We start from the raw sequence: 70543 nt of genomic DNA on the forward strand, positions 1-70543 counted from the left end.
TGTTTCCATTCCTGGTGAGCCAAAGGGGGATGTCACACTCCTCTCTCCTGACCCTGAAGCTGGGCTGCTGGCTGCCGGCTGCAGAACCACTACTTTTGGGCAGGGGTGTGTGTAGGGAGATAACACTGTCCTTACACCTGCTTGAGGCCTTGGGCACGAGAGCCTAAGACCCTTGTCCCTCTCAGTGGCACTGATTTTAAGCCAACACCCCAGACGGTCACCCTGCCCCAGCTGGGGTCGTGGTGGCCACGGTGTTGGTGACTGCCCGGCTTGGTTCCTCCCCAGAGGGTGATTCGGAAGCAGAACAGTGGGCCGGGCAGCAGGCGGGACTTTATATGAAGCCTCCAGCCCCTTCCCTCCCCTGGGGATAGATCGATTGCCTGCTTTTTGGAGCCTCAGCAGAAGGCCAGGGCAGAGCTCTGCTCAAGGGCGGGCTGCACAAGGGGCACATCCAGTGGGGACTCCTCTTCTCCATGCCCGAAGGGCATTCTGCTGGACGCCCTCTCTCCCTCAGCCCCTGCTGCAGACCGGGCATTTCTGGAGGCTTCGTGAGGCCGGGACTTGTGCCAGAGCCCATGGCTCCTTTCCTCCACAGGTCAGTTTGCTCCGTGGGGACCTCCAGACCTCCCTGAGGGGGCTTTGTGCCGGGGCCATGGGGCCTGAAGGGACGGCTGATGGAGACATTAAGGCCTTAGGGAGGGGGGCCTGTGGGTTCAGCCTGGGGTCTCAAGCTGGTGGACTTCCAAGGGAGTCTTCGGGGCAGAGATGACTGGGACCAGCCCCCAGGGAACCTGAGGTGGCCACAGGCCCGCCACCACATGGTGTCACAGGTGGGCCGGAGACAGGGAAGTCCCCAGGGGCTGTCTGCTTTACAATTCAAGCCTTCCCTGTCTTTGAATTAATCTCCCCTCCCCGCTGGAGCTGGTGGCCCCAAAGGCATGGCAGCTGAGCACTGGTTCTCTGTGCAAAGGGGGCCCCTCTCCCCCACAGTGGTGTGGCTGGAGAAGGTCCCAACTGCCCCCCGGTGCAGCCAACACGGGGGTCCCTCTAGTCCCTCAGGGCAAGCTGAGTTTGCCTCGCACAATTCTGGAAAGTGTACAAATGACTTCAGGGGTCTCCTGGTTTCTCCTCTGACTTCTGCCAGCATGTCTATTCTTTTGGGACTATTTTTGCCCACAATGAAGCTTCGTTTCAACACCTCAGCTCATAGGGGGTCTCAGACCCCTTATCTTCCCCGCCTCCTCTCCTTAGATAGGAAGTCACAGTAAATCTGCAAACTAAAAAAGACCGAGGGCTTCCTAGCCCAGGGAAAAGGCCCCCAACGGACTCTTTTGTAACGTGTTGGGAAGGATGGTTCTCCAGTCGGTCTGTAGGTGGGATTTTGGGATTTAGGGGTCCTGGACCGTCACTGTGGAGCGAGCAGAGGTGGTCTCCTCGTGCTTAGATGAGGCTCGCAGTTCTGGTTACTGGCAGCCTTTGGGTTCGCTCATCCACCCTTTTATTTGGCAGGGGTGGGGGGCTTTGCCTACGTGACTCTCCTCCAGGAGAACTTGGGTTTAAACTGTATTTTCTCTCTCCCCACCCACGGCTCCCTGGATGTCCAGCAGAAAGGAACCTCCAGAGCTTCTAGAGATCTAGTCCACCTCCCTCACCTCACACGCTTATTTTACAGGTGGGGAAACTGAGGCCCAGACAGGGGGCAGGGGCTGGCCTAAAGTTGCACAGCTAGGTGGTAGCAAAGTTGGGATTGAACTCAGGCCTCCCGGCTGCCAGTCCAGGGCTCTTTCTAGCAGCCAATATATTGGCTGTAGCTTCAAAATCTCCCCCCACCCAGGCCCAAATGGTCCCCTCCCTCTCCTCCCACCCCCCCCCCACCCCCCACTACACATAATTTGGGTTATAGCAAAGCATATCGAACTCCAGATTCTCGTCCCAATGCCGCAGGAGCACGAACAGCTGGCGGGCGGCCGCCTTGAGCGTGCCCCGCGTGCGGCCCTCGGGCACCTCCTGCTGTTCCAGCCACGAGTTGGCTTTGGCGGCCACCAGCTCCCACTCTACAAAGTAGGAGGCCGAGCTGTGCTCCAGCCATGCCAGTGCCACCACCGTAGCCCAAAGCTTCCCTGTGTGTTCGATCGCAGCCCTGGTCTCCCAGCCTGGCTTGCCCCCCGCCGGAGGCTCTGGGGAGAAGCCATCACAGGAGGGGTGCCGGGCCGAGGGGCCGGCGGTGCACAGCTGGGGACTTGGGGTCTTGGGCTCGGGCTGGCGGGTGAGGGGCACTCGGTGGCAGGTGAAGGGTGAGGTCCACTTGAGCTTCTCCATGGGGACGTGGATGGCCTCGCAGAAGGCTTGGTTGAGCAGGAAGGCTCCGGAGGCCAGCTGCAGAGACACCTGTGTTGGGGGGAGCCCCTCAGTGGGCCTCAAACTTTTCAGCCTGTGCAGCCCCGGGCCGGGCAAAAGCCTGGGTCCACACCGCCCGCCCGTTCATCCCCGCCCCCCAGCCTGCCCCTCCTGCCTGGGAGACTTGAGGGGTACCCAGGCCAATTAAGCCTCTCAGGATTGCCTGGTTCCTGGTCTGTGTCCCCACAAGACACTTAGTGCCATGAACTTAGGGACTCTGTTCATCCAGTTCAAGGTTGTCTCCCAGGGTCTAGCACTGTGCCTGGCTCAACAAATACTTACTATAAGCACAGTGCTGTGCTGCTCAGGATATTTGGAAATTCAAAGTGACACTATGCCTCAGGAGTGTAGGGACTGGGTCTGTGTGGTGAAAAGCTCACACCGCGTCCGTCTCCCAGCACCCTCTGATCCCCAGATATGCTGGGGCCAGGCCCCTTTGTTCCTCAATTCAGAGACGCCCCTGCCAGACCTGGGCACCTCACCCTGCCCGCAGCACGCCGGGCTGTCTGCAGAGCCGCTTACTAAACACATCACGTGTCCCTGGGGTGTTAATGTTACTCACTTGTGAGCTATTCCAAGGCTTATTTTTATGTCTTGAAAAATAAACACACATAGGTGGTGGAGTAGAATGCAAAATTCCTGTGAATTTTTAAAGCAAAGACAGCGGATTGCAAAGAATGTTCACGATGCTGGTGCTGGATTCGAGCGACACTCCGAGGCCCCAGGTCCTTTCCCTGTTGGCTACTTGGGTGGGAAGGTGTAGGTCTTCTTCCCTTTGTGAAGGGGGAGGGGTGGGCAGGAGGCTCACAGGAAGGCCCCTCGGGGAGTGTGGGGGGCTGAGGTCTGGGGTCTGGGGCCACTCACCAGCGGAATGTAGTCGAAGTTCTGGCTCCCTGGGGTTGGCTCCGGAGCCTTGGTCAGTGGCTTGCTCAGGAAGCCCTTGGCTGCTCGAGTCAGCAGCCTGGACTTGTGCAGATTCAGCCTGTGTGGGGGGAACCGGGGACAGGTGGCCGTAGCTGCCCCCATGGTGTCCCTGGGAATCTCCCCCCTCCCCCCATGCTCACTCAGCAGCTTCTGAAAGTCAGGGCCAGAAAGAATGTGACAGATGGTTTCCTCCAACCTCCTCATTTGACAGCTGGGGAAACTGAGGCCCAGGGAGGGAGGTTTGCACTTCCCGAGACATTCAGTGAGTTAGCGGCAGCCTGGACAAGGAACGTCCCGTATTCTTTTTTTGACCCTCTTCTGATCATGTATTCCTTTCAGCCCTGGGGGTCAGAGAGTCTTGGGGCAGCCCTCCCAGGGGATTTGCACCTGCATAGAGACCATGGATGTGTGGGGGCTTCTGCTGTGTGATGACGGGAAGATGGTGATATTTCTGGGTAGGGAGCCTCCTGGATCCCTTTCGGATTGTTCGTTTTTGTCTAAATGTCAGGCTGGGCCTGCTTTCTGCCTTTCACACTAGGGGTGGCCACAGGGAAGCTGATCCCACGTACCTGGATCCAAAGAGACTCTCTGAGGCCTTCAAGGAAGACAGGGTATTGGTGGCCAGACTGCGCAGGGGACCTGGAGAGCCACAGAATGACAGTTGGGACCTGACAGATGACCCTGTCCAATGGCTCACTCCCCAGCTGGGAAACAGCGACCCAGAACGGGGCAGGGTCCTGCCTAGGTCCCTAGGGATCCACGCTGATCATTAGGCTGTTTTTATTAATTAATTAATTTATTTATTAAATTTTTTTTTAATGTTTATCTTTATTTTTGAGACAGAGAGAGACAGAGCATGAGTGGGGGAGAGGCAGAGAGAGAGGGAGACACAGAATCTGAAGCAGGCTCCAGGCTCTGAGCTGTCAGCACAGAGCCTGATGCGGGGCTTGAACTCACAGACCATGAGATCATGACCTGAGCTGAAGTCGGACGCTCAAACGACTGAGCCACCCAGGTGCCCCTCATTAGGCTGTTTTTGACCCAGGTGGTGTGGGGAAGGGTGAAACGTGTGTCCACATATAAGAAATAGGCCTCCAAGTTTCCTTGGGTGGCAGCCACTGGTATCTTCTGGAAGGTTACCCGTGGGGGCAGTGACAGTTTCTCATCAGCCCCCCTCACCCCCGAGTGGGGACACTGAGCTTCCTTCCCTGGCATATTGCTGGAGGATTCTAAGCAGAGCTAGGTGCTAGAATGCTCCCTCCACTGAGAATTGGGAGGTCTGATTCCAGGCCTCGTGTTGTCACTAACTTGCTGTGTGACCTTGGGGAAGTCACTTCACCTCTCTGAATCTTAGTTTCCATGTCTTTCAATTAAGGATACTCCTATTTATCTCACACAGGGGCATTTTGAGGAATAAATAAACCACCAAAGACTTTGTAGGGCTAACACTCTCCTGGCTCAAGGATCAATCACTCCACTATCTTAATGAAAGAGAGAGTCAGCTAACTGCCTACTCACCTTCCGAAGCGGCATACTTTTCGCGGCCCGGGGATGTGGTCTCTCTGAAGGGTGCACTGGGGCTTTCCTCCACATCTACAACAGAGGAACCGGTGAGGCCTGAGCCCCCTGGGCCCTCCCTTTCCCCACCTCTCCTGCCCCCCCAAGGAAAGCGAGGGCAAGAATTCACAATCCCTGGGGGTAAGTTGGACGAACAAGGCCAGGGTTTCCATCCCTGTTTTATGGTCCTTCGTCTTCCAAAGATAACACCATCACTCCACCGGAAGAGTCAGAGAAGCCTGGGTTCAAATCCCAACTCACCCATTGACTAGCTGTGTGACCTTGGGAAAGCTACTTCCTTTATAAACTGAGGTCGCAAATTGAGGATAATAGTATCTACCTCGCAGTGTTGTCTTAGGGATCAAGGGAGACAATACACAGATGACAGTGCCAGGTGCCTGGCCCATGGTAAGTGCTCAATAAAGCCCTGAGCTCAGACCCAGCAGAGAAATGCAAGCAGCCCGGGGGTCTGAGGGTGGGGGGCGAGGTGGGCATTCGCTCACCAGGTCTGTGCCTCACTGAGAAGGGGCTCCTGCCAGCTCTCCAGAAGGCATGAGAACATGGCACTAACTTGTCAGAGGGCTCTGAGCCTCAGTTTCCCCATCTGTAAAATGGGGATAATAACTGAACATAGCTGGTTCAAAATGCATACTCACGGTGCTTATTCTTATGATTGTTTCAAGGGCTGGACAGCGATGGGCAATATACCATAAGGGAATTTCCAAAATATGGAAAAAGCTTCATGCATAAATGTTTATCAAAGCCTCTATGTTCCCTAGGAGGCCATTAGTGGCTCTGTGAGGGCCAGGAAGATCCGTTTATCGCTGGGGGTGCGGGAATAGCACAACAGTGCACCAGTGACTGAACGCCTGAGTGACGGAGGCACTGGGAGGCAACATGGCAGTTAGCCTCATGGCTCTGGAGCCAGACACTGCCTGGGTTCAAGTCCCAGCTCTCCCAGCTGTGTGATATTGAGTAAGTCACTTAACTCCTCTGAGCCTCAGTTTCCTCATTTCTCAATGAGGAAGAGAAACCGTGTCAGATAATTAGAACAGTGGACAGCACACAGAAAGTTCTCAGGAAATGTCAGCCATTGTCATCCTTGGGGAGGGAAAGGGCTTGGGATAGAGTCAGAGTGTAGAAGTTATAGACACTTGGGTGTGAATCAGAGGTCAACTGAAAAGAAGGTATTTGTGGGGCGCCTGATGGCTCAGCCAGTTAAGTGTCTGATTCTGGATTTTGGCTCCAGTCATGATCTCCCAGTTCATGGGATCAAGCCCCACATCCAGCTCTGTGCTGACAGCATGGAGCCTGCTTGGGAGTCTCTGTCTCTGTCTCTGTCTCTCTCTCTCTCTCCACCCCCCCGCCCCTCTTCTGCTCACGCTCTTTCTCTCTCTCTCTCTCAAAAATAAACTTAAAAACATATAAAATTAAAAAAAAAAGAGAGAAAAGAAGGGATTTGTGATTTTGAAGGAAGCCATGGGCCACCAAGAACTGAGCTATGGAGAAATGAAAAGGTAGACAGAAATTTCCTCTAGACTGGAAGCCCGGCTTGGTTCAGGGGTTACAGCATGCTCCCCCCAGTTTTGGAGGCTCTGAGGGACCAAAGAAATGGCAGAGCTTTTTAATTCTGGAGTTACACTCTCTTCTACCCCTCACACACTGTTCCTTTTTTAACCCACCAATGTCTGTAAGGACTTTCTAGTCTCTCAGGTAAAAAACAATCAGGATCTGGGTGCCTGGCCTAGTGGTCAGGTGGGACTTCTGACGTCCTTCCCATGCACAGAAGAAGGCAGGACATCCTCACTGAACATGAGAGGGCACGAAGGAAAGGGTTAGGACCAGTGCAGTAGTTAGGCTGTCTTTGGAGGGACCAAAGGACGCACGTACATTCAAGACACGCAGGGTGAAAGCGATCCCGTGAATTAGTGCAAGGTCACAAAAGGGTCGAATCATGAATGTTTAAGGACCCAAGCTGTAGGCACAAGGAAATCAGGCGAAGGCAGAAAGGAAGCTTTGGGAATCCTGACAGAAGCAGATGGTAGGACCCAACCAGATGAAACTGCCTCTTTGTTCCTGGCTTTCCCCCTGGTTTGTTAGCTGTCTTGGCATTTGCTGCCTGGGAGGACTCGGGAGACTGGAGTCAGAGAACAGCCACCGGCTTGGCAAACCGTGAAGGGGGAGACGTGGAGGGATGGCGCGGGCATGCAGGTGCCCCGCAGCTCGCTCCGCGAGGCTGTGTTGATGGTGGCATGCTTGGGCCATGCTGAGCCTCGGGGAGCCCAGGAGGCCTGGCCCCACCCAGGCCCTGTGAGGACCCAGAGTGCAGACTCAGAGACTGGCCTCCGCGGCCTTGGACACGGGGCCCAGGCTTCAGAGCACGCCTGAGGCAGCTCTTACTCAGGTTCTGGAATTTGCCATCTCCTGCTGCCGCCGAGTAGTCCCCGAGGAGGGTCTGGGACCGTCTGAAGCCGGCAGAGGTTCCCCTCCACTGTCGGGTCAGGACCTGAGAGCTGACCATCCGCCATGCAGCACCTTCACGAGGAAAAGGAGAAGGGGGTCAGATGGGTACCGTTGTGTCAGTCCTTTGCCTCTCCCCCGAGGCTAGTGGGAATGATTCTGGCTTCAGTCTGTCACTTATCCAAAGGCAGAGAGACATTTTACAAGGCAAGACCGTGAGCTTTGGAGCCAGAATGACCTGGATTTGAACCTCAGCCCCATCTCTTAGCAGCTGGATGGGGTGCTCACCACTCTGTGCCTCAGTTTTCTTATCTAGAAAATGGGGATAATAACCTTGCTGGGTACATGCTATTGCTGAGCTAGCGTTCAGAAAGCAGCAATGTTTTCTAGTTAGTTAAAAGGCTGGTTTTCTCAGGAACACCCCATTTTCCTTCTCTCTTAGTTTACTGTCCCAGAGACTGAGGTCCCAGTTCCTCTCCCACAGGGAAGGCCCCTGAAGTCCTAGGGCCCCACCAATGGGGGATGGGTAGAAGACAGATGAAACTATAGCACCCTCGAGTATGTTTTGGGGAACCCCACTTTTGGAGAACACTAGTCTGTAAATTATGTCTTAAAAAATACCAAGGAGTTCTATGGGGAGGTAAGTTTAGAAGATGCAAACTGCAGTCCATTCTCTGAGCCTCCTGATGTAGATTAACGTACTAAAAAAGGCTCTGACAAGTTCTGCAATCAAAAGTTCCGAGCTTAATCCAGTGGTTCCTAAATGTATTTCCTAACTAGTACTTCCTAGTTTTGTGCTGAATGGCCATGAACGGCACATGGAACTAGGGTACTGATTTCCTGGAGCACACTTTGGGAGGTACTGATCCAGGTCTTAAGGGGCTGGGGGACTTGGGTTAAGACGTGGGCCAGGTCCCCAAACCTTACAGGCTGTGGGCTACAGACACTAGGAGGACAGTCTGAGATGGGAGGGGAGGGAGAGACATCCTGAATGTCATTCAGGATGACAAAAGCCCCGTGAATGAGAATGCCCAGTGGAGGAACAGCCTGGGCTTCTGGCCAGAACCTGAAATGAGACATCTGAAAGAGGGAACGGGTCATTGATTATTTTGGTACCACAGATGAAAAACAGCAGGGGGAGGGGGGTGGGGGGGGGTGCACAGGAGAAATGAGGAGAGGCACATTTTGTTTTCAAACATTCTTTCAGGAGGTTTGCTAAAAGAAACAAAAAAGAAAGAAAAAAAGAAAATGGAGCTGGCAGCGGACGGGAAAATGAAATATAGGAAAGAAAAAGTACATATAGTTTATGCCCCTATGGAGAGTAACTCACCAAGAAAAAAACAAAAACAAAAACAAAAACCAAAAACCAAAAACCAAAAAACCTAGAATAATTCCCTGAAGAGAGAATCTTTCCTTGTCTATGAGCCTGGCAGCGTTTAGAAAGATAAGCAGCATGCAGTGTTGGGGAAGGGAGATTTCTGAACAACCTCTGGGCAGGGTCAATTTTGCACAATACATCACAGTTTTCAACGGGCAGAACTTTGGATGTGCACTCTTACTTCTGAGAGTTAATTGGCCCCAAGGAGATAACCAGACAGGGGCATAAAGATGTTTTTTGCACCGTAATTTACAATAATCAAAAGGGGGTTAAAATGAAGGTCTAATAACACAGGGCTGGTGAAATAGGTTCTGATAACCCTTAAGAGGCGGCGGAGAGGAGCAGGAGGGAACACGTGCTGGAGGCAGATCGCTGGGATTCAAAGCCTGGCTCTGCCCCTCCCTGCTGTGTGACCTTGGGCAAGTAACTTAACTCCCTCTGCCTCTGTCTTCCCATCTGTAAAGTGGGGGGGGGGGGCTCATAACAGCATCTGGGTTGCAGCGCTGTTTTGAGAATTAAGTCATTTGCTGTAAAGTGCTTTGGGACGCTGTCTAACTGGCTGTTACAATGATGAAAGTAGAAAACCCTGCAGGTATTAAAATGGTGATATAGATTCAGCTTCGTGGAAAGATATTTTCTACACCCATAGTTTGGAAAATGTAGCGCATATTGGTATGATCCAATTCATGAAAAAATTATCTGTCTTTTGATTTCGCTACATGTAGATATTCATAGAAGTCTGGAAGGATGGTCACACCAAGGAAGTAATTAGTACTCATTTCTGGAGGACTGTCAGTTCCAAGCACTTTTATTTATTTTAGGTCTTTCTGTATTTTGGAACTTTCTCCAGTGAGCACACATTGTTCCAGTTGGAAAAATACAATAAAATCATATTCACTTGGTGGGAAAAAGGGAGTGGGGTGGTTTCATGGCCTTCTGCAGAGCAGTGGGAAGGGGGCTCATGCGCCCCCCACCCTATGGTGACCAAGTCATCTGCCAGGGGCCCCTTTTGCTTCTAGGTCATTCCTTGAACTCCTCTCGGTAGGCCTATGCTCCTTTGTGTCTCAGTTCCCCTCTGCCAGCCAAGGGGGGCACTGCTTGTTCCTCAGGCAGGCCCCAGCCACCCATCCGCCTTACCAGAATTGGGGTACCCCACCACGGTGGGCAGGTACCGGCTCTCGCTCACGTCCACAGGAACAAAGGCCGTGTATTTGCTGATGATGTTGCAGGCCTTGCTGGTGTGCACAGCGTTTACCTGGTAGCGGCGGCTGGACCCTGCAGAGGGAGAAGTTGGGGGTCAGTGTGCAGGCTCGGAAAGTCCCCCTTGATGCGGAAGTTCTGGAAGCTAAAAGAAGGGCTAGACCAGTGGTCCTCATCTTTGGGATTAAATAAGCCTTTAAGGGGTGCCTGGGTGGCTCAGTTGGTTAAGCGTCTGACTCTTGATCTCAGCTCAGGTCATGATCTCAACGGCTGCGTGTGTTTGAGCCCCTCATCGGGCTCTGTGCTGGCAGCGTGGAGTCTGCTTGGGATTCTCCCCCTCTCCTCGCTCTCTGTCCCTCCCCCACTCGGACTGCTTCTCTCAAAATAAATAAATAAACTTTAAATAAATGAATAAATAAATAAGCCCTTAAAATTGAGGGGATGCCTTGACCTTAGCCCCCACCCCAGATTATTAACCTCTGTCATCATTTCCTAAAAGGACATTTTAATGTCAAAGAGCTAAGACGTCTTAAGACAAAAAAGATAGTTACACTCCTTAAATAATTTCAGCATTATTAAAAAAATCCTCTAGGGGCGCCTGTCTGGTTTGGTCTACTGAGCATGTGACTCTTGATCTTCGGGTTGTGAGTTCAAGCCCCACGTTGGGTGTAGGGATTACTTAAAAATAAAATCTCAAAAAAAACCCCAAAACCTTTCTGTTGTCTGTATTTTCCATTTTCATTTTGCAGCTATCTGGTAAAAACTTTGTAGCAGGACTTTGCAGGTTCCCTGACTGGGTGGGGACCCCTGGTCTGGCCCATTGGGACAATCTTGCCAAGAAGAATGAAAACCAGAGAGGGAGAGGGGCAAACACAGGGTCACACAGCGAGTCAGTGATGGATCTGAATCAAATAGATCCATGGAACAGGTGAGCAGTCTCTGGCTTGCTGCCTCCAGAGGGCTGTCTGTGTGAGGATCCAAGGAGATAAAAGGTGTACAAATGTTTTGTAAACTGTAAGGTGAGGTGCTCATGGAAAGAAAATGATGATATATATTAAACGAAAGTACAAATAATATAAAATATAAGCAATACATTATTGTATAAACAAAGCATGAGCCTATAAACAAGTACTATTCTCTATTTATATCTATATCTATTCTCTAAGTGTGCACCACCCTGATCCCAGGAGTCACCATCTTAGGAAAGTTTGTCCCACTTCCTGAGCTAAATTAGCTCCCCTCTCTTCCCGTTATAGGATTTCTTGGATCCCTGTATTTCTTAATAGCACTTAGGACAAATGCACTCAATTAATTGTGTGTATAATTATTTGATTGATGTCCGCTTCCTGGCTAGTCCTTGTCAATCAAGCACTCGTAAGTAAGGGTAGGAATTGTGGTGGTCATCGCACTGTTCAGCCTCGAGCCTGGCCCCCCGCTGATCCAAAATCAATAAAATGGCCTTGATGAGTGAGGGAGTGGACCTACTGGGTTTGGGGGGGGGGTTCCCTAAGAAGGTGCGTCCCAGGGGAGCGGGTCAGGTGGGACAGGGCTGGCTCCATCGTTCTGTCTCCGGAGCCCTACAGGGGGCGCTGTAAGGGGAAGCCGTGGGGAGTGAGGGGGAATGGGGGACCTGTAGTAGAGGGGAAGAAGGAAAGAGAGGAAAGGACGGATCACCGGAGGGGGTGAGAGGGGTGGAGGAGTCCCTGGGGAGGAGAAGGCGGCTGGGGGATGGGGGCTGATCAGGAGAGGATGGAACACCTGGCTGTGTGTGTGGGCGGGGGGAGGTGGAGGGAGGGCTGGGGGGTTGGGGGAGAGGAGAGGCACTTGGAGGCTGCAGTGTAGGGAGAAGAGGTGGAGCATAGACAATGGCAGCTGTGGGAAGACAATGGCACCTGAAGCCAGGGGAAGGGAGCAGATCTCCGGGTGGGTGGGCCGGGAGGGCGATGGGGCATTGGGCGGGGCTGTGGGGAGGGGGCGGAACGCAACAGCTGGGAGGGGGCGGATCATGGTGGGAAGCGTGGGATGGGCATTGGGCGGGGCTGCGGGGAGGGGGCGGATCATGGTGGGAGGAGTGGGATGGGCATTGGGCGGGGCTGCGGGGAGGGGGCGGATCACGGTGGGAAGAGTGGGATGGGCATTGGGCGGGGCTGAGAGGAGGGCCTCCGGGAGGGCAGATAGGAGTGCGCAGGCCGTGGGGCTCACCTTGCTCGATCTCGTTCTCGCGCTCCGCCAGCTGCTCGAAGTCGCGGATGATGGCGCGGGCCGCCAGGTGGTGGAAGGTCTCGCTCCACAGGTCGGCCTCGTGTGCCCCTCCCCTCTCCGGGCCGGGGGGCCCCAGCTCAAAGCTCACTTCCCACTGCAAACGTTGGCTGTCGCGCAGGCCCTTGACCACTGCCTTGCCCAGCACCGGGGCTGGGGTAGGGGGCCTGCTGGGACTGACACGATCCTCGGACTCGGCCAGGGGTTCCCAGTCCGAGGACGTCTCGGTCTCGAAGGTGGAAGGGTGATGGGACGGTTCTGCGAGTGGAGGGACAAGCAGGTGGTGCTCTGAGCTGGGGCACAGAGGGTCAATCCCTAGGGACATCATTCCTCCCCAGGGCGCAGACATCCCTAAGCAAGTACTGTCTTCCCCCGACCCTTCCCACCTCAAGGAACACAGGATTCCTTCCCTCGGACAGCTGGAGGGTATGGCTTCTCCCCAAAATGGGGCAGACCCACCTCCCAGGAATCCAGTACTTGAGGTGGCCAGATAGAATGGTGTGGGGACACTTGGGCGGCAAGAATGCAGCCTCAGGGACATCTGGGATCCTCACAGCCAGCCCAAGGGCTAGGTTGATTGGGAGAGTGAGGTTCTCTGGCAGGGATGGGCAATATCGGATCCTTCTCCCTCAAGGGCACAGAGGAAGGCATTTGCCATCAGTCCTATCATCTGAAGGTGAAGGATTCCTTCCTGTCCCCAGTCAGGTCCTGGACCCTGCAGGCACTTACCCAGATCCCCAGGGCTACGGCTGTCTGAAGCAGGTTTCAGGTTAAACCCAAGATCGGGCTCTTTCATGGGGCTCCAGGTCTGGGTCTCCTGGCTGGAGGGCAGGCTGGGCTGGCAGCCTTGGGGCAGCAGAGACGGCCTGCGGGCACCTGGGCCTCGGAGTTTGGGGCCCTGGCTCAGGTCCGGACCGCTGTTGAGCAAGGGCTAGGAGTGCAAGAGGGAAGGGAGGAGGCTGAGCTCCTGGTGGCTGCCCTCTTCCCTCCACCCCTAGCCACAGCTCTTTCCCTGGGCACTTCAGCTCCTGCGGTTCCCAAGGACACATAACCTACTCTCTACTACCCATGAGGAACCATCAACACAAACAATCCCAAAGCATGGATAAAGCCCAAAGCATGGAAAATCATGGAAAATCACATACCATGGATAATATTCTAAATCCACTTTTTTTTTTTTTTGCCATAAAGTTTAAAACTTTGTGTGTGTGTTGGGAGGAGGCTAAAATTATCAGCGTTTTCCTTATGTCTTCTCATATGTCATCCTTAAAAGGTCTTTCCCACTCAGAAAAACTCTTCTGGAATTTTTATGATTTATTTTTGTTTGCTTAAATCTTTGATTCACATGAAATTTATTTTGGTGTCAAGAAATAGAAACCAGCCTTTTCCTTGATTTTCTGAGTAGTACAGATCTCAACACTGCTTTCTGAATATGGTCCATTCATTCAGTTTCTAGGGTTTATCAGTTCCCTGCCTCTCTCCTGTCAAAGCTCTCATGTACATTTGGTTTTATTTCTGGACTTTCTCTTCTGTTTTGTGCGTTTAATCTGTCTGTTCTTGCGCTGGTACAAAAAAAAAAAACATCAAAAGGCAAGGGATAAACTGGGAAATATATTTGCAACATGCATGACAAAGATCATTTTCAAGAAAAAGCGCTTGTAAATCACTGGGGCAGGAGGGCAGAGGTAGAATGTGGGTTCAGGGTATCTACAGGCAATTCAAAATGTATCAAATAAACCCATGAAGAAATGTTCTGCTTCGTGAGCATTGCTCTAAATTAAAATAAGTTATGATTTTTTTCCATTTTTCAGATTGGCAAATACTTAAACATTTGATGATGCACATTGTGGCTAATTGGGGAGACAGGGTAGGGTCTCTCTCTTGGACTGTCGATGTGTGTATAAACTGGTGCACACCTGTGGGAGGAACCTTTAGCAGTGTGCTATCAACATGAAATGTGCACAGACTCCTTTGACCCAACAATTCCATTTTCAGAAATTTAATTCTGTGGAATACACAAGGATGCAGATATCTACGTGCACGTACTGTAGATTTGTTGCAGTATTGCTTGTAAAAGTGAAAAATCTGGACCCTGTCAAAAACGTGCATCAATAGGGGTTGACAAATAAGTTATTATGGTCGATCCATACAATGGAACGCTACACAACCCAGAAATCAAAGTAGCAGATCTCTTCCTACCAACGTGGGAAGCTGTCCGAGATCAAACATATTTTAAAAAAGTAACTTGCAACTGTTCGGTATTTTGATTGTGGAGATAGTTACAGGACTATGCGTTTGTCAAAAGTCACAGAACAATTCACCAAGAATTGTACACTTTACTGTATACAGAAAAGTGAATTAAAAAGGGGCACCTGGATGGCTCTTCCAGTTAAACGCCCGACTTCGGCTTGACTCATGATTTCACTGCTCCTAAGTTTAAGCACCATGTTGGGCTCTCTGCTGTCAGCACAGAGCCCGCTTCAGATCCTCTGTCCCCACCCCCTCTCCTCCACTCGTTCTCTCTCTCTTTCTGCCTCAAAATAAATAAATAAACTTAAAAAAAAAAAGACATTAACAAAGTAAATCAGAGATTTACTTATGGACTTTGGACAGATCCAATAATAATTGGATAGATTGGAGATTTATAATGTGATTCTTCAAAACGTGTGTGTGTGTGTGTGGGTGTGGGTGTCTGTAGTATTTCTGAAAGGAAACACTGAAAATCCAGTGGGTTTGGGCACAAGGAAGGGCTGATTTTAGTTTTACTTTATATCTGACTGCACTGTTTGAGGGTTTTTATTGTAAACTCTGAATGTGTAGTACTTCTCTAATTAAAGAGTATTAATTAAAAATGAATTTTGTGCGTCTGGGAAACTTGCTATGCTTGGTAGGGGGAGCGGATTGGGAGGGGCCAAAGGCACTTACAAGGCGAAACAGAGAAAGCGCCTCTTAGGTTTTAAGGCCAACAGTTAACCATGGAATCTTCCTCATCTCTATCAAGTATTTACTGAGAAGAGGACTGTGCCTCTCCATTAGATAGGGACTCCTTAGGGCAGGGGCCGGGATCCTCCTTCCCATCTCCTCTGGGGCTGGGGACAGTACAAGGGTGTGGGAGAAGGAAAGGACCGTCGGTCATTGTTAGGATGGCCCTGATGGGAGCTGGTACCCAGCCAGGGCTGCTGGGTCCCAAGGGATCCTTAGTCCCCCTCTCCCATGACAGACTGGGATTCCCCTCACCCCTGCCCCAACATCACAGCCACAGCAAGAAACAGACGCTGCTACAGCTTCCATGGTAACAGATTGGTCTAAGATGCAGTCCTTCACCCAGCCAGAGGCTGCAGGATGTGTGTACATGTGTGTGCTTGCATATGCAGGTGTGTGCGTTTGTACCAGCGTGTTGGGGAGAGTCAGACTGGAGAAGCCAAGCAGGGAATCAGGGAGAGACGAGCAAAGATGGGCCAGAAGCAAGCAGGAGGGAGCAGATGCTAAGCTGCCCAGAGCTCTCACCAGCTAGAGGTGCATCTAAGGGACACCTACTGCATACCAGCTGCTGCTCCAGGGCACTTCATCTCTTATCAGCCATTGCCTGCAAGAGCCTTCCACTACAGTTGGCTCTCAAAAAAATCTGTTGATGGCTGTTATTAGCTCAATCATCTGCACAAGCTATTCTCCCCATTTCACAGAAGGGAAAATCAGGGCTCAGAGAGGGTAAGCAACATGCTTAAGGAGCAGAGTCTGCCTGAGTCCAAGGGTAGTGTCTTCCAACTGGCTAAGCACAGAGAAGGGCCTAGGTGGCCGAGTCTCTGCCCCTGGGGGGGGGGGGGGGCAGGAGCTTACGGAGGGGCGGGGATGGAGGGGGCGGTGGGTGGCATGGGAGAAGTTAACGGCTGCTTTTATGGAACCAGGACCTAATGATGACAAAGCTACATGAAACCCATTCCTAAGAAAATGGGAGAAAGGCATGCAGATAATAAGAAACCCCAATCTGGTTTAGGACAGTGTTTCTCTGGTGACTCTACCCTCTTCCCCAGGGGGATTTGGCAGTGACTGCTTTTGGTTATGGTGATTGGGAGTGCATTTCAGTTGGTAGAGGCCAGGGCTGCTGCCAAACATTCTACAAAACACAGGACAGCATCTGCCACAAAGAATTATCGTGTCATAGTGCTGAGGTGGAGACACTCTGGTCTAGCTGAATGGCGGGCGACTGGTCCTGCTCTGGCTCTAACTCTGCGATGATCTCTGCCAGGGGTGAATGTGCAACACTTGGGATTTGCAGAAGGTGCAGTGCGATGGAGGGAGGGAAGCAGGGGCTTTGTAGGGAGAGGGTCCTGGGTCGCAGTCCCCCGACTGGCTATGTGACCCTGGATAAGTCACTTTACCTTTCTGGCCCTCAATTTCCACATCTGTACAGAGTGGGGGCGGTCAGCTCCCCCACCCGCTCGATGCTCCCTGCTGGCTGGGAGGTGTTTGTGTACACGGAATGAGTGATGTCACTGGCCAATGGGTACCATTATTAGAAAGGGGGTCAGGCAGGTGAAGATCCAGAAAAATGAAGAGGAAGTGACTTGTTTGGCAGAATAGGATGTGGCAGAAAAGGCCCCATCCTTGTGGCTGAAGCAGGACACACAGTTCTCTCCCCATCTATGGTCTCCCCCAGCTCCAACTTGCCCTGCTTGGTACCTGCAGATCAATCTGCCACCACGAGGCCTCTGTGCTGGTCTGGTTGGTGAGATCCTGCGGCTTGGCTTTCCGCAGTGGGTATCTCCTGGCAGGCACTGTGGGGTCGCTGGCTGTGGTGGCCCTTGGGGAAGGCTTGTGGTTGGTGATCTGGTTGGTGCTATATGCCCGCCGTCGCTGGGAGAAGTCCAGACCTGGGTAGGGTGGTGACAGGGGAGCCGTCAGGGTGGAGAACAGTGGGGAAGGAGAGAGGGGCTTGTATGCTTCTTTCCTGCTTAGAAACATCTTGCATTTTCTACCTCTTGCCTGGTGAAAGATTTGCAGGTGTCTCGGCTCACCTGGCATTTAAAGCCTTGCCTAATCTGGTCCCAATCCATCTACCCAGCTACTGTCCTTTCTGCTCCTTTTTCAATGTATTATGTGCTCCAAATATGCCAGATGAGTAATCAGTTGTGTATGTGTTTTCTAGGTGTCACACTTCCACATCTCAGGTCCATTTCTGCTGCCTGGAATCTCCTCTCTTCCCGCTTCTAAGAATCAGTGCCCTCATTATGTCTTTGTTGATATCCTCTACCGATGTGTCTTTCCTTGGGACCCTCACAGCTTGTTAAACTTTCCTGTGGTCCCTGTCACTCTACTTCTATCAGAGTTAGGGCCAGTTGTATCTGTTTCACTAGGCAGAGAGCTTCTGAAGGACAGGAGTCCACATTTGGGGTATCTTTGTTTCCCAGATCTGTGCTGGGTAGCCTAGCCTTAGTAAGTGATCCCTTCTCTTTCTCTGCCCCTCGTGTGATTCTCTCTCTCTCCACCCTTGCTCACTTGAGCCCCCCCCCCCCACCAAAGTAAGTAAGTAAGTAAGTAAATAAATACCTAGGACCAGAAATTAACACCATAAAGAAGCTTTGGGTCCAGACAGCTCTTAGACCCTTTGTTTGTACCCTCCCCCTCTTTCAAGTTTCATGATTTGGCCAAATTGCTTAAAGTCGCCAAGCCTCCGTTTCATCATCTGCAGATAGGGAGAGCAGTACTCATCTGCACAGCTGCAGTGAGATTGTTTGTATAAAACAGCTTAGCACATAGTAACTGCTCAGTAAAATGTAGCAACCATGGCCTCCCTGGAAGAGAGAGTGGAGCACAGGCTAACCAAGATTGGCGATGGAGTCTCCGGTGGACAGCTGGGCATCTTTGGGCTGCCTTGGGCTGCAGGGTGCGCCCATGCCCCTGACACAGTCCCTGCTGTCTGGGCTGGGCCCCTCGTCCTGTGAGTGGTAGAAGACAGAGCTGCTGGACTCTTGAGAGTGCAACATGCTGTATCGTCTCCTTTTGTCCTGGAGGGAGGGAGAGAGAAGAGGGCAGAGAGTGAGGCTAGGTGTCGGAAAGAACATGTTCAGGGCAGCAAGCGTGTGACAGGAGGTGATGGACATTCCATCTTTGAAGATCTGGAATAACAGGAAAGCTTTTTGCTTGCTTGATTTGTTTAGGCAGACTTCTGTTTAAGAGATGGTGAATGGCATTGGCTCTCCATATCATTTATACTATTTATATTTTTAATTATCTTATTTATTGAAACATGTTTAAAAATGTCATTCTAAATGCCACTGCTGTCTCCAAATAGGTCATCAAAATTAACAGAATGAACCATCTGCTCCTTCCATTCCATTCTCCATGATATAAATATATATATATAAAACATAAGGGCTTTGGAGGGTCACTTTTATTCTACCAAAGCTGGACTGTATTACTTACATTTATCAGTATCTTGAATTTTGCACTTAAAACATTTTGGAAATCCTGCATATCAACTATTCTTTTTAACAATTGACTGAATAAATATTCTCCCATCCTTTATTTTTAAGCATTCACTTTGTGGCCATTTATTTTTGCCGCCATAAAAAATTGCTACGGTGAATCCTTGGGCACGAATCCATTACATCACTTTTATTTCTATGTGTTAGATTCTTAGGAGGGATTTCTGGGCTGAAAAGTTATGTATTTAAAATTTCATTAGGTATTTCTAGATTGCTTTCCAGGGGGAAAAGTCATGTTTCCACCACGATATGCAAGGGTACCCTTACCCAACAGCTTTGGTAAGAGTGGGAGAAAACTTTGCCATTCTCATGAGTAAGGAAAGGGAAGGGATTTGATGGTCCCTTCTAGTGGTAGGGTCTGCTGGTGATCTGCTGCCTCCAGACCTCCGAGAAGGGTCTATACTGTTCAAAGACTGACCAACTTCTCCCTGCATTTGAATGCCCTGCTCTCCACAACACATTAACCATTACCCTGACCATGATTCTTAGGAGATTCTATAACATTCTAAAATCTGGAAATTGCACATAAAATTCTAACTTCTCTTGTAAGACTGAAAACGCATTTAACACAGAGCCCACATTCCTGCATGGGAACAGTTTGTTAGAGCTGGGTAGGGGACCACCCAATTTAGATGGGTGCATGCTGTCCAATTTGCCATATTCCTTATCACTCCTTATGGCCTTTCTATGGACTCAGTGATCACTGCTATCCTTCATGGCGTTTTCCCTTTTATTTTTATAAGTTCATTTCAATCATTTTATACCTGCACAATCCCTCTAGGCAATGAGTTTGTGACTCCTGCTTAAAAATAAAACAAGAGGACAAATCCTTCAAGCAGGAGAGGAGAGACTCACTAAAGAGGGAAGATGGATGGGGAAATAGCTTCTCGGGCAATCTCCCACGTTTTAACATGAACTCCACCTTCCTTATAGACATTCCTCACTTTTATCTCACGTCTGTCACCACATACAAGAGAATTATCCATGTAAATAAAACACAAACTCATCTGAGGAGACATGACCTGAATAGAGTGTTTGGGGAAAGAAACCTGAACGCAGTTATTCTGAAATGAATTGTTTATCAAAATCACCTTGAGGAGATTATATAAAATATAGGTTCCTAGGCCTTACCCTCAAAGACTGATTCAGTAGGCCCAGGTTGGAGGTTGGAGTCTGCATTTTAAGCACATTACCCCAAGTTTTCTGCTGCAGGGGATCTTAAGAACCACGTATTGCGATGACAGCACTTAGCCAAGCAATGTCATCATGACCACATGCCCTTGGCCTGGCCACCATGCCCCACAACTGTAAACACCAGATCCAATTAGTTCCTAGTTCCCAGTAGTCTTTCCAGCTAAGGATGGCTTTGTGGGCAAGGTTCTGGAATGTCTAAGATACTTACATATCTGGGATGGGAGATGTATAAGGAGGCATCACACACAATGCCATACCCCACCAGCCGCTCTCCAGGGAAGAGGCAGCTGGTGCTGACAGGTGAGATTAGGACCTCGGTGGTCTCAGGGAAGACCCACTCCACAGTTACATCACTCAGGACTGGGGCCATAGCCTTCTTCAGGGATTTGATCATCTGTTGGGCAGAGTCAGAACACAGGTTGGAGGCATGCGTGAGCAGGGACATGCACATATGAGGAGCACCCACAAAGATCGTGTGGGTATGAACACGAGAGGGTGTGAGCAGATAAGACACAGTGGGCTTTGGGTGGCTTGTCCAACAGTGAACATGCCTCTGAGCTTCTTAAACTACCAGAATGCTCCTCTAAGCCTAGCATATTATAATGGGAAAACCCAAGACCCAAAGTAAGGTTGTGACTAGCCCAGGGCCCACAGGAAGCTTGTGTCAAAGCGTGGACTGGAGAGTGATCTTGAGCAAGTTAATTTGCCTCCCTGGGCCTCAGTTTCCCTACTGGTAAAGTGAGTTAGTAATTTTCAACTCTCAACATCATTGGGAGGATTAGGCGAGATGCTGGATTTGAAGTAGCTGCCTCATGATAAATGTTCAATACATGTCATCTGTGGGGGTGGCCTGGGTGGCTCAGTCAGTTGAACATCTGCCTTCAGCTCAGGTCATGATCTTGCAGTTTGTAAGTTCGAGCCCTGCGTTGAGCTCAGAGCCTGGAGCCTGCTTTGGAATCTGGGATTCCCTCTCTCTTTGCCCCTCCCTCACTCACACTTTGTCTCTCTCTGTCTCTCAAAAAGTAAATAAATGTTAAAAATTCTTTTTTAAAAATGGAAAAAGTTTCCATGCTCCTGGATAGGAAGAACAAATATTGTTAAAATGTCGATACTATCCAAAGCAATCTATATATTCAATGCAATCCCTATCAAAATAACACCGGCATTCTTCACAGAGCTAGAACAAATAATCCTAAAATTTGTATGGAACCAAAAAAGACCCTGAATAGCCAAAGCAATCTTGAAAAAGAAAACCAAAGCAGGAGGCATCACAATCCCAGACTTCAAGCTATACTACAAAGCTGTAACCATCAAGACAGTATGGTACTGGCATAAGAACAGACACTCAGATCATTGGAACAGAATAGAGAACCCAGAAATGGACCCACAAACATACAACCAACTAATCTTTGACAAAGCAGGAAAGAATATCCATTGGAGTAAAGACAGTCTCTTCAGCAAATGGTGCTGGGAAAACTGGACAGCGACATGCAGAAGAATGAAACTGGACCACTTTCTTACACCAGACACAAAAATAAACTCAAAATGGATGAAAGACCTAAACATAAGACAGGAAGCCATCAAAATCCACGAGGAGAAAGTAGCCAAAAACGTCTTTGATCTTGGTCGCAGCAACTTCTTACTTAACACGTCTCTGGAGGCAAGGGAAACAAAAGCAAAAATGAACTACTGGGACCTCATCAAAATAAAAAGCTTCTGCACAGCGAAGGAAACAATCAGCAAAACTAAAAGGCAACTGACAGAATGGGGGAAGATATTTGCAAACGACATGTGAGATAAAGGGTTAGTATCCAAAATCTATAAAGAACTTATCAAACTCAACACCCCAAAAACAAATAATCCAGTGAAGAAATGGGCAAAAGACATGAATAGACACTTCTCCAAAGAAGACATCCAGATGGCCAACCGACACATGAAAAAATGCTCAACATCACTCATCATCAGGGAAATACAAATCAAAACCACAATGAGATACCACCTTACACCTGTCAGAATGGCTAACATTAACAACTCAGGCAACAACAGATGTTGGCGAGGATGTGGAGAGAGAGGATCTCTTTTGCATTGTTGGTGGGAACGCAAGCTGGTGCAGCCACTCTGGAAAACAGTATGGAGATTCCTCAAAAAACTAAAAATAGAACTACCCTACGACCCAGCAATTGTACTACTAGGCATTTATCCAAGGGATACAGGTGTGCTGTTTCGAAGGGACACATGTACCCCCGTGTTTATAGCAACACTATCAACAATAGCCAAAGTATGGAAAGAGCCCAAATGTCCATCGATGGATGAATGGATAAAGAAAATGTGGTATATATATACAATGGAGTATTACTCGGCAATCAAAAAGAATGAAAAGTTGCCATTTGCAACTAGGTGGATGGAAGTGGAGGGGATTACACTAAGTGAAATTAGTCAGAGAAAGACAAAAATCATATGACTTCACTCATATGAGGACTTTAAGAGACAAAACAGATGAACATAAGGGAAGGGAAACAAAAATAATATAAAAATGGGGAGGGGGACAAAACAGAAGAGACTCATAAATATGGAGAACAAACAGAGGGTTGCTGGAGGAGTTGTGGGAGGGGGGACGGGCTAAATGGGTAAGGGGCACTAAGGAATCTACTCCTGAAATCATTGTTGCACTATATGCTCACTAATTTGGATGTAAATTTAAAAAAAATTAAATTAAAAAACAAACAAAAACGACAGCTGTGGTTTAGCACCAGCTAGGCTGATCAAAGGTACTGCAAAGCTGGAGAAAAATGATTTGGGGATTGTGGCAGCCATAAAGGCGCACTCCCAGATCTCCCTCGGAGGAAGACTGTGTTCTTTGCAGCAAGGCATGAAGTTAGGTGATAGTCTCCAGATGTAATGCTCCAGCTTCTGAGCCAAGACCACACTTCTGCCTGGAAGCCTCGAAGCAATGGCTAAGCAGGGCGGACCTGATGTTTCAGCCTAATCTGACTACCTAATGGGAGATCTTTGCTCCAGAGCTCTCTGTTGGGTCCTTGCTGAGACCTTGCCAGACCTGCAGTCAGGCTCTCCCTTCTCCATGCTGCTTCCCTTCCTCCCTTTCACAGGCATGCAAATGCATCATGGGCTGAAGAGTGCTCTGTCCCGCTTCTTCCTCTTTCCTCTTTCATAGATATTATCCCCCAGTGAACCTCTTGCACTCTTAACTCCAGAGCTGTCCCTGGTTCCTGGAGGACCTGGGCTGACACAGGGTTTTTCTAAGGGTTGAGTTATTTGTGCCAACTGTGCAGAAAATGGAGAGAAGACTATAATCCCCTTGATTTCTGGGTCCTTTAGATTTCTTCTGAGCCACCATTTGTCACCATCAGGAATGTGGTCAGAAATGACCCCAAACACAACTCGTATCCATAGAGGCAGTGACTTTCAGAAGCCCCTCTCCTGCCCAGCCAGGGGACGGAGCACGTAGATCCGGTGACCGGAGACCAGTGGATCTAGTGTCTTGGACTAGCTCCAGAAGGTGCCTGCTCTGTGGCCTCCACCTCTCTGATCCTCACTGGGGTGTAGTGTGGCCTAGCGGGGAGCTCAGACCTGGATGAAATGAAGTTCCGGCTCCACCCCTGAGGTACCAGCACCAGAAGAGACTGAGCCCCTGTCGCCCACCTTGGGTTGCAGCCGTTCTCCCTCCATCAGAAACTCAGCACTGCCCTTGGACACAGTTGCCAACCCTTTCACCAGTCTGTGGCACACGTTGGGTCCAATTCCAAAGCTATAGCACCTGGGAGAAGGGGAGGAGAGAGGCTGCTACTTCTGGTCCTCTGTGCCACCTTTGTCCCTTTGGTGGGGAAAGGGACAGAGCATGAGCCGGCAGAGCTATCTCAGAGCTGGTCCTAACATCAGGCAGAGGGTGAAGGTGAAGGAAGAGGTCCAGCAGCAGGCACTGACATTCACAATAGCCCATCAACCCCCACCCCAGGACAGAGTCAAAGCAGCAGGAAGGACTTCCTCTGACGAGGCTGCCCTTTGGAAGCAGAGGTGTGGGCGTCTCATTCCATCTGAACTCTTGAGGCAAAAAGGCAAACTCTGAAGTCAGCTACACCACCCTGGACGCAAAGCACTGTAGGAATTGGGAGTTCTCTCCTCCCCTTCTGGCACTTTCCATGATGCCCTGGTTCAGCCACCCCCAGCCCAGGGCCACCCAGGATAACCAAGCCCTAGACCTCCAGCCTGTGCCCACCTGGTGGAGAAGGCATGGTTTCGCACCAGTTCTAGCACCTTCCCGGTGTTGTTGATGGCACCGTCCGTGATCAGGAAGAGAATCCGTGGGTGGCCTCGGTGCACTGGCTGCCGGATGATCCACTTGAGCGGGGAGAGGATATTGGTGCCACCCATGTCAGCCCGCATTCTCTGGATGTTATCACAGGCCATGGCCACGCTCTCCTGCAGGGAAGTGCCACAGGCAGGGAAGGTAGTCCCCAGGATCACCATATGGCTCTGAGACTCCAGGCCCCCTGGAGGATAAGTCCTTTGTTTCCCTAGATCTTAGTTGGGTCTCGCTGGATTGACTCATATTCCCAATTTCAACCCTGTCTGTGCACAGGAGGAATAGATGACGACTCATTTGGGGTGATTCTGCCCAATAACACCCCCTACCAGTGCCCTAATGCTGTTGATGGTGTGTTAACTTACCTTTCTCCTTTCTTTGTTCCTCATTAAAAATATAAACACCCCTTAAAAGGTAGCATATCAAGCCCCAACTGCTCAGCACAAATGAGGTGTCCTTTTCTGATGAGCAAGGCAGGAGGTGTAGTGATATAAGAACATTACACTAGAAATCTCAAGACTTGAGTCCTGGCCTGCCTGGGATGCTAACTCCCTATGGTGCTTTGAGGAAATCAAAGTACCCCGACGTGGGCTTCAGATTCCCCTTCCTCTGGATCAATACTGTGAAACTCAACTGGCCAAGGACTGCTGTACCAGATGGATGTCACTGCAGCAGGAACAGATTCTCACTGGACATCAGATGTCCTGCTCCCGATTCATGAAGATGCTCTTTCAACTCCCATGATTGGGGTAATGGCATATAGCAAAAGTCTTGAAATGTATATGTCCCTTTTGAACCAACAGAACTAAGGATTTATCCTAAGGGAATCATTAAGGATGGGTGCAGAGTCTTTGCTACAAAGATGACTGAATAGAAAAATAAATGGAAGCAATTTAAATGCCCAAATGTAGGGATCTATTTAAGTAAGTCCCGATTTACCTGTGTAGTGAAATACTAGGCAGCCATTTAAATTATGCTGCAGATTAATATTTACTGGCACGGAAATATGCTTATGATAGGCTGTTGTGTTGTGGCAGGTCTAATCCTATCTTTATTAAAAATGTGTGTAAATACATAGAACAAGGTCTGGAAGGCTTTATACTAAGCCTATAACAGTGGTCTTTCTTTTTTTTTGTGATGTGATCATGGGAGATTTAGATTTTTTTCTTTTTGATTATCCAGATTTAGAAATTGTGGGACAATCAATATATAATTTTTAAAAAATATTTTAAAAACCCATAAAGTTATTTTTCACTGAAAAATGTTCTTCCTTCCTCTCTCCTCTCCCTCCCTTACTTTCTTTCTTCCTGTTCCTAGGTCTGGATAGGATATGCTCCAATTTTGAACATGCTGCTGGGGCCCCAGCCCTCTTGTTCTAAATTGTAGTTTGAACCTTGTGAGTTCTATTCTTAGCCCACCTCCCCACCTATTCACTCCACAATCCCCTTTCCATTCCCTCCTTTAGCTCAACCTTGCATGGGTCCATCGTTCTCTTGAAACAGAGGCTTCAGTGAGTGGCAGGCCTAGGATATATCCTATCTCCACCCCTTCCTTGTATCCCCTCTTTGTGCACACCTACACTTTGCCTAAAATATTCCTTATTTTCAAGAGGAGACAGGGCGCCTGGGTGGCTCAGTCAGTTGAGGGTCCAGCTCTTGATTTTGGCTCAGGTCATCTCAGGTTATGATCTCATGGTTGTGGGATTGAGCCCAGCATGGAGCTTGCTTGGGATTCTCTCTCTCTCATTCTCTCTCTGCCCCTCTCCCACTCATGCACATGTGTGCATGATCTCTCTCTCTCTCTCTCTCTTAAAATAAATAAACTAAAAAAAAAAAAAAAGAGAGAGATGTTAGAAACTGGCCTACCCAGAGATAGCCTCCCTGGTTCTCTGCTTGTGGGCATCACTGAGGTGCCACGTGAGGGATGGCTTCTGAGGCTGGCCTCAGGGTTACCTGCTCCTTCTTTTTCTTCTTTTCCTCTGCTCCTCACCACCCATCCACTCCTGGACCCAGCCCTTCCCCCTCCTTACCTCACTGTAGGTCTGGCTGGAAGGGAAGAGGGTCTTAAATGTGGATCCAAACCCAATGACATTGAAGAGGCAGGCCGGCATGAGGCTCTTAAGAGCCACCAGCATGGCATCCTGGCAGGCAAGAAAGGGATGTTCAGAATTCAGAAAGGAGCTACGACCTTTGCCACCACACACCAGTGTTCTCATCCCAGCCAGAAGCGGCCTCCAGGCAGGCCTTCCACCCCCCGCCTGCACCCAACATTGCCTTCTCCCTCAGATCTAGAAATTTGCTGACAGGGATACCAGAGGCTGGACCAAAGCCATCATCATAAAACTTCTCACCCGTGTAGCAAGCCTGACTTCTCAAAGTCCTTCTATTATATTTGCCAGTTCCCTTTCACCTCCTGCTGACCCTGAGAGTTGGGGAGAGCAGAGAATATCCATTCCCTTCTGCAAAAACAAAATCAATGTCTAAGGGAGGCACGTGGCTGGGTCCAGGGCACACTGTTGATGGAACAGGCTTCTGGCTTTCATCCAGGGCCTTCTGCATCAGATGGGCCCCCTCCCCACTGTTAACTAGGGACAAGTCTCTTAGGGACAGTCTCTTCAGCTCATATTTGTTAAATGCCAGGAGATACTTAACACACATTACTGTATGTAATCTTTGCAATAACCCTTTAGGCAGGCACAACATTATTCCCCTTTTGTACAAGAGAAAATTGAGGCACAGAGGGGTGCGATAAGTCATTGGTGAGCATTCTGACAATAGTGGAGTCAAAAACTCAAACATGTTTCACCTTGCCTCTGAAGTTTGTGAACAGTAGAGTCCTAACCTGCTTAACTAGACAACACCAGGAGACCTTGATGAAGGTCTGTTGAAATAAATAATGACAAAGAAGAAAGGTGGAGAGATGGTGGGGGCGGGGGATGATGATGATGATGATGATGATGATGATGTTGATAATGATGATGATGATAGAACAGTGCAGTGGTAAATATCAAGCAATTACTATGTGCCAAATCCTGTGCTAAGCACTTTCTATTAATTATCTCATTTAATCTCTTTAACATGCATTACAGCACAGTGGTTAAGAAGATACATTTTGAAGTTAGATGTATGTTGGTTTAAATCTCACTTTTGCCCCATTACTAACTTGACCTTGGGTTAGTTATGTCCCTCCTCTAAGCCTCAGCCTGGCACTTAGTAAACATTCAGTAAATGGTTATTATTACCACCCCAATGAGAAACATATTAATAGCAATGCCTCTGTTTTACAGGTAAGAAAACTGAGGCTCAGGGGCACCTGGGTGGCTCAGTCATTTAAGCGTCCAACTTTGGCTCAGGTCATGATCTCACAGTTCGTGAGTTTGAGCCCCACATCAGGCTCTGTGCTGACAGTTCAAAGCCTGGAGCCTGCTTTGGATTCTGTGTCTCCCTCTCTCTTGGCCCCTCCCCCCACTCTCTCTTCCTCTTTTTCTCAAAAAGAAAAACATTAAAAAGAAAACTGAGGCTCAGAGGGTTAAGAAGTTGCTCTGGATTGCAAAACCTAAGACAGCTTTTAAAACATAGCTCTGAGATCCTTATTCATGTTGGCTCTGCCTTGGCACAGAGCTCAGAAATGAGGGGCTCTCTGTCACCCTCAAGGAGTTTATTGATGGCACCCCAGGGATCTCAGCTGACTTCACAGAGAGACAAACTGTTATATTCCAGAATCCAGAAGGAAGCACTTGCAAGTCTGTCTTGGCAACTTCCACAGCAATACAGCCTTGCAGGCTCCACAGACCTGCAGCCCCTCTCCCATCCCCCTCCACAAACATCAAACATTAACATCAACCTTCACCGTTCTCTCCGTCTCTTTTTGTTGCCTGTGTCAATACATTTTGTTTCTCTACAAAAGAAGTCAATATCTGCTTATTTTTTTCATTAGCCACTAATGTATATTCCCGCTAGCGGGAGACTCTGCTGATCCATACAGATTGTCTCTGCTCACACCTATTAGAATTTTTAAAGCCACGTTTTTGGCATCGAGTGGCAGCTGAAGAATGAGACCAGCTGCAGGAAATTAAATTGGCTGAACTTTCCCCCTTGGTGTGGCTGTTTGGATTTCTATTCTCTCCCACCTTCCTGAGCCTAGTTTTCCCTAAAATGTCTACCTAATGGCACACAATTAATGCCCCAAGCAACCCCCTTATGGCCTCGTTGTCAGTGGGGAAAGGAGCGTGTGCCTGAGTGATTTCTGTACCTTTTTCTAAAAGGGGCATGTGTAGCAGAATAGATTGTGCCAATGCAAAGCCATTTGTGGAGAGATGACCTTGAGCTCAGTGAGCTGAACTGGAAAAGAGAGCAGGGGAGACTCCAAAGGGGGAAAGGACTGAGAAGAGAGTCAGAGGAAGTCATTGTCTGAAAATTCTAGAGGGTAAAGTTTGGAAAGGTCTTTAGTTCAGGAAATAGATTTCCACTCATAAACTGACTCCCTTTAACTGGTAGTAACAGCCTGGACCACTGAGATGACAAGGGTGTAGAGAATGAGTCCAGGCTCAGCATGAGAAAAAAATGCCATGGTCAATTATTGATGTCTGTCTGGCCTTAGGAGAGAGGAACAAAGGGATGTGTGACATATGTTTGCCCTCCCTGAATTAATCGTTCTTGCTCATTTTGCAGAAAGGATAAATGAATCCCAGAGTTGAGAAGCCACTTGTCCAAAGCCACATAGCAGGTCAGTGGCAGAACTGATCCCAAAACCCAAGCATTGCTCTTTCTATTAAGCCACGCAGCAGAAATGACATAGAGAAGAGAGCTTTTCTCAGTAAAAGAGTATTCTAATACCCTACCAGCAACCTAAGGAAAATGAGCACTGATCCAAGATATGGGAGGCTTTGACTTCCTCATTAGCCCTGTGGTGCTGGGGAGAACACCTGGCTTCTTGGGGACTTAGTTTCTTTACCTGGAAAATGGCAGGAAAAAATGACTTAAATGCTAAGAGCTATCATAAGATCCCATGATACTTAAGAATAACTGAAGAGATGTCTTAAAAACTGATACAGCTATGGAATGAAATACACATGGCCACACAGTCCTGGAGCATACTTCAGCAGAACTATGGACAGCTCCCCATTCTAATTCTTGCTTTTGATGGCAGACAAAGGTGGGGAGAAGGTGAAAACTAGTCCTGTACCTCAGCGTCTAGAGGCCTCAAACAGGAGCTTGGGTCTCATACATGATTGCTCAGGCATACTTCAAGATTAAACCTAGTCATGGAAAGCCTGAGGAGATACCTGGCATCACAGATCCCATCTAACCCCTCCCCTCCTTGCCAATCCTGTTGCCCTGGGAACAAGAGTTTGCTCCAGAGACAAACTAGGGGGAGGGATGACATTTCAGGTGACAGCAGCAGAACTGTCTCTCTTCCTGTTCCCGCATCCTTCATTTCCTCGAACTATGAGCCTTTACCCAGTTCAATAAACAGCAACTGGGGGCTTTTTATGGGTAAGTACAGAGCGAGGCTCCATGGGGAGAGATAGATGAGAAAGATCTGGTCCTTTCCCTTAATGAGTTCATAATTCCAGCAGAGGAGACATACATCTCCACAATGAAAAATACAAAGGAGAGTTAGATAATGCCATAATCGAGGTGAATAATCTTCTGAAGGAGAGGAAACGCTTCTGGATATGTGTGTGTGGGGGAAAGTTTATCACTCTTCTGTACTCCTTTAGAACTTCCCACTGCAGTGGGACCATGCTCCCAGCTATGACTGGTTAGCAGGGCTGCTCCCTCACTCAACTGTGAACCCCTTGAGGCCAGGAACTACATTTACAATCTGTTGTCTTTCCAGATGGCCAAGCACTGGACTTTGCCCATATTAGGCACTTGAAAAAAAAAAAAGAATGAACCAAATATTTTCTAGTGGTTTGTACACAGTCCTTAATGGCTGAGGCCATGTGCAATGAATCTCTGATGTCAGGTGGTAGGAACAGACAGACATGAGTTTGATCTTAGACCACACTAGCTGTGTGACTTTGGGTAGGTTACTGAAATTTTCAGGATTGGCTTTCCCATTTGGAGAATGGTGACAAGAGGGCCAACCTCACGGGATTATTGTCTGGATTCAACACCACGCTGTGCATTAAGTGGCTGGTATTGTATCTGGCACATAAACCTGATGCTATGTGAGTTCCCTCCTCTCTTCTCTGTGCCTCTCTCCACTCAGTACCTGGTGAGATGTCTCAGCCCAAGCAGGCACTCAACAAAGGTTTGCAGAGTGCCAAGGAAAGCTATTGATGATGACTTTATCCCTTGGTAAATGGGCAACAGTTCTACCTCTGCTCATCCATTTCAGGGTTTTATTTGGGGAACAAGTTGAGTTTGGGTGTCTGTGTTCAAATGGATTTTAGAAAGTTGAGTTGTTCCTTTTAGTCCCGGAGTAATTTAGGAAAGTAGTTCAGGTGTGGAAGGAGGGCTGCTTGGAACAGAGAGTGCTGAGGAAGCTGGTTCACCCTGAAGCCCTAAATCCCGGGGCATGGGTCCTCTTATAGGTACCTTGACACGGTGGATGTTGGTCCCACTCATGCTGCCACTCCGGTCAATGAGGAAGATAAACTCCCCATGGGTCTTTCTCAGGTTCGGCTGGACTGACTGGAGGTCGGGACAGAAGTTGAGCATGATGACCGAATGGTGGAGGATGTCCTTGTGGAGACGTTTCCGGATGATTTCTGTCTGGAGAAGAAAGGAAAACTCTCTCACTTGAGCACTCAAGACATCCAGAGCTGCTCCTGGGGGCTCACGCTGGTCCCCCGTTACTCACCAGGTTTTGTCAAGATCCCACTCATGCTCCGCACGAGAGACACTTCCAGGTCGACCATACCCGGTTCTTCCGTTTGCTAGACTTTCACAGTGGCAACAAACAGCAAGCATAGACTTTGGAGGCAGGAAGACCGGGGTTTAAATCCCAGCTCTCACCGTCCAGCTGTGTGTGATCTTGGGCACGTCCCTCCTCTGGGTCTGTTTCTTCATTTATAAAATGGGGCAAATGGCATCCCCTTCTCAGGGTGGTTACGGGATGGACACGTGCAGGACCTCAGCTGAGAAGTGTGTCTCTGGCTTTCACCCACAGCGTCTAAGCCACTCCCTCCGGCTCATCTTGGCTGTGAACTTGGTATCCCTGGGTTTACCGCTTCTCTCCCTCTGATAACTTCCTACTCCGCCTTCAGATTTTACCTCTTTAGAATGCCTGCCCGCATCTTCAGGGTGAACTGACTATTGCTTAATTTCCTCATGCATGGAGTGAAGACAAGAGTACTGATCTCACAGAGTTATATGGACTAAGTGCAATGCCCATGAAGCCTGCCGCCTGGCGCAAAGCAAGTGTCTTTACACGGGAGCCACCATCACTGTATCTGCTGCTGTTTGTTGTGGGGACCCAGGCGCTTCTCACATTGCAATGTTTTGCTTACCTGGCTGCCTCCTCCTAGCTTGTACACTACTTGCAGGCAGGCCATACCTGAGTCTCTTTCCATCTTACCAGGGCTTACCTCAGAGCCCGGTACAAAGATGGACTCAAACATCAAAGGCGGGACAGCACCACACTTCTTTATCTTTCTGTGTGTTCTCTTCACTTGCCCTGGCACGCTGCTGCTGAACCCTGCTTCCAAACTCACCACGCACGCTGTGCCGAATCTCATTTCCTCCATCCTCGCCCTACCTCTCTCTCTCTCCTCACCCCCATTTCCTCTGTCTGCCTCTTCGTCTGACTGTGTCTGCGTGCGTGTGCCTCTTTGTGGCTGTTTCTCAGTGTTTTCATTTCAGCCCCTTCCCCAACTCGGTAGGTGACATCATCATCCACCCAGGTGTGTTCACCCAAGACCTAGGGCTTGTCCTTGGTTCCTCTCTTATCCTCCTCCCCCCGCCCCCACAGCTCGTCGTTCAGCAAAGCATTGTCAGCTCTGTCACTGAGATGCGCTCTGAACTTGTCTTCTTCTCTCTGTCTCTACCCCCACCACCAGCCCAGTTTGGGACCGTGCTGTCTCTAGTCTGGACCTTTAATGCCTCTGTCAACCACTCTTACCTCCCTGTGGTCTGTTCTCTACATAGAGCAGGGAGTGTGATCATCCTTGTCGTTCTGCTGCTTACACAGCTTCCCCCATGCCTTGCACATGGTTATGAAGCCCCCTAGTGCCTGACCCCTGCCTACCTGTCCCCACCATTTTTGCCCACTACATTTCGGCAACGCCGGGCACCTGTTTCCCAGACGCGTCACCTTTATTCTGCTTTCAGTTCTGTGCACGGTCTTCCATTGTTCACCACTCACCAGGCCTCATTCTCAGACAGGCTTTCTCTAAACACCAGGCTAAGCAGCGCCCATGCTTATCACGCATTATATCCTATCATTCTGCGGTATTTCTTTCTTGGTCCCCAGCCCTCTCTGCCCCTGAACTTGCTCATTCGTTTACTTCTAGTCTGTGCTAGAATGTAAGCTCCATGAGAACAAGAACATGTCATTTTTAGTGTCCTCCCAGTGCCTAGAACAGAGCCTGACATCTCCTGGGGGACATAGTGTTTGTTGAATAAATAAATGAGAAATGAATCTGTGTGGGCACCTATGTGTGCATCTCTGAGTTGCTTTTTTTTTCTTTCTTCCAGTGGCTGTCTCTACTTGTCTCTGCTTCTCTCTGCATCTGTCTCTTGTACGTGGCGTCTTCCCCTGTCATTTGCCCCCCTCTTTGCTAAATCACAGCCTCTGACGGCTTGTCATACCCACTCTTCATGATTGATGTTCACCTTCTGGATGCCTGCCTCCCTCCTCCGTGAGGGATCACGCTCTCCCTCCCACATGGAGCTCCTTTGCCAAAGGCCACTGCCCAGCCTGGCTTTCCGGAAGACAGAGCCCAAGTCAGCAACAGCCTCATCTGCCAGTGACAGGAGCCCCTTCTGGGAACCTGAGTTTTGCCTCTCAGCGAGGTGGCGTGGGGACCCCGGCTCAGGATTCACCAATGTCTCCTCCCGCTGCCTTTATCCAATTGCAATAAACTCATCTCTTCTTAGTGGCTCTGGGTGATCCTCTGTCATCCCTGGAGCTCACGAGAATACAGGGTACTTGCATAACCAACCCAAGGTGGCAAATTCTCATTTGCTTCCGCCCTCCCGGGGCTAATTGATTTAATCTTGGCAGGCAGAAGAGCCCCGGGCCTGGGAGACCCACTGCCCCCACTGTTGCCCACATGCTACAGTCCTCAGAGCTCGGGGACACCCCCACTCTGAGAACCTGGCCCCAGCCTCTTCTCCGAACTGACTCATCTGGGTGAGGGAGCCCCTCTGGGAAGGCAGATGTTCCCAGTGGGGTCCCTAACATGCGACGACAGGGGCAGTGAGTTACTGACCCTTTCCTTTCGCCATCCCTCCTGCCCCCCACCAAGCAGGCCCTGCCAGGGGGATGTCTGCTAAAGGGGTTGGCACGAGCAGGGAAGGGTCTACATATTCCCATGCCCTCCCCCTCTGCCATGGTCCTCTGCCAGTCAGGGAGGGGCTCTTAGACCCAGCCAAGCCGCCCCCACAGGGTTGACTCTGAGTCCTTAACCTCATGTCACCAAAGCCAAGGGTCTTCCCTTCCTCTCAGCTGAGTGGTTCTTCTTGGGTGCTAAACCTCAGCGTTCTCGTCTAAAATGGGGATACCAGAAAAAGAAGTGTGCCATCGTCCTTACACCTGCCTTGGCATTCAGGGCCTGGCTCAGCCTCCTACCAGCCTTCCCCAGCTGCCCCCCCCCTTGCTGAGGCCTTCTCACACTGACACTTCATGAGGGGAGGGGGCGGGCAAGAAAGCGTCTCCTTCTGGCTTTCTCTGCTCTGCCTTTATTCTTTAGGTAATAGTTGCAAGGATCTCAGAGGAAAGAAGAGCAGGAGACCCATTCAGCAGATGGGAAAATGGAGGCTCAGGGGTAAAGGTGGGACTGAGAGGGCACCTGGGGGCTCCTTGGGATGAAGTGACCTGGAGAAGACCAAGGTTATTTCTGCCACCAGCCTAGAACGTCGCCTGGCTTAGGCACCTCGGTGGCATTAGGAGAAGGTGGGCTGGCAGGAGGCAGGAGGACAGGGTGCCTGACGGGTGACGGGGAGACAGAGTGACGGCTGCGTCGGGACATCCATGTCCCAGCAGCGCCCCAGCCACAGACGGAAACAGTGATCAGGATGTGCCAGCAGCATGCTGAGGGAGGGACCCGGGCAAGCCACCCTCTTCCCCTGCTCAGCATCCTCATGGGTCCCTTGATGACCGAGCCCCCGATGTCACCCCAGTTCTGCCGCCGCTGACTCGGCTTCAGCCACACTCACCTGTCTCTCTGCACTGCTGTCCTTCTTCATCCCTTTAATGAAATCCGTTCTTCCCTTCAAGTGCTGCTCAAACTCTCCCAGGGTCATGTCCCCTTTCTCCATCAGGACGTGCGGCATGTGGGGCTCTGCAGAGATGAGATCAACTCTTGGCACTTGTCCAAGTGGGAGGGCAAGGCCGGGGGCCTTGGTTTAGGAGGAAGATCTTCATGGAGTGGGGAGGACTCCCAATGTGGGGAGGGGGAGGGAACCCCTGGCTGCCTGGAGTGGCATGGGGTCTCAGGAAGACTCCTCTGTCAGGCAGGGGAGCCTAGTGGCCATGGAGAACTCACATCCTTCTCTGGGCCTCAGTTTACCCATCTGTCAAATGGGGGTGAGACTGGGCTCTGATATTTTCAGATCCTGACATTTTATGAAGCCTTCAAGAGACAAAAGAATTGTTCTCTGAGGGTTCAGAGCTGCGAGGGTCTCCCTGAGCTTGGGATTTCAAAGGTTACCTGCTCAGCTGGCCTGGGGGCCAAGTTCCCCATTGGGTGGATGAGACCCCCAGGGCCTCTGGAGCTAGAATCCGGCAGGAGGCACTCAATTCCGCCAACTAGAGTCAGGTTTCCAGGAGCCACTATTGCTGGTTTCCTCTCTGCTGCCTGCCCCCCACCCCCGCCCTCTCCCGGGCTGGCCGCGTATCTCTGCCCCACAGGATCAGCGCCTCCTCCCTCCCACAGGCCTCCCAGGGGCCCCGCCTGGCGCGTAGTACCACTGGGGTGGATGAGGATCTCCACCGGCCGGTCGAAGGTGTGCCTGTTGGCCAAGGTGATAATGATGCTCTTGGCCGAGCGTGCAGATGGGGCAGCATCAGCTCGGATCTCGTGGGTGGGACTCTCCACCCCTGAGTGGCACAGAAACATGGAATAAGCTCAGGAGTCTCAGGAGAAATAGGGGCTCCGTTGGGGACAGGAAGACCCGTGTCAGAGATGAGGGGCTCCTGACCTGCTGTGCAACCATGGACAGGCCTCCTCAATTCCCCCGTCTGCAAAATGGGGGCTTAGACTGGTGATGTCTGTGGCCCTTCCTGCCCTGACCTCAGGATCCACTGGGGTCAAAGGGTGGCTTCCTCGTAGTGCACATAAAGAAAGCAAGAGCTCAAGGCTCGATGGCTGGGCACTCTGTAAATGCCATCACGCTGCTCTGGGAGAACACTCATTGACAAGAAACTGTGTCCTCGTGTCCCTTTAAAACCTTGAGTGGGCTGGGGAGGGGAGCCATCAGAACAATAGTCCCCAACTCTGGTTGCATGTTAGAATCGTCTGGGAGCTCTTAAATATTCCGGTGTTCAGGACACAGCCCAGACCACTGTCATCAGCAGCTCTGGGTGGGATCTGGGTGGTGGGATCTGAAAACCCCCCAGCTGATCTGACTATGCAAAGGAGCCATTGAGGTGGGCATGGGGGCAGCCTTGAAGCCTGTCATTGGGAAAGGCTCATCTTTGGGCCACACGTTGGGGAGCAGGAAGTGGGGGTCCACGAAGCTCCATGTGCTTCTGGGCGGGTCAGCTTCCCTGCCCTTCCCCTCTTCTCTATCCCTGGCAGCTTTCAGCTGGAAGCCCTCCCCACCTCCAGGCCTCAGGTCTTTCCGGCCCCGATCCAGGTCTGGGTGGCCCTCTCTCACCTGCGAGCAGGCACGGCCCGCGAATCTCCAGCTGGAAGTTGAACTCGTATTCCATGGGGTTGGACACATCGGTGTCCAGGAGAGTTGCCAGGCACAGCTTGTTCCAGGAGTCCAGGGCCCGGGTGCCGAAGCAATGCTTGTCTTTGCTGGGGAGGTGGCCGAGAGGAGGAGGAGGTGGAAGGAAGGAAGGAAGGAAGGAAGGAAGGAAGGAAGGAAGCGGCAGGAAGATGGAAGAAGACAGTGAGTCCCAAGCGGCCTCGGCATTCCCTGCAGCCCAGCCCAAAAGGGGGCTGAGGAGCCTCCTCCCACCCCACACCCTTACTCGGCCACCGGACCTGACCCCAGGGAGAGCCTGGACTCCGACATGAGGCCCAACGACTCACGGTGGATGGGCCAGGCGCCAGGCCTGGTGCCCCAAAGCATTGGCACCTGTCGTTCTCACCACCTCCCGCAGAAGAGGCATCAGGGCCCCCAGGACCCCCATTTCCCATATGGGAAAACAGAGGCTCAGCAAGATGTAGCGGCGAGCCTAAGCTCCCACAACTAGCACTTGGCAGAGAGCGTGTCCTCGCCGGGTGAGTCTGGCTCCACTCTGAGGACATTCACACAACGTCACACCATGTCTCGGATCCCTGCTCTTCCTTGTGAGCTGGGGGCGCCTTGCCCAAGCCGCTTCTCCAAGTCTGGGTTTTCCATCCATTAAATGCGGATAATAATGACAGTGAGTTGCTCAGTGAGTCACCTGCTGAAGGCTCAAGTTCCCAGGCTCTCTTTCTGGGTCATCCCCCACCTGTCTTTGACCCTACTGTATCCCCCACCCCTCAGGGTCACACCCTCTAAGGTCTTTGTTCTACGTGCTTAATCTGCAGGTCTCCTTGTAAAGCACCCTGTGGTGTGTGTGTGTGTGTGGCCCATCAATTCCCTTGTTTTGCTCACTGCTGTTTTTTTAAGCTCTGTCCAGGTGTGCTGTGCAAACCAGTCTTTGCTGGGACGCGTGTCACCTGGGGGCATCTGTTATATTGTACTTCTTCTCCCTGCCTCCCTGGGTTAACAGATAACACGGCAGGTCTGCATCCCTTTTGTGGACTTAGGAAACAATGTCTCTGGGGTTCATGGGTCAAAGGACAGCCGCTGTGTTTCACCAGATTGCTTTCCAGGCTGCAAAGTTTCCATTTCTGCCAGCAATGGACAGGAGTCTCCTCCTCTCAGCACTCTCACTAACCCTTGGTATTATTATCTGTTATTCTTATTTTTTCTTGTGTCACTCTGTGTGCACAGCTCCGAGGTTCCTGGGGATTTGATGCAGGCTGCTCCTGAGAGCGTGTTTTACTCTGCCTGCTGGAACGGGCAGGGATAAGCTTCTCAGGGCCTCCTGGGCCCCTTGTTCTTCCATCCACCGAGGTCTTGAGTGTCCCCAGCTCCGGTAGGCCCCGTGTCTCAAACACAGAAGACTTGGGGCCAATGTCAGCATGTACAAAGACAGCACACAAGCTGGTGTTCCTGGTCTGAGACTGGCTGGTGCCTCAAGTTTCTGTGCTGTGACAACAGGTGTCCTCATTTAGGCTTCAAGACCTTATACAGTCTGACTCCCCATCATCCCTCTGACCTGTCTCGCACTCTGCTAGATGTTTTAGCCTTCCGGCCGCTCCTCCAACACATCATGTCCGCTGCTGCCTCAGGGCCTTTGCACTTACCCCTCCCGCTGCCCTCTGCACAGAATGTTCTTCCTCCAGCGTATCTCCACCCTCCCTTTCTTCAGATCACGCTTCAAATGTTGCCTAAGCTGTCCTTTCTAGCTAAAATAGCACTCAGTCTATCCTCCCTAGCCTCTACAGCATTTAGCTTCATAGAACTTGCCTAACATATTACATGTTATGGGCTTATTTCTTTATTAACTGTCTGCCCCCCCACCCCCCTTCTGCTGTCAGAATGCCAGCCCCATGAGGACAGCGACCTTGTCTGTCTGGTTTACTGCTGTATATTCCCCGCACGCAGAACGGTGCCTGGCACACAGTAGGTGTTTAATTACTGTTCATGTAGTGACTGAAAATTGCACTCGAGGCTCACTCCACACGGGAAGCTGCCGTAACCCTCCCCCCGGCTCAGCCTGAGGTCGGTGGCACCTAGACATTTGCTGACACTGCTGTCTGTGTCCCGATGGGCACGTGTTCCCGGCTGTCCCGGAGTCCTACCAGGGTGTGTATGAAAGTCCTGGATGTATATGGTACATCTTCACGGATTTCAACTTGGCCCAAAGGTTTGAGACAAGACTTGGCGGGGGGGGGGGGGAGTTAAGCAGTTCAACCGGTCATTAATTGTAAGTGTTATTTTTATGCCAGAGTGGCACAAAGACACTATGGCATAGATTTTAAAAATTCACATGTGAATGATAAAATGTGAGACCTCCAAAGACATCTGAATGCTGCAGGCTGCTTGGCTGCTTGACCGTGGCCTCCTCTCTCCCTGCATGGGAAATGCTCACCCGCCTCAGTCCCCACGGGGTGAGGGGGAAGGGAGGAGCCCCAATTTCAGCAGCAGGTGCCTCAGGCTGTGACCCACCTTCTTTTCCTGTTGGGGGGGGGGCACGGCAGAGCACAGAGAAACCCTCTTGTCCTGGGCTTGTAGTTTTCCCAGTCCCACCTTCCTAAAACCCCTATTACTGGCTTTTTGTTGCTTTTGGAAGAAATCCAAAGTCAGCCAGGGCTACAGGGTGTCCTAAGTGTCTATAGCCTCATTTCGTGTCACCGAGCTTCAATTCTCTGGGGTCTGTCCTTGCTACCTCAGGGCCTTTGCCCCTGCTGTTCTCACCTACAGGAACTCTCCTCTCGGTGCCCACCTCCTTCTCATCGCTCAGCTCCCAGCTGAAATATTGGTCTCCGGAACTTGGAGAAGCCTGGCCTGGCCCCTGGCCTTCCAGGGCGGGTTCCTCTTTCATACTGTCAGCCCTGTCATTGCACTTTTCACATAATTAATTATGCATGCAATACATAAGCAATTACCTACGCATCCGTTACGTTATTAGTTGGATAATGATCTCTCCCCCTAAGTCCCAAAAGGGAAGGAGCCATGTTGGTTGGGCGCCCTCTGTATCCCTAACACCAGTACTAGGGTGCTCAGAAAATGCCTCGAGTGCATTAAAAAATAAAGCCTGGAAATTCGAATCCCAAGCTGTCCAAATACCTGAGCTTCCGGCCAGTAGCAGCACGGGGCATTTCAGGGAGATTATTTAAAAAAAAAATTTTTTGTGTGTTTATTTATTTTTGAGAGAGAGAGAGAGAGAGAGAGAGTGGGGGAGGGGCAGAGAGAGAGGGAGACACAGAATCCCAAGCAGGCTCCAGGCTCTGAGCTGTCGGCACAGGGCCCGTCGCGGGGCTCGAACTCACGGACCGCGAGATCGTGACCTGAGCCAAAGTCGGACGCTCCACCCACTGAGCCACCCAGGCGCCCCTCAGGGAGATTCTTTTTAAAAATTTTTTTTTTCAACGTTTTTTATTTATTTTTGGGACAGAGAGAGACAGAGCATGAACGGGGGAGGGGCAGAGAGAGAGGGAGACACAGAATCGGAAACAGGCTCCAGGCTCCGAGCCATCAGCCCAGAGCCTGACGCGGGGCTCGAACTCACAGACCGCGAGATCGTGACCTGGCTGAAGTCGGACGCTTAACCGACTGCGCCACCCAGGCGTCTCAGGGAGATTCTTAAGCGAGCAGAAGGGAGCAATTATTCGGGTGGTGGCTACTGTACCACCAAGCCTTGTGTTCTCTCCTCTCTCCCCGGCCCCACACTCCCCTGCCTTCATCCACCGCCTCCCTGCTGCCACCCGAGACTCTGCCCTGGGCTGGGCAGGGCTCCTTACCCTTGGGCCTGTTGGCTGGAGGGGCCAGCGCTCTCGGTGCAGAACTGAGGCACGGTCGGGGCGCAGACAGCAGGCAGCAGGACCCGCACAGCCCCGCTGGGCAGCGTGGGGAGCTCCGAGGAAGTGCTGACGAAGATGGTGACGTTCTCCATGGGGACAATGGTCCCCAGGTTGACCACGAACAGGACCCGCTCCAAATCCTCATCCAAAGCCACCTTCCCTGGCGTGCAGGAATGAGGGATGACGGAAACCCCCTCTTGCAGAGTGGTCCCTAAGTGACAGGCCTGGAGTCAGCGGCTATGTGCGTATTATCTCTAGTCCCCTTGAAGTGGGGTAGGTTTGAGAGCCCCTTTTGCTGATGGGAATATTGAAGCTTAGCGGCAGGGGTGGGGGTGGGGGTGGGGGGTGGGGGTGGGAGGGGTGCAACTCGCCCAAGTTACTAAGCAAATAACTAACTCGTTGGCCCGGAATCTGAACCCACGTGGGTCCGAGGCCAGGCTGGAGTACTTCCCACTGGCACCCTGCTGGGAGTGGGGGGCTGGGACCCACACAACCCGGACAGAGGCCACGCCCCCATCCGCAGACCCTGCTTCCCCTCAAAGAACCACATTTCAGCATCCCCCCACCTTTGGGGCAGATGCCTTTGTTCATGAATATTGCTGTTGTCTGAGAGGCCCGTTCCCTCGCCCCTACTTGGCCAGCCTCACGCAGCCACCAGCCCCTCCACGAAAGCCTCTCTGGTCCTCAGTCGGACCCTCCTTCCCTCCTCGGATGTTACGCAGACCCCTTCTGGCACAGCTGCCTTCCACTTCCTGTTGCGGCTCCCCCGACGCGTGTACAGCTTTTCTTCCAGACTGCGAGCAGCCCTAACAACTTGGAGGCAGCTTGGTGTCTTGCCCACAGTGGGTGCTCATTCAAAGATTCTTGACTGTCTTAATGATCAGGTGAACAAATGTCACTTTGATCACAGATCCAATGGTAAGAGTCTCTTATGTCACATGATCCTTGGTCTGACTTCAAATCCTGACTTGTCATTAACATGCTGTGTGAACTTGGGCTGAGACAAGTTCAAGTGAGACACTGCATGTAAAGGGCTCACCCCAGGGCTTCCCCTCGGTACATGTTGGGGATGGCTTTCCTTTCCTTTCCTCTCTGGGATTCCTTCCTGGTCTTACTCTCCCACCAGCTCAGACTGCATCTGGGCACCTGCGTGTTTCGTATGTCTCCGTGGTGGTCATGGCCATCGATAGACCCCAGACCTGCCACCCGGCCACCCCAGGGACCCCCCTTTTCTGCACCACCCGGCCTGGGTGTTGCCTGAAGAATATATTCACGGCCTTAACTTCCTCTGAGGTCCTGGGCCATGCTGCGAGGTTACCGCACTCACACGGTCCCCTCAGATGGCACAGGGAGGCTGTGTGGGCCCTCTCTGTGCCTCAGTATCCTCAATAGCAGGCATCCGCAGCCATGATTTGGGTACTTACTCTGTACCAGAGACTGCCATCTCCACAATCACGTCTCTGTTCGGCTTTGGATGCGTAGGATTATTTGTTCCATTTTACGGATGAAGTGTAATTTTTTCTTTAAGCCCATACCATTTGCAACAGGATGGGGAGTCAGACCCTGGTGTGATTCATTCCACAACCTCTGAGCTTAATGGACACGCTGTTCTGCTCTGTAGAGGCAACTTAGCAACGCTTTTGTCGCCTCCTTTGATCCTCACTCTGCTTTTGAGGTGAGAGAACAGGAATGAGGTTCAGAGAAGTAAATTATTAGCCTGAGGGCACACAGGATTCCTGACTCCTAGTTTAGTGCTCTCTCTACCCTATCCCACTGTTGTCCTTTCAGACTGCTTGAGACCCCAGCCAGACCCAGGCCCTGCCATGGCCCTTCCATCCTCCTCACCTGTGACATTTGTGGCTCGGATGCGGGTGCCATCAAAGTGGCTGCTATCCATCTTGGCTTTGTCCTTGATCTGTACTGTCACGACACGGTCGGCAATGACCGCCTCAAAGCCGATCACTGTGGTGTATTCATCCAGTGGGTACACAAAGAGGCCTGCCAGGGAAGGGCCCAGCATCACGGAGGGTCCCAGCCCTACCCTGCGTCAGCATCACGGAGGGCACCCAAGCCTTTGACCTGCCAGATCGATGGTTGGTTCTCACTGTCACAGAGAGGGTGCCAGAGGACTCTGGCTGGGACCTTGTGGCTCTGGAGCCACGCAGGCAAGTGCAGCAGAGGAACTGTGGGAACAGTGGGGCGACTGGAAAAGGGACATCTGCTCCCCGTCCCAGCTGACTGTGCAGGCACATGAGACCCATGTGGCCAGGGCTTTTGAGTTTTCAAGACACACTGGAAATCTGGATTTTTATGTGACCTATTCTGCATGCTGGGACACTGGAGGAAGAAGAACCTTAGAACTAAGGTTCTAATCCAGTCCCTACCACTTCTCCTCGCCTGGTGATTTTGGATAAGACACTTAGCTTCTCTAAGCCTCCAAGCCCCATCTGTAAAATGGGCTCAGTAGAGCCAAACTCATGAGGTTGTCATGCAAATGGAAAAAGTAGCCACCATTTATTGAGTTATGTGCCCCAGAGTGTGTGCCCCGTGTGTTTAGACTTAGTGCCTCCCAGACTCTAAGAGCACATGAGTCACCCTGGGGGTCTTGTTAAAAGGCAGATTCTGATTCAGTAGAGGGATCAAGGCTATATCTCATTTAACATGGCCACGAACACCAGGGCGGCGCAATGCCTGGCTGATGGTGAGCCTACCCCGGCTCCCATCCCTCTGAGCCTCAGTTTCCTCATCTACGAAATGGGCAGAGGCTGGTTCTTCCCACACGTGGCATGCCAAAGGACCATCCTGACATTGGCCCGTTGTTTAGTCTCCTGGGTCCCCAGCAAGTTCTGTTTTGTCACCCTCTGGAGATTTTCCTAAACAGATGACCAGGGTGAGCCACGCCTAAGAGTGGGAGCTCCTGGGTTTGCATGGAGTCTTGACGACTCTCCTGCTGTGGGGCTCCCTGAGAAAGTTGGGTCTGGCCATTTGATGCGGGTGGGCATGCCCATGTGGGACACAGGCAGTCCTGGGACAGCTGGTGGGGGCTGAGCCCAAAGCCCGACCTGATTTGCTACTGGCTCTGAGGCCTCTGGGGGCAGAAATGCCATTCTTATTTCTCAAATGGGGAAACAGACTCAGAGAAGTTACATGACTTGCCCTACGTCCATCGGCTTGTGTGTGTCAAAATGAGGAAAAAACGTTGAGAGCAGGGTGGCCCTGGGGCAGCCATAACAGGGGTCCTCACCTTGAAAGGGCTGGGCTTCCAGGTTGCCATAGGTGAGAGAGGCCGTCAGCCCCAGCGCGTAGCCACTGACAAAGGAGGTGACATCGGAGGCGGTGAGGGGCAGGGCTGCCCCTGTGAGCTGGTTCAGCAGCCCAGGCATCCCGCTGGCTACTCAGCCTTCAGACCCTGCAAGAAAGAGACAGGAAGGACAGGAAGTGGGGAAACCCCACCCCCATCCCTTCCCAAACCAGTTCTCCACTTCAGCCCCCACAGGCGGCCAGCACACTATTCTCTCCATGTTCCCCACACGCTTCCCGGGTGGTGACCCCTGCTATCTCTCAAGCACCCCTGAGAGAAGTGGGAATTTCATTTCCCTCCATGTCACAGCAGGGAAACTGAGGCCTGAAGACAGGTGACCCGCTTGGGCTTACTCAGCGAGATGGGGCACAATCGGGGCTGGAGTCCAAGCAGGCTCACGGCCAAGCTGGAATCCTCCCCAGCAGACGGTGCTCCCCTAACTCTGGATGGGAGTCCGGGGCCTTGGGCTCTGACCCCATCCCTGTGTCAGTCCCATAATCTCTGAGCTGAGGCTGCTTCCTGTGCAGCATGAGGGAACTGAAATCGCTCACCGCATCCCCCCTTCTCTGATTTCAGGGGGTGTCTGAAATGAATCTGCCCACCACCAGCAGCCCGGGGTTGTGAGGGGAGTGAGGAGCACCCCCAAAAGAGACTCAGGTGAAAGGGGCCACGCCCCCTCCAGGTGTGCAGGTCAAAAGCCTGGGAGTGATTCCTGGCACCTCTTTTTCAGCACCCCCCCATCCCCAGGCCATGGCCAAGGCTTGTGATTTACCTCTGGAAAAGCGGTGGCATCCATCGTGCCTTCGCCTCCCTGACACCTGCACCCTCATTCCAGCCACCACCGCGTCTGTCTGGACCGAGGTGCCCCATTGGCCTCTTGAATCTACAGTCACCACCCCCTCCAGCCATTTCTCTACTCAGTGGCCACGCCCCCATAGCAAAGCACCAGTTGGTTTGGTCTCTTTCCCCCACCACCCTGCTCCTGGGGCAGAGACGGAAACCCTTAGGCCCGCCTAGGGCCTGTGCAGTCTGGCCCTGCAGACCTCTCCCGCTGGTCAGTCACCACGTCTGCACCCAGCCTTTGGGACGCTCCCAGGCTTCCAGTCCATTCCTCAGAGGTATCCTGTGACCTCCCACCTTTGTTCTGCTGTTCACCCCCTGGAAGATTCACCCCACCACCCACTTTAAACTAGTAACCTCCTGGGGCACTTGGGTGGCTCAGTCAGTTAAGCCTCTGACTTCGGCTCGGGTCAAGATCTTGTGGTCTGTGGGTTCGAGCCCCGCCTTGGGCTTGGAGCCTGGAGCCTGCTTGGAATTGTGTCTCCCTCTCTCTCTGCCCCTCTCCCGCTTGTGCTCTTTCTCTCTCTCAAAAATAAATAGACATAAAAAAAAAAAAACTAGTCACCTCCTTCTTGTCCTTCAGTGTCAGCGGAGGGTTGCCCCACAGGGAAGTGACACCACCTGTGCCCAGCGTCCTTCATTCGTCTGCCTCCGCAGAGACAAGTCTCTTTCCCTGAGAGCAAATGTATCCATTTGCAGGGATACATTTTGTTGTGTGACGTTATTTTGTTGCTGTCTGTCATCCCATTTACAGTGTGTGCTCCTGGAGGGATAGGCCGTGTCTCTTTGTGCTTCCTATTGTACCCTCAGTGCTGATTAAACCGATATGAGAACGGATGACTGTCGTCACTCCATTGCGAAGGACAGAGCACTTCACGGGGCAATGATGTGTCCATTATCTACTGGGCTCCCAGGACCCTCCTGGGTAATCCCTGGGCTTGAAGGGTGGGGTGGGAACGGGAAGTGCCAGAAGCCGAGCTCTCCAACCAGCCTGACGGCAGGGCCCGGGCGGTGGACGGATCGGGACTGCACGGTGGCCCGCTGACAGTGAAGCTTCTTGTCCTCCCGATTTTATGTAATTTGGCCTTAAATAAAAGAACCTGGGGAATTGTCTGTTGGGGAATTGCCCTCGACAGGCCCCCTGGGAAAAGAACTATTGGGGAAAGAAAATAAGGTTCCACAAGGAAATTGCGTGGCCCTACATTTAACCCTTGCCACCCCCTATAAAGACTCCTCTACCTAAAGGAAGGATAGCCCCATGTATCTCCCAGCCAAGGAGAGACAAATGGAGTTGAAAGTCCCACTCTGGCAACAAAGGAGTGTTATCTATGGGCACAAGTTACTCCAACCCCTAGGCCCACTTGGCCCCCAGGAGGCATTCCAGATGATGATTGAACCTAGTTGGTTAAGGTGCAGAATGGTTCATAAGTTCCTAGGTGCATGGTCTCTCTGAGAATGCCTAAGGCGTGGGTTCCTAAGGCCCTCTTGGCCCCCTCCTGGCACCTCAGACGGAGGCGAACACTCTTGTTCCTCAAACCACAAGTGGTTCAGGGAAACAACTAAGAGGTCATGTCCCTGTAACTGTCCCACTTGAGATGTTGAGAGATAGATGACCTTTCATGAAAACAGCAAAGCAAATGCTTTATAGATTATAAACATAGATACGTCATGAAAATAATGTAAGAAATTAATCAATAAGCAAAGGGCAGGAGGGAGCGTTATGAGAAAATAACCATGTTATTCCTTAAAGGGTGATTACACACAGGAACATTTTAGAATTAGGTAAAGCCCAGAAAACATAGATGACGCACGCTACAAGGAAATTGCTGGCAAATATAATGCCACATTTGCCACAATAAAGCGGCCAGTCCAACACACTGCTGTGGTCTGTGTCCACTTTTATTTTTGTTTTATTTTATTTTCACTTTTTCGCCGACGCCGTTCATCCTTCGGAAACCCCTGGTCCTGCAGGAGCTGGACTCCGGCAGGGAAGCAAAGTCAAAGGGTGGGGAATACAAATTTGAGGTCAAGTTCAAGGCAGGTTTTCCTCCCTGTGGAGCGCGAGCCAAGCAAAGCCCGATCGATGCGTGCTACTGCGCTGCCTTTTCCCAAGGAAGCGAACTCTTCCCCTGCAAGCCTTCCTCATGGCCCTGCGTGGCTCCTTCGGGGCTCCTGCCCTCTCTGCCCAGCAGCAGCGTCTTTATAATTATGTTCTCTCTTGTGGTTCCGGCCCAGACGCCTCTCAGCCCTGCCTTATCGAGGCAGGCTGACTGATGGCAGGAGGCAGATAAGGAGCCAGGAGGGAGCTGCTGGATCCCCAGCCACCCTCTCTCAGGAATGTTCTCTGTCCTGGTGGCCTGAGCAAAGCCTCACCACTCCCAGGGGTAGAACAAGGTGGCGGAGTTCATTTCCTGAGCCGTCTCAGCTGCCACCCACACTCCCTCCCTCCTCCTCCTCAGCCCGGTTCCCTCCTGGCCAGAATATTTGGACTTCAGCTTCAGTCCATCCTGGGGTGGAGTTTGGCCAAGGGCATCTTCCCACACAGTCCCTGGTGCCCGTCCCGGGGGCACCTTGCCCTGGAAGGGAGGCTTGGATGACAGTGATGGTGATAACAGGGGGCAGACTCACTCAGAACTCACCCCTTTAACAATATCAATACCTTCTCTTCTCAGGAAGAGAGAACTTGAGGTTCCTTGGGGCCTAAACAATGCATATTTTCCATGAATTCATCCAGCATTAATAAGCACTTGTTGTATTCAAGGCCCCGAATTAGCCACTGGGGGCACATGAGACACAGCTCTGTCCTTAAGGAGCTTAGATTCCCACGATTCAGCACTTACGATACAACACCCAGGGCTCGTCCCAACAAGTGGAATCTACTCCCGAAGCCAAGAGCACACTGTATACACCGTATGTTAGCTAAACTTGATGATAAATTATATTAGGAAAAAAACAAAATAAAAAATAATTACAATTGTGAAAAAAAAGGAGCTTAGAATCTCGTGGAGGGGAGATCTGTCGAACATCGAAATTGCAGAGGGGCCCCTGGCTGGCACCTCACCAGCACCATGAAGATTACATTGCGTAATGTATGAAAAGTACCCAGTACCATGCCTGGCACATACTAGGTGCTTAATATTTACGCAGGGAAATGAATGAATGAACGTCGGCTGCTTCCCAAGGACAAGAACTTTCAGTGATCACCCAGGTGCTGGGGAGACCGTGGGAGACAAGGCAGGTGTGAGACATAAATTAATGGGAGAGACACATATTAAATAAAGCTGCAAGCCAACAGACTCACAATCCGACCCCTTCTTGTCACCTTCCCCTGCTGCCACCTTCTTGTAGTCCAACAGTCTATCCCCAGTGGAGCAGACAGAGTGATGCCTTGAAGCCGTGATCCAGTCACGTGACTCGATGGCACAGCCCTCTTTGATGGCTCCCCGCATGCCTCCAGTCCCCCCAGGCCTGCTTCCTGCTTCCCATTGAAGACAAGACATCCTTCCAGCTCTTCTCCTGGCTTTGCTCTTTTGCAATGGCTGTTCCACACCCAGGAATGCTTTCCCTTAGGCATTCTCGTGGCTCATTCCTTCGCTCTTTCAAGTCTTTGCTCAAAGGGGACTTGTTCGTGGAAGCTTACCCTTAGACTGGCGACCTGTTCGTCCGTCTTCATGTTCAATCCCTCAACCTACGTTTCATTTATATTTCCCGTAGCATGCACCACTATAATATGATGTAATACAATCTATGCATTACGTTTGCTGCTTATAATCTACTTTCCCTGCACAAAGGCAAGGATTGGGGTCTGTTTTTCTCACTGATATATCCCAAGTGTCTTGAATAGTGCTTGCACCAATGGTAGGTGGTGAGTAAATATTTGTTGAATGGATCAATCAACATGTAGTCATAATGTCAGGCTGGCCATTTCGGGGTTCCTCAGCTCTCCCAGCTGAGGGAGAGATGTCTTCTGGACCACCAGGCCCAGAGCAGCACCTCAGAGAAGATATTGATGCTAAATCCATTAGACTCTCATCTCAGTGTTTGTATCAGGGCCCCAGATACACCCTCGTTGGTGGCACCAAGGTCCCGCCATCTTGGAGCTCGCCCATCGGTCCATAGTGGATGCTGCTATCCTGTGTCCCTGAGCCAGCCTCTGGCCATCTCCCATCCCTCAAGCCCACCACAGTGCCTTCTGTGGCTACCACTCTGGAGCCAGCAGGCCCCCTGTATTCTGGGGCTCTCCTGGGATTTTCTCAGAGTCCTTGGCCAAGGACCTTGCTTCCCCTGCAGCCCTAGACAGGAAGGACTGCCTACTCCTTGTCACCCCTCAGTGTCAAGGGTGGGACGGTGGCCTCCTTGGCCTCAGCCGCTGCTCCAAAACCACCATTTTGCTTCTGCCTATAAAACCCCTTCTCCGTGGTGGTGGTTGGGGTCACTGTTGCCTTTTGACTCCGTACCCGCCCATTGCTTGCCATTCCCAAGGTCCTGATCTCTCCCTTCTTTTAGCAAACACTTGGCACCTGGCTCCCATCTTCCTCTGCTCCCCAAACCCTGCCATCAACCAGGTGACTTTAGCATCCACAGGTGTGGTGCATCTCCCGGCCCTTTTATCTCCTGACCCCTGCACCTCAGTAACCTTGGCTTCTGCTCCAGCTCAGCTGGTGACTTCCACTCCCACACCTTGAGCTTGACATACCACCCATGTGTGCCCCATCTCCAAAACCATGCAGGCAGCCACATAGGTTGTTCTAAAAACCTCCAAATCTTGGCACGTCTGAGCCCTCTTTTCCTTGCATTCTCCTTAGCACTTATCACCATACTGTATATTCTTTTTATTAATAGTCTCATTTGACATGTCTCCCCAGCTCTCCAGGGTGTAATCCCCAATGAGGGTGAGGGTTTTGTTTCAGTCCGTTCACTGCTGCATCCACGACCAAGAGAATAATGCCTGGGTATCGTAGATGTTCAATAAATATATTTGTTTTTGAATGAATGAAACATCACTCCATGGACTTTTTCTATAAAATTTGGCAACAGCCCTCAGCGGTAGGTATACGCTTAGTATCCCCATTTTATAGATGAAAACACCAATCTCAGGGAGGTGAGATAGACTGTCCAAGGCCACACAGCCAGAAGGTAAGGGGGCTGAGAGCTGAACCCAGGCAGAAGGACCGCAGAGCCATGCTCTTAGCCTCGCGGCTGCACTGCCTCCTGCTTAATCTTCTCCTGGGCTGGGCCATCTCTCTCCATGTGTCTCTTGCCAGCCTCCTCTCCCCTCCATTTCTACCGCTGCTGCTTCCTTATTCTGCCCTGGACCATCTCTACCCTCCCTTCCAGTTCACTCTGTCACCTCGGGTGCACACACACACACACACACACCAGCCTTCTTTTCCCCTGGGCTTAATGGCTCCCCATTGCTCTCGTCTGATAGGGCAGGTCAAACTCTTAGCCTTTAGCCCAGGGCTCTTCCCCATTTGGGTCCCCATCTCTGTCCAGTGTCACCTCCTGCCGAGTTCTCCATCACTGTGTCTCAACCACGCCAACCTTCTCACTGTGCCCTGAACCGACCAGGTTCTTTCTCACCCTTGGGCCTTTCCCCGGAATGATGGTTGCTTTCTTTTCGCCTTTCAAAGTGCTGTTCAGCATTCAAAGCCCTGTTTCACTGTCACCTCCTCTCTGAAGCCCCCCACCCCAACATCCTGGCCCATCAGACACGCCCTTCTCAGCGCCTCCACGGCCTCTGAGCACTTGTCTGACACATCTCTCATCTGGACGGACCAGAACTGCTCGTCGGTAATGCTTGTTGACCCCAAGTGCTGTACGAACAGGGCACACCTCCTTCTCTGCCTGTGTCCTAGCTTCCTGCACAGGGCTCAGTTCAGAGGAGGGCCTCTAAATGGGGCTACCGGGTTCTAGTGCTTTGTAATCCTCGCTAAAGCTCACACCCACCCTCACTTTATGGGTGAGGGGAAGGAGGTGCAGAGGGGAAGTCTGGAAGCATGTTGGTGAGCGGTCAGGCTGGGTGGGTGGTCAAGCAGCCTTCCACCGGCCAATGCCTGTCCTTTTCTTCCCCAGTTGCTTCCCAGTCCATGCTGAGCACAGGAGAGGCTGGCGAGGGAGGGAGGGTGAGGAGGAGGGAGCACCAGGAGCCTGGGGGACCGGGCTTCAGAACACCGGGCTTCCCCTGGCTGTGATGCCTCTCGAGCTGCTGCCGTGATCCTGACCACCATGAGCTCAGCAGGCCCCTGCATACCAGCCCCCCGCCCCAGCTGCGGGCCCCAGAAGATGCCTCTGGGGAGGCTGTGGTCTGGGCCCCAATCGTCCCGGAATCACCTGGCATGCAGCGTTCTAGGCTGAGAACACTCTGGGCCATCAAGAACCTGCAGCAGGTGGCATGAGTTGGGTTACATGTGATGTGGGGACATGTGCAGGGAAAGGAACTGGGAGAAGAGAGTGCGGGGTCCCTGCTTGTCTTCAGTCATCATGACAGGCTGGGGAACGCCTGCATCAGGGTCCTGGGGTACAGGAGAGGGGCCTCCCGCTCACTTGCCAGAAAGGGATTGGAAAGTGGGGGTTGCTTGTGGGGTAGCAGCCGGGTCCTAGGATCCAGAGCATTGCCTGGGTTAGTGTCCGAGATGGCCACTCCCTGGTGGCCTGGGGCCAGTTACTCAGCTGGGCTCTGCCGCTTATATATCATGTGACCTTGAGCCCCTTACTTAACCTCTTTGTGCCTTAGCTTTTGCATCTATAAAATGGGACCATGATGGTGCCCACCTCCTTAGAAACTGGATGGATAAAGGAGACGATGTCTATGAGTGGTGGGCAGGAAGCTGGCGGGTCCTGAGGAGGCTGGAGGCTTCTCTTCCAGGCCTTTTTTCCATAGAGTCTCCTTGCAAGGCCCCCTTCCTGGACTGGGTGAGCTTGTACAGGCATCAAGCTCGCACAGCTGGGAAGATCCCCGGGTCCCGGCCCAAGCGCCCACCTCTGGTTGTGACCTTGGAGCCAGAACGTGCCCTGTTCCCTTTCTTCCCTAGCTCATATTGTTCCAGAGACAGCATGGCAGGCCTTCTTTCTCCACCTGGAAGGCCGTTCTGGAGACCTCTCCCCTTCCCCCTGGTCAGGTGCCCCCAGATTGTGTCCACGGGGTTGGGGCTTCCCAGCTCCGTGGTCTCAGCCAGGCCTGGGCCAGGCACAGACTGTGAACCCACCAAGCAGTTCTGGCCTTGCCACCCTGCCCACTCACCTTGGGCTGGGGGTCCTCATCGTATTTCCTGTCACCAACTGTCTAGGAAGTCTATGCTTTCATGCCTCTGTTGGGAGCCTGTCCTCCAAGGACTGCCCCACACACAGATGAGCCCCAGTATTCCCTTCAAAGCTGGGGCAGAGTCGATGGGTTCTCAGGCCCCGCTGATTGTCCTAAGCTTCTAGAATTCTGGGGTTCTCACAGGCTGGTCTCCTTCTCTACACCTCTCCCCTTGGGCCCACACCTATGGTCCTGAGCTGCCCCCCACCCCCCCGCCCGCCACCCACCCCAGCCAGGAGGCTGCCAGCTCCTGGCACTGGAGGCAAGGACTATCTCCCCCACCGTCTGGCCCACAGTGGGTGCTCAGCGATGGCCTGAATGGATGGATGGCATGTGCTCTATCTACCCAATGAATGAATGAATGAGTGAATAATGAATGAAAAATAATGAATGAATGAATAAATAAATAGGATAGAGTGTATCAGGGGTGGGAATAGGCCTCGGCCACAGGTTCATTTAAAGCAGCTAACAGTGAGAGAAATCCCTCTATTTCAACCAAAAGCCTGTAGGATTCCATCCCAGAGCCAGCCGTGGTCTCCCGTTGGGGTGGGGAGTCGGGGCTAATCAGGACAGAGGGCACCCCGGCCTCTCAGTGCTTGGTGTTCCTGCCCTGCCGGGAGACCTGGAGTCCCGCCAGTCCAGATGTCCAGGGCAGTCAGCCCTGCAGGTGGCTGAGGCCCAAGCCGCCCACGGCTGCAGAGGCTTCCGGCTAAGAGGCTGTGACCGTGCCTGCTGCAGGAGGGAGAAATAGACATAACTAAGCCAAAAACTGCGTGTCCCCCAAGCCCTCCATGAGGGCTGTTGGGTTTCCGAAAAGAGTCTTTGTTGTGTACCATTAAGGTGACGGTGGGAATACTTGTGAGCAGGTGCCGGATCCCCTTTTTCCGGGGGCCCCGTGAGGCTCCAGCCCTGGAGTCTCTGCCCACGGAGGGCCGTTCAGACACGAGCCACCACACCGCCGGGAAAACTGGACTCCGTGTACACTGATTCGGTTTCTGCCCATCTTTCCAGGGCCGCACGTGCAAGGCGAGCCCCCTGTGCTGAGCAACCAGCATCCCTGCGGCCCATGAAAGGTACTAACCGAACAGTTGTGGCCTTGGCCTTATCCATGCCTCCCTGTTGCTAAGGGGCTCATGGAACAACCGCGCCGGGAAAGGGCCATTTTAGAATCCACCCCCCGGGCATTTCCTTTCTAGAACTGCTGTCTGGCACTGGGGGCTCCTAGGAAGTTGAAGAGGCACCCTTGGACCGTACCCCCCCCAGACACTTCTAAGGGTGGAATGACAGGCTGGGAAGCTACTTCCTGCTTCTGGAACCTGCCTTGCCTCTTCCTTTCCAAGTCTTTCCCACAGAAACTCAGTATTGCCCTCTGTGTAATGGGCATGTACTGTGGCGATTTATCTCCCAGGGCTCCATCAAGGATTACAAGTGAGACACTGCATGTAGAGGGCTCACCCCAGGGCTTCCCCTCGGTACATGTTGGGGATGGCTTTCCTTTCCTTTCCTCTCTGGGATTCCTTCCTGGTCTTACTCTCCCACCAGCTCAGACTGCATCTGGGCACCTGTGTGTTTCGTATGTCTCCTTGGTGGTCATGGCCATCGATAGACCCCAGACCTGCCACCCGGCCACCCCAGGGACCCCCCTTTTCTGCACCACCCGGCCTGGGTGTTGCCTGAAGAATATATTCACGGCCTTAACTTCCTCTGAGGTCCTGGGCCATGCTGTGAGGTTACCGCACTCACGCTGTCCCCTCAGATGGCACGGGGAGTCTGTGTGGGCCGAGACAGGGTCCCCAGGCCCAGGTGCCCGTTCTGCCAACCACTCCATATGGGCCCCGGACCGGGACCCTGCAATCACACCATGCTGCCAGCATCCGTCGCTTGGGCCCCACACACAGTACACCTAGTGGGACACAAAGATGGGTGGGTGGCTGGCTTAGTGTCTGTCTTTGCCCCACTTGCCCAGCGGTAGGGAACCAAGCTGTCTTGCTCCTTGTTCTATTCCCCAGCACATGAAAGAAGTCTTTAAAAATAATAACAGCTAATACATACAGAGCAATTAATATCCGCCAGGTGTTATTCTAAATGCTTTACATGCGTTAGCTCAGGGAACCCTCAGGACGACCCTGTGAAGTAGTCATGACCGTTATTCCCATTTTGCAGATGATGAAACTGAGGCCCAGAGTGCTTACATCCCCTGCCCAAGTGCTACTCTCCTAAGCGGTGGAGCTGGGATTTGGACTCTTCACTTTATAGGAGAGGAAACCAAGGCCCAGAGAGGTTAAGGGAATCTCAAGGTCACACAGCACGCTAGCGGCACAGTCCGGATTTGAACCCAAGCCTTCCGGTTCCAGAACGTGGGTTCTTAACTGTGTCGTTCTGCAGCCTCCCAGTCAGATCCAGGTGCCAAGGCCCAGGGAGGGCGCCTGAGAGCCTGCTTGCTATTCTAGAGGCTGTCATCCTCGGCACCAAGCGGCCAGGTTCCACGCCACACTGGCTCCCACCCTTCTGGGGCTCCTTCCCCAGGCTTCGAGCAGCAATGTCGGATCCGCATCATGCCCTCCTCCTACAGAGTCGGCATATTTGAGGCAGCTCCCGCTGGGAAATCATCTGAGCTAACAGGCAAACAACACAGCGGATGCGCACAGAGGCCTCCAAATGGGTCTCAGGGGGACGGGGAGGGGGACAGTGCGGGAGAGACTCTGGAAGGTTTGCTGTGTCCCTTTTCCTGGGAGGGCTCCAGGTGGTGAGGAGCCAGCGGAAGGCTAATAGGGAGTGGGGAGGCGGTGGAAGGAGCTGGGTCCAGGATACAGAGTCCCCACTGCCAACCAGGCTTAAGGAGATAGGATTTAGAGGCTCCCGACACTTATCACAAACTGTCCCTGAATCAGGCACTGCGCTAAGCAGTTTATGTGGATTAGCACACTGATTCCTCATGAGCCTGTAGCACTTCTTTTTTTTCTTTCTTTCTTTCTTTCTTTTTTTTTTTTCTGCAGATGATCTGGGTGAACACAAGGGGAGCTAAGAAACTGGCCCAAGGTCACAAAGCTAGTAAGTAACAGGTCTGGGACAGGAAGTCTGGCAGTCTCTTTCTGGCGCCTCTGTGTCTCTCACTGTGCCATTATGGAGTCCGTCCTAACAATATCCCTCACGTTCAGAGGCAAAGGAAAAGCCCTCTCAGAGTGCCAGGTACAAAGTGGGTTGTCAGTACCAGAGATTAACCCAGCTGGGGACGAGAAAGCAGGGAGAGGAGGCCAGCAGCAGAGCCCCCCACCTCGGTCAGCCAGCCTGAAGGTCAAGAGCTCAGGCTCTAGAGTCTCAACAGTTAGGCTCAAAGCCAGGCTCTGACTCGTACCTCTGAGTGACAAGGACAGGTTTCCTCATGTCTCTGAGCCTCAGTTTTCTGATCTGTGAAAAGGGCACAGTAGCAGGTCTGCTTTCGAGTGCTGTCATGAGGCAGTGAAGCAATGCGTGTGAAACACTGAGCCCAGTGCCCGGCCCAGAGTAAGTGCTTCCTGTGTCTGCACAGGTACGTATCATGGCTGGCCTGGAGCCGTGTGAGGAAGACAGGGCTGGCTCTTGAAGGTGAGTGGGCAGCTTTGGCCTTGCGGGGGAAGATGGGGTGAGGGGCAAACCGGGTCAAGGTCAGACCTCCCGACAGGCTCTTGAAGAATCTCTTAGAAAACCCTTCAAGGTTCAAAGAATTGAAAATGATGGGGGCTCAGTCGGTTAAGCATCCGACTTCAGCTCAGGTCATGATCTCGTGGTCCGTGAGTTCAAGCCCTGCGTCAGGCTCTATGCTGACAGCTCGGAGCCTGGAGCCTGCTTTGGAGTCTGTGTCTCCCTCTCTCTCTGCCTGTCCCCCCCCCCCCTCAAAAATAAACATTAAAAAATTTTTTTAAAAGAAAACGATGGAGTTTACAGTAGTGAGGGCGTTCTAGTCTCTGACCAATTTACCCTTTTAAATCTACCATTGTTCCATAAGAGTATGAATAATGAGCATCGAGCCTTATATGGAGTGATTTATAATATACTTTCACATCTGTGAATTAAATTGGAGCTCTGTGAGTTGGGGCAAAATAAAGATTATTATACCCATTTTAAGGATCAGGGACTGAGGCTCAGAGGGGGAAGTAACACAGGGGAATAGGAGCTCCTATGGCAGAGCTTTCTCTATGCTATGGGCTGAAGGTCTGTGTCCCCGCAAATTCAAAGTCCTAATCCCCAGTGTGACGGTATTTGGAGATGAGGCATTTGGAAGGTAATTAGATGTGGATGAGGTCATAAGTGTGGAACCCCTTGATGGAATTAGATGAAAAGAGGAAGAAGCCAGAACTCTCTCTTTCTCCTCACCATGTGAGGACACAGCACAGCTGTCTGTAAACCAGGAAGAGGGCCCCTTACCAAGGAGCCAACCATGCTGGCATGCTGATCTCAGACTTCTGGCCTCCAGAACTGTGAGAAGTAAATTGCTGTTTGAGCTACGCATTCTAGGGTACCCTTGTTAAAGCAGCCTGAGCTGACTGAGACACTACGAAGGCTCTCCACCTGCTTTGCTAGGCTGGGCTTCAGGGTTGGCAGAAGATGAGTCCACTGGCCATGAGGTATTCAGTGGCCAGGGCTGGGGACTAAGATACCCAAAGGGATTCAACCCAACATAACTCTTCTTCTTCCCTCCATTTTCTGTTTGCATTCTCATAAAGGCTATGATGCTCCTCTCTGAAGAAGCCCACATGTGATCTTCACATTGTTGGGCAGACTTTTCCAGTTCTCTGGGCACTTGGTAGGCTGTCTTCTAGAAGGTATGGCTGTGTGTCTTGTTAGGACCAATGAACTGAGTGGAAGGGACGTGTGTCAATTCCCAGGAGGAAGCTTCCAAAGCTGCTGCGTACTTGGCCATATCTTTTTCCCTGCCACTGTGATCATGGGGACACATGTCTACAAGGAGCCTCTGTTATCCTGGACATAAGAGTGACTATATTATGTGACAATATGCATGACCCACTTTGATGTGCAGCAGGAGCAAGAATGAAAATGTTGCTGCTTTTTACTGCAGCACAATCTAACTTGGCAAGTAGAGCCATAAATGTTTGGGTCTCTGAGCAAAGACAATGGTCCAGAGACAGAAACCACAATATTGGGAAGGGAGTAAGAGATGGGGGAGGGGGAATTGCCCAGTGTGTCCACTATAATATAATCTCCATGAAGGCAGAGATTTTTGTATGTTTTGTTGACAGTTATATCCCTAGTACTTAGCAGAGTGTCTGGCCATCAGCGGGTGCTCATTAATGCTGAAAAAACAAATGAATGACCTCCATATTTGCCCAATAATTGGACCAGAAAGAGACCACTCCAGTGAATCCACTGAAGACAGGGACCAAAATTTCATATGAAATTGTGAGTGAAAAAAAAGTTTCAACTGGGATTTTATTTTGAAAAGTAAAACTAAAAATATGAAAATAGAATCTTATATTGGACCAAAATGATATTATAATTACAGCCATGTGCTAAACCTTCCAATGAACGAAGAACAAATCAAGTATTGATTGGGCAGCGGCAGAGGTGGGGAGATAAATTTTTTGTGCAAAATCATATGCTAGCATGATATGACATTTTCTTATTTCACATTTCTCCATCACAGAGCGACCATTCAAGTTCTCTAACCATGAACTCATTGTTGCCAGTTTCCCCTTCTGTTATTTTCTGGTCTACCTCTGCTGGGTTCTCGTTTGTCTGTGGCTTTGTGTGAGATGAGAAGAGAGGAGAACCTTTCTTGGTTCATTAAATCCTACAACCTTCATAAGACCTCAGTTCCACTTTGCAATCCTTTGGCATTGTGTGTTCAGTTGCTGATGCTGACACCACCCAAACCCAAAAAGAACCTGATGGACACCAGTATTAAGTGATGGCCAGGGATGGATGTTGGCATTGTGGAAGGAGAGATTTCAGGCAGGGACTACTTTTTAAGTGGTCATTTCATTAACGTTCTTCTATCAGGGTACTCTTTTTTAAACCTACAACCTCACATCTGTAGGGTCTCAGATAATGATGACTCAGACCCCTGTATGGGATCTGAAGAAGGAACAGGGAATACATGGCCAATGAGGCGGACTCATCCCCTGTCCTCCAGCCTCTCTCACCCATGGTTCCTTTCTAGGCTGTGTTGGGAGCATCCACCTCAGCTGCCTAGCCTCACCTTGCATCCTTCACTGTCTCCAGAGTGGCAGCTGTAGAAGGAACCACTTCTTGTCCTGGACCCAGTAGTGTGATTCCCAGCATGGTTACAGGAAGAGGGAGAAGAGCTTTGTATTAAGACCACCTGGGACTCAAGAACATTCAAAGCTCATCATCTAGCAAAGAGTTTTAAACAGAGGACTGTGATCCCCCCGATTCCAGTGAGGATTCATGAGGTGAAATTTTATCTCCTCAGGTTCATCAGTTTGTCTTCCTGGGGTCCCCATCTGACCAGTTCTTCCTACTCCAGGACTGCCAATAGCTTTGGCTAAAGCCCTACTCTTTCATGCCAAACTCAGCCTCCTTAACAGTCACCCCCTTACCCACTTCTGCCTGATCCTATCTTACACCTCCCCTCTTACCCTATGTTCCTGGAAAAGCAGCACGTTTGTTCCTCCCCAGACCTCTGTGAACCCAACTCCGTGTCCTTGTTTATGCACTTCCCTCCACCCAGAGCACCATTGGCCCATCTTTTTTTTTCTTTTAATTTTTTTTTAACATTTATTTTTATTTTTGAGAAAGAGAGAGACAGAGCATGAACGGGGGAGGGGCAGAGAGAGAGGGAGACACAGAATCTGAAACAGACTCCAGGCTCTGAGCTGTCAGCACAGAGCCCGACACGGGGCTCGAACTCACGGACCGCGAGATCATGACCTGAGCCGAAGTCGGCTGCCTAACCGACTGAGCCACCCCATTGGCCCATCTACCAGTTTCTTGTCTCTGGGCCCTTTCACGTCCCACCTCCTCCGAATCCCTTTAGCTGGCTGTGAGGCTCCCTCTGCTGACCCCCTCAGCCATATCCTGCTCTAATCCTCCTGCTCCATGGATGGTCCTAACATCTCTTCCAAGAGGATGGCAAAGAGGCCTTTCTTATTCCGTTTCTGCCCTGGCACCAGGCGGGTAGCACGAGCTCAGGACCATCCTTTGCTTCATTCCTGGTGAAATGGTTCTGCATTTGCTAGGTGACCTTAAACCTAGCACTTGGAGCTCTCCAAGACTCAGCTTCATCAGCTGCAAAATGGGGACTGAATAAAATACCAGGGGTAAGGTCCCCGGCAAGGGGAAAACACAAGGCGGGGAAGACACGAGGTACTGTTCCCTCCCTCCGGCTTCTCCTTCTCTGTCTCTTTCGCAGATTCATCCTTCCATAAGGCAAGTAACCAGCATGGAGGCAAACATTCCTTAAGGGCCCGCCTCAGGCCTTCTGTCCCAAAGTGGTTTTCCCCTGTCCTGCTCCAGCGTATGAGCAGACGACCCACAAGTGTGACTCTGCATCCTGGCCCCTTCTCTACCTCTCAGGCCCAGAGAAACTCCCTTGCATTCTCCTCTTGGCAAGCTCAAGGAGGCCTCAAGTCCAAGTGCCCCTCTCCTGGGAACTATTTTATGCAGCAGATCCACTTATGCAGCAGAAAGGACAGCTTGAACTTGAGCAGGAGCCTGAGGCCAGGGTCCTGGAGGAGCTGCTGATCTGGAGCCCCTGGGTGCCTCTTCCACTGTCCCCACTCCTCCAGGGCTGTGCTTTTTCCCTGTAGGGCTGGCCTCCCGCAGAACCAGAGTCAACATTGTTTGTCCATGAGGAAGAGGGACTGCACCAGGGGGCTGGTGCAGGTGCCCACTCAGAACGGTGTGCAGTGAGGGACACCAGGCACAGAGTGTTGCTTCTTCCCTCTGGGCCAGGATGACTTTACCAACAGCCCATTCAACCGAGCTGCAAACCAATGGCCAATGGCTGAAATCTCTTCTGAGAGCTTAGTCTGGCCTCGATTTGAGTTTGGTCCTCATGCTGTTTTCTGCGAGGCCACAGATCCCTAGTCACCTACCCACCCAGGCTGGAAACCTTGGCCCGTCTCATGTCTGAAAAGCAGTCGGGTCTGCGGTCCACCCATCAGGAACACTGCCCACCTCACCTTAGGCCCTGGATCACCACCTGTGTGGGGTTGGATGGAAAACAGCGCTCCCCACGAGGGGGACTCTGGCCAAGGCTGGGTGACAAGGGAACTGCATCAGGCCTCGGGGGTCCTGCCCAGCAACCTCTGGGTCAAGTTCAATCCACAATCATCTGTACATGTGCACATGTGCACGTGTGTGTGTGCACACATGTGCCCCACACTCTTAAATCCCTGCAGGCACAGGGCATCCCACACAAGTACCCTTAAACACGTAATCACATTTATACATGCACCACTGCCTCTCCCCCCCCACAACCACCAACTTATGGAGCTCACTCTATACGTATCACTACCCTCCAGGGACACACCCCTGCCTGCACATGCCCCATACACTTCTCAACATACATCCCAAACACCACACGCACACGTGCTCAGTGGCCCCCAGCCCAGCTAACCAAGGGAGTGTCCGTGCCCTCTGCCTCCACTGTGCAGGAGGCGGGAGTTCATCCGACCTCCTCGGTGCCTCTGCCTAGTTCCCTGGGACCTGCCTGGGCTCAGACAGATGAACCCAGGGAACAGGGTTCTATGCCAGCAGAGGAGGAGAGGAAGAATGCTCTGTCTCTGCTGAAGACTACTAGGAAGAAAGAAAGAAAAAGAAAGAACGAAAGAAAGAAAGAAAGAAAAGAAAGAAGGAAAGAAAGAGGAAAGAAAGAAAGGAAAAAAGAGAAAGAAAGAAAGAAGGAAAGAAAGAGGAAAGAAAGAAAGAAAAAAAGAAAAAGAAAGAAAAGAAAGAAAGAAAGAAAGAAAGGCAAAGAAAGAAAAGAAAGAAAGAGGCATAGGAGCAGAGACAGGAAGGTGCCTGTTGCTTTTGGTTGGGGGAGAGGAGGGGAAGGTTCTGGCTTCCACCCCACCAAGCCTCCGCCAAATTTCCTCTGCTGCGTGGTGCGGAGGGAGCGGAGGGAGCGTCGCATCGGACTGAACTGTTGCGGCTGCAGGAGACGTAATGACGGCTTCCAGCGGGACTTGACATGTTAGCTGACACCAATGCTGCACTCGGGGCCAGGTCCCCCCCTGCGCCCACCCACCTCCCACCGCTGGAGGACCCCTTCTCCGTCCTGGAGCCCCACTTACCAGGCAGGAGTAGGGGTCGGGGGGTACACACGCTGCACTTGGCCAGTGGTTTTGGGGACAGTCACACGCCGGGCACCTGGAGGGCAGCAGGCACGAGCCAGGCAGCCAGGGATGGACAGTCTGCGGAGCTCCTGGCAGCCCCAGGGCTCCGGAGGACAGACTAGAGATGACGGGGACCCAGAGACGGGGGAAACAGGTGGCTGGGATGGGTGGGGGGTGGGGGAAGGGAGGCAGAGACGGAGGGGAGAGAGACACAGGGAGGAGGAGATGCTGAGAGAATCACACCCAGAAGAAAGAGAGGAACAGACCGAGAGCTCCAGAGAGAGGGAGAGAGGGGAAAGGAGTGGGGAGAGAGAGAGAGGGAGGGAGCGGGAGGGAGAGAGGGACGGGAGGGGGGAGGACTCCAGCAGCAACATGTGGTAGTGTTGCCTCTCACTCCTAATGCTGGAACATCCCGGCCTCATCTTCCTCTGCCCCCTCCCCTTGTGCAAACGCACGACGTACACATCCTGATGCACACAGACACACACACTCACACGGCCACTGGCACACAGGGGCACCTGAATTCCGCGAACACACCCTGGCCGCACACTCAGGACAGCCCCCCTGCGGCCCCTCATCCACCCACCCTTACCTGCCCCAGAAGCAACACGTGTCTGGGCAAATACTCCCTCGGTCCGCTGCCCCTGAGGCTGCGTGCCTGCACCCAGAGCTGCTGGAGGGGGTGCCCGGGGCTGGGCTCCGGTGCCCAAGCCCAGTGCCCGCCGCCCTGGCAGCTGGCCTGATGGATGCCCACATCGCGATAGCTGTTTAGGTGGCCTGCGGGAAGCAGAGAACCATTTGTTTTGTCAGAGCGTAACCATGACAATCACCCCCTGCTCACACCGCTGGTGCTGCTCACCCCCCCCACCCCTTCCCTCCCCCCTTCTCTGGAGCACTGGAGGAAGCAGAAGGCCACTTAGCAGCCTCTGCTAATTCCTGCTGGGACTGATGTGAAGGGCCTGGCCAGTGATAACAGGCTTGGGCAGCCCCTCCCTGGGGGAATAAGGCTGCCTCGGGCCATTCAGCCCTGTGCTGGGCCTGCCATGGCCCCGGGGCCCCCGTCGCTGGGACCAGAGCAGAGCTGGCTCCTTGTCCCCCCGCAAGTCCATTCTAGTGCCCGATGACATAAGCTGGAGGTCCATTGCCTCCCGGGGACATGATGCCACCAAGCAGATGGCTCTGGTGACTGTGGTCATGGACCATGGGTGAGTCATCTGCTAAGAACTTTGGCCATGCCTGTCCCGTCTTAGTGTCCCCAAGCCATCACCTCCTGCCCTTGGTCAAGCCAAAGCCACAAGGGAAATTGTTAGGCTTTTAGGCACAGCTCCAGGAGTCATCAGACTGGAGGTCTGGCCTCTGGGGTACAAAGTTGGACCACCCAGAGACCCAGAGATTGTCATCATCAAGGACAGGTAGATCTGGAAGGCAAGAGGCCTGCCAGGTGGGTCTGTGAAACCTAATTTGGGGTCTAGAGTTGAGGAGTCCTAAGCTGAGAGGGTAGATGCCTCGGGGGTACAGAACAGAGCTAACAGTCATCCGCTCGCACATCTTGTGGGGTCCTTATGAGAACCCGAGAAGAGGGGCTTAATCCCAGAGTGAAGAGAGAAACTGCACTTCAGAGAAGTGGAGCGACTTGTCCAAGGACATGTGGTAGGAGGAGAGGAGAAAGGATTCAAGCTCACACCTGTCAGATTCCGGCACCTGGGAATTTTCCAGTACACCTCGTTGGCCTTTTCAAGCAGTCACCGTGTGCCAGGCACTGCAGGCAAGGCCTGGAAGAAAGTCATGCTCGCCTGCTCTGTGCCAAACACAGGGAGGTGGGTGCTATGTTCCTCATTTCAAAAACAAGCCCAGAGAGGTGAAGTAACTTGCCTAAGGCCACACAGCAAGTGGAAGACCCAAAATTCAAGTCCAGGTCTGTCTGACCCCATCTCTCCACCCTGCCTCCCTCACCACGTATCAGGGGCTACATCCAGGGCAGAAGACCTATCCCCTTTCTGGACTCTCTGCCTGAGGAGGGTGGAGTCTGAGGGTCGGGCGGGGACAGTGGACAGAGGGGTAAAAAAGGTGTGAACGAAGCAGAGATGTCATGTGAGGTCCAAGACATGTGATCTTAGAAGCCTGAGAACCGATGATTCCACCATTAGAGAGTCACATGTCAGGATTTCCTGGAGCCTGAAGTTCCCCCAGACTTCCGTTAAATGTCTACCTGAAACCCCAGGTCTTTGCCATCATGGCAGGTGTCAGCCAGCTGAAAGGGAGGCCCCAGCAGGAGAATTTTGGAGAAGAGTCTGGAGGGAGGGATCTGGGAGGCTGGTGCTGGGCAGAGGGAGTGGAGGGGCGGAGAGGGGAGGGAGCGAGCCTGAGCAGAACTTTTCCGACCTGGTTGTTTAGCCTGGTTTGCCTCTGAATGTCTGCTGGGGTGTCATAGCACCGAAGACAGTAGAAGATGGTGCTTGGGGAACGGAGCGCTGCCTCTGTCCTTTGGAGGACGAACCCGGATACGTGGCAGAGTTGAGTTCAGTACTTACGCTCACCCAGTGAGCCAGGCTTTGGGTCCAGTGCTTGGAGAGGGTGCTGAGGAGTGGGACACAGGTTCCAGGAACTTGGCCAAGTTCCTTGCCCTTGGCCAGGGAAGTGGGCACAGGGGTTCACAACCAACTTCCAGGCCACTCGGCAGTCCCCTAAAGCCTTTCCCCCTGCGTTGTCTTATCGAACGCCTTAATGAGTCACCCAGGTGGCAGGCAGAATCAGCCGTGCTCTGGAGGGGTGGGAGACGGAGGCTGACAGGGCACTGTCACCTGGCACCTGGAGTCACCTGCAGGTCAAGGACTAGGGCTTAAGGGACACAGCCATTTAGAATTCCAAGCCTTCCCCAAAGCCCGGTTCTCAGCCCCATGAAGTTCAAGATCTCTGCCCCCCTATCCAGGCCATTTCCAGACTCAACCTTTCTACTCAGCCACCCCACACCGGAGTTCTAGGACCCAAATTCTCCGGGATTCAAGGTCAGCCTGGGTGCATGGCGATAAGGCCGTAAGGAGAAACATGAGGTGGCCGGAGACAGAGAATCTGAGACAAGAACTGGCTGGGTCGAGAAGCCTGCCTGCTTGGAGGTGTTTTCCAGAGCTGCCTCTGCTTAAAGCCCCAAGATTTCCTTACTCAGTGTCTCGGGTTCCCAGGGCTGCTGTGACAGACGACCACAAAATTAGAGACTTAAAAGAAGAGACATTTATCCTCTCACAGTTCCGGAGGCTAGACATCCAAGATCAAGTGTCTGCAGGGCCTTGCTCCCTCTGAAGGCTTAGGGAAGGAGCCTTCCCTGTCGTCTGCACCCCGGTGGCTCCTGGCCATTCTTTGCCTCCCTACGCTTTATGACTGGGCTGTGCCTCTGTCTCCCTCGGACGTCTTCCCTGTGTGTCTCTGTGTCTTGGTGTGCCTGTCTCCGAATTCCCCTCTCCTTTCTCTTACAAAGACATCCACCACTGATTAGGGCCCGTTCTCAACTCAGCCTGATTACATCTGCAAAGACCCTCTCCCCAGGAAGGTCATGTCCACATATCAGGGGCTAGGACTTGAGCATATCATTTTGGGGGACACAATTCAACCCGCAAAAGGAACTCAGAAGGTAATAAAGGCATGGGACTAGCATGACCCCAAGAGGCCAGTCCTTCTAGAAATTCGGAGAGGAGAGGAAAGCAACTGGCCGTGTTATCAGGGGGTTAAATGTGCACTCTGACACTGAACTGCTGGGTTCAAGCCCTGACTCTCTCATTCCCTGGCTGTGTGTCCTGGGGGGAAATCACTTAACCCTTCTGTGCCTCAGTGACCCCTCTGTAACATTGGGAGACTTGAAGTGTCATCATGATAATTAAATGAGTTAATATTTGCCAAGCACTTAAGACAGGATGGCACTTAACATCACATGAGTGTTCAGGTAAGCATTGAGTGTCCCCTAGACCGATGTTACTGTTTCACAGGTGCAAAAACTCAGTTGCAGAAAGGGGAGGTGATATCCCCTAGGTCACCCTGTTGGGCCAGCTGGGCTGCAGGGTTGCCCTCAGGGGAGATTAAATCTCCTTCCCATTTCTTGTGCGGTTGGAGAAGTCAGGTGGATGGTCTGGAGGGGCAGCAAGTAAGGAGGAGGTATGTGTAGACGGGGACCAAGGATCCCAGTGAGAACGGAAGCAGTAGCTTCCTCCCGTCCACACATACACACACCTCTTTTCCCACCCAGCCCTCTGTTTGCAGGATTGGAAGCTGCCGTGAGACTGTTTCTGCCCACACAGAGGAAAACAAGCCTCCGGGGTGTGTAATCAACACAGTCTGGGTGAGACGGGAAAGCTAGTCCCCCAGTGACACAAGCTGGGGACCCAGGGCACGGCTGACAGATCAGGGAAGGTCTGGCTGGGGGGTAAAGGGCAGGGGTTTGGCTCTTTCCCCAGAATGCCCGGGGCCGGGTGGTCAGGCTGCGCACACAGCGCATCAGAGCAGAGCCCTGCCTTAGGCTTAATTCCTGAAGGGGCTGGATGCAGCCGTTGTCTAGCTGTGGGGTGCCAGACGGACCAGGTCCCAGCTTTGGAGGCAGGGGGCTGACATGTACCACGTTCTTAGCAACACTCATGACCCCCCCCTTCCTTTCTTTGCCACCCCTCCCAGCCCCTCATCTGCCTGCAGGAAATAGTGAGATCATTCCAGCCCATTACTGCTCCGTGCCTGCGTATCTCTGCTCTGTGCCATGTGATTTGGCAGTTCTTCCTCTAAAAAGGTGGATATAGCCCCGCCCCTTCACCTTGGCTTTGGGCCCATGACTTAACCAATGGGATGTTGAAGGGGATGACGTAACTAAAGGCTTGGAAAGTGCTCACCTGATTGGGCTTGCTCTCTTGTGCCTCTGCCCTCGTTGCCGTGAGAAGAACATGCCCAGATTGGTGCACTGGCCCTAGGAGGGGGGCAAGGGACACACAGAGCAGGACCAAAATTCCCCAGTCAAGTCCAGCTGAGATCAGCCAACTCTTAGCTGATCCAGAATAAATGATTGTTGTTGTAAGTCATGGGGTTTGGAGTGGTCTGGTCAGCAGCATTTTCTGGCAATGGCTAAGCGACAAGCCACCTCTTGTGGATTTCAGCTTCCCGATGTCTTCTGAGCACCTGCCTCATCTCCACCCCCAGCCTCGGTTCCAGCCTCCTCACGGCTTCCTATCCCCATGCTGCCACCAGATCTTTGTAACACCTGATGATGCTTGTCTCTACTTATTACCCCTTTCTCAACCAAGCCTAAACCTTTTCAATGTCTCTCCGTGGCTTTCGGTAAAAAGTCCCCTTCTTAGCTTGGCATCCAAGGCCCTTTCTGATATTGCCCCTGCCCTCTCTCTGGCCCGGCTCCTGCCCAGTCCCCCATACGGACCCTTCCCCTAGCCACATAGAACTACTTGTGGTTCTTCGAACCTTGGGTTGTTTCAAACCTCTGGAGTTTAACCCGTGTTAATCCCTCTGTTCCCCATTTCCATCTAGCTATCTTCCATTTGTCCCGCGGAGCTGAAGCACCAGCCCCCTGAGAAAGCTTAACCATCCCAGATAGATCGCCTGGCCAAGGGGCTGCACTATCCCACACCTGATGCAGAGCCCAGCATACAGTAGGTGCTCAACTAACACCATGTTGGATGAATAAGTGAATGAGGGCATGGATAAATGAGCATCGCTCAAGAGCAGTATCATGTCTAACACACCTGTATTTACAGCATCTAACGCTGATCCGGACTCCTAGCGGGGCTTCATAAAGATTGGCTGAGTAAGTGAATGAATGAACATGACCGCATCACCCAAAGACTGTCCCAAGACACTCTCGGCAAGCTGCCCCTGTCCTCCCCAGCAGGGAGGAAGCTGGGAGGGACGTTGAGGGGCCAGGGCAGTGGGAGCCATCTGCTCCGAGTCTAGCAAGAGAAATTGCATTGTCTGTGGAGAGCTTAAAAACCCTCACATAGACTACAATCAGTCCGTGTTTTATCATCGCTCAGTGGTAAGTTAGAACAATGTCTGTGATAAAATCATCCTCCCCACCGAGCAGACCACTCCCGCCATCTCTGCCCTGATGTCCCACTGCAGGGAAGGGATCGCTGATGCTCACCACCCCGACAGTCTGCCTCGTACCCCCCAAGGACATCCTTGGAGGGATAGGGCAGCTCAGTCTCAGGAAGGGGATGCTGGAGACCTCATTGAACCCAGCCTGGGTTGTAAGGGCTTGCAGTTCCGGTTAGACTCCAGGAAGCTACTGGCAGGACGTGGGGGCTTATGGCTAAAAGGGAGCAAAGGCAGGATTTGCACCAGGTCTGTGTGCGTCCAAAACTTTCTTCTCCACCCCTTCCAGGTCCTGTCTCCAACTTGTCCTCGAGCTTTGGTCCCCTCCTGCCCGCTGCTGGCACCCTTGGGCCTTGGCTGAGGACAGGGCCGGTCAGCCCAGAAGCTGCCCTCATCACCCGGGGCAGCATGAGCCTCAGGGAAGAGGCCAGCCCTGGCCTCAGGAACCAGTCTTCACCCAGCCACCCAGGGCTCACCTACATAACGATACCTGACACTGGTCTCCTGGGGACCACACCCCTGAGTCGGGAGCCAGGTCCTATCACTTGCCATTTGAGGGGACTGCTTCCCCTTTCTGAGGCTTGATTCTCTTCTCTCCAGAGCGGGGGTGGTAATTCCTGTCTCCCCCTGGTGAATGGCAACCCCCTCCTTCCCGCTGCACTGCCAGCGACTGGACGTTCTCTCCAGCCCTGCTCCACCACCCTTCCAAGTCACCGTCATCCCCTGCAGGGCACTGCCATAGCCTCCGGCCCCTGCTTCTCCTCAAGCCCTTCCAGTCTGTTCTCCAAGCAGCTGCCAGAGTGAACGCTGCAGAGCATCAAACCCGATCTCGTGAAACCCTGGTTAGGCCCGCAAACGCTTCCCATTGCTCTCAGGGTAAAGACACAATTCCTCTGTACCTCGGCCAACAAGGAACGCCCGCAGATCTGGTCCCTGCTGACTTCTTCCACCTCGTTTCCGCTCTGTGTCCTCCGGAGGCACCGTATTCCTCGTAGACCGTCGTGGTCCCTGGGCTACCTTCTGACTCAGGGTTTTGTCCTAACTGTTCCTTTTCTCCAGAACATTCTTCCCGCCTCTCTTAATTAACACCTGTGCTTCATCAGATGGCAGCTCAAGGATCACTTCCTCATGGGATGCTCGAGGTCGAATTCCCCAATCACAGGCTCTCCTTGCCCCGAGGACCTGTCCTTGGTAGACTTTGTGGCTCTTGTCACCGCTGCAACTGAACATTTCACCATGGGATCACTTGACGTATGTCTTTCTCCCCGACTACAATGAAGGCTCCTTCTCTTTGGACAGCCATATATGCCACACCCGGCATGGGGCCTGGCACAGGGTAGGCCATCAGGAAATATTGTTTGAACAACCAAACAAGTGAAACAAAATGAAACCCGTAATGGAAGCGACCTTTATCAAAAATATAAATCCTGGGTACCCATTTGGAATTATTATTATACCCACTTTACAGATGAGGAAACTGACAATCAGAAGAGTTAAGGGACTTACTCAAGTCTCCTGGCTTGGTGGCACAGCCAGGGCCCGAACCCGGACCCGGCCACGGTTGCTGGCATGTGGAGGGGCTCAGGCCCTGCTCGCTGAGCCACCTCCACTGCCTGTGCCCTGCACCCTGCTGCCTCTCCAGAAGGTGGGCTGCCTGGAGTTTGCAGATGGCTGCTGGCAGGGGTCAATGCTGGCGGGAGACAGCTGCTCTGCAATCAGGCACCTGTTTCTTATTCATGATCTGTTACCATACGTGGTGCCTTCAGTACAAACAAACAGGCAGCGACAGCTCCTGGCTTCAAAGCTGTCCCGGGGGCAGGAACACAGCCGCCCTGGCCAGGGGTCCAGTGCAACTCGGTGCTGCAGGGAGAGGCGGGGGCTGGGACAGATGCTGGCGTCTCGGAACAGGTGGCTGGCTGCTCCACAGAAATTGGAAGGAGGCAAAGATTTGCTCAGGGGACAAAGAAGGGCCGAATCTCTGAAGCTACCAATCTTGTTCCGTGATCTTTGGCTTTTGAAACATAGACACATTGCAAAGAAGGAAAGGAGGAGAACAAAGGAGAATAAATTCCTTCAAATGTGGTCTGGAGTACTTCCTTCTGTTTCTTGCCCTCTCGTCTCTTCAGGCTTTGTCTGGGAAAAGAGGATAATGTGTTTCTAGGCTCTGCAATCTGCAAGCCAGCCTGGGACACTTTGTGCATTGAGAGCCTACAATGAGCCTGGCACTGTGCCAGGAGCTTTCTCTCTCTCTCTGTCTTTCTCTCTCTCTTTCTCTCATACACACTGTGGCACATAATTCTCACAACACTCTGGGAAGCTTTTCCTGTTGTTGTTGGGTTTGTTTCAACTCAACAAACGTTTGCTGTGTCTCTTCTGCTAGACGTGCTGGACCCCAGTGATGAACATGGACGCTACCCCTGCCATCACGAATCCTACATTCTCCATTCAGGAGAACATTCAAGATTTGATAAATGCCCAAAAGGGGACAATTTGAGTGGCATGGCCCAGAGTCACTAGGGTGAGGGATGGGATGTTAGATAGGGAAATCAGGGGCAGCTTCTCTGAGCAAGTGATGTCTGAGCTGAAGCGTGAAGGGTGAGGAGAGAGCCAGCTGTTCAGAGAATGGGGTGGTGGAGGAGTAGAGGAGCAGCAGGTGTAAAGTCGGGGAGGGTTACCCCAGGAAGGGAAGGGGACCAGGCTGGCTGGAACAAAGTGAGAGCGGCCCACACGGGCGGTGGGGGAGTGATGGGAGCAGTGCCTGTCCCTGTGGAGTAGGAATTTTACCCTGAGAGCAATGGACAGTCCCAGCAAGATGATAAACTGGGGGAAATCGGATTTTGCTTCCAATTGATGAGGTCATCCCGGCCACTGTGTAGCAAATGGATTGGAGCGGGGTAAGCTGGGAGAAGGTCAAGGGGGAAGCTATCATGGAACTAAAAGTAACAGAAGATGGTGGTGATGGAGAGCAGTGGATAGCTTGAGGGGGGGCGGTATGCGAAAGACAAGAACCGAGGGTACTTCCTATGCTATGGGCTTGTGCAGGTAGATGGGTGGGGAGGACCAGGTTGGAGGTGGCATGGGTGAGGATCTAGAAACCTGGACATAATGAGTTTATGGCAAATCAAGTATCCAGGGAGCGTTCATAGTTGGATACGAGTTTGGAGCTCAGATGATACTGAGCAGAAGATAACACTCGGGAGTCATTAAGCTCTAGATGACAATTAGCACCATGCAATGGGACCCTCTGTGGGCTGAGAATTGGCTGAGCATTCGCTGTGAATTCCATGGCAGCATGGACCATGCCTGCCATTTTCACTGTCCTATAACTCCAGCATCTACAACCCAGTACATAGTAAGCATTTAAGTCATCGTTGAAGATGGAAAGACAAAGATGCAAAGGAATCCAAGGTCATGATCTCTTTCTTCAAGGAGCTTATGGTACACAGGGCCACCCAGAAGCAAAGGCAGCTTCATATGCATAGAACAATAGTCTCAGAGCCAATATGGAATCCGGGACCATTCTGATGAGCCAGGGAGGACCCTTACCTTAGCCTGCTTTCATGTGCAGTCCAAGTGAATGGGCTAAGCACACTTGTGAGGAAGACATTTAAGAACAGGTATTTCCAAGCCCTTTGGAAGTATCTGGTAC

At 51.9% G+C, this 70543-nt stretch overlaps 1 protein-coding gene across 1 annotated transcript; it reads right to left on the bottom strand.

Moving 5' to 3' along the window:
• Window positions 1-1872: 1872 nt before the first annotated feature.
• VWA5B1 (von Willebrand factor A domain containing 5B1) lies at window positions 1873-51674 on the bottom strand. The gene is made up of 22 exons (XM_049617925.1): window positions 51464-51674; window positions 43324-43488; window positions 41925-42077; window positions 40020-40290; window positions 36166-36311; window positions 35255-35386; window positions 34504-34628; window positions 30721-30897; window positions 26205-26315; window positions 24089-24291; window positions 23515-23629; window positions 20063-20248; window positions 17997-18180; window positions 16856-17046; window positions 12905-13106; window positions 12119-12433; window positions 9854-9991; window positions 7279-7413; window positions 4840-4914; window positions 3891-3960; window positions 3262-3379; window positions 1873-2388 (listed from the first exon to the last, which is right to left on the bottom strand). The coding sequence occupies exons 2-22, from the start codon at window positions 43460-43462 to the stop codon at window positions 1882-1884; spliced, it is 3693 nt and encodes a 1230-aa protein (XP_049473882.1). The 5' UTR covers window positions 43463-43488; window positions 51464-51674; the 3' UTR covers window positions 1873-1881.
• Window positions 51675-70543: the final 18869 nt, after the last annotated feature.

This window comes from Panthera uncia, assembly GCF_023721935.1.
Source record: "Panthera uncia isolate 11264 chromosome C1 unlocalized genomic scaffold, Puncia_PCG_1.0 HiC_scaffold_4, whole genome shotgun sequence".
In the NCBI taxonomy this organism is placed as follows: domain Eukaryota; kingdom Metazoa; phylum Chordata; class Mammalia; order Carnivora; family Felidae; genus Panthera; species Panthera uncia.

What these genes read in the sequence shown, in the direction of transcription:
- VWA5B1 (XM_049617925.1), bottom strand. Translation starts at nt 43,462, where the DNA reads ATGCCTGGGCTGCTGAACCAGCTCACAGGGGCAGCCCTGCCCCTCACC. An exon ending in ACATCTCCCATCCCAGATAT is followed by an intron (nt 18,181 to 20,062) that starts GTAAGTATCTTA and finishes CCCTCCCTCCAG; the next exon opens with GACAAAAGGAGACGATACAG. An exon ending in CCGTAGCCCTGGGGATCTGG is followed by an intron (nt 12,434 to 12,904) that starts GTAAGTGCCTGC and finishes CTCCACTCGCAG; the next exon opens with AACCGTCCCATCACCCTTCC.